General features: G+C 47.2%; 2 protein-coding genes and 1 long non-coding RNA gene across 3 annotated transcripts; all 3 read right to left on the bottom strand.

The window, feature by feature from the left end:
- Nucleotides 1-24,725: 24,725 nt before the first annotated feature.
- Nucleotides 24,726-39,802, bottom strand: LOC310835907. Its single transcript, XR_014559785.1, has 2 exons — nucleotides 39,318-39,802; nucleotides 24,726-24,786 (listed from the first exon to the last, which is right to left on the bottom strand). It is a non-coding gene; the product is annotated as an uncharacterized lncRNA (long non-coding RNA).
- LOC310835721 (E3 ubiquitin-protein ligase ZNRF4-like) lies at nucleotides 31,545-32,995 on the bottom strand. Its single transcript, XM_083720659.1, has one exon. The coding sequence runs from the start codon at nucleotides 32,632-32,634 to the stop codon at nucleotides 31,573-31,575; it is 1,062 nt and encodes a 353-aa protein (XP_083576785.1). The 5' UTR covers nucleotides 32,635-32,995; the 3' UTR covers nucleotides 31,545-31,572.
- Nucleotides 39,803-42,403: 2,601 nt separating the features above from the next.
- LOC310835465 (uncharacterized protein) lies at nucleotides 42,404-65,921 on the bottom strand. The gene is made up of 2 exons (XM_083720094.1): nucleotides 64,879-65,921; nucleotides 42,404-43,487 (listed from the first exon to the last, which is right to left on the bottom strand). Exons 1-2 carry the CDS (start codon nucleotides 65,594-65,596, stop codon nucleotides 42,508-42,510), a joined length of 1,698 nt encoding a protein of 565 aa, XP_083576220.1. The 5' UTR covers nucleotides 65,597-65,921; the 3' UTR covers nucleotides 42,404-42,507.
- Between the last annotated feature and the right edge of the window lie 5,556 nt (nucleotides 65,922-71,477).

The following is a 71,477-nucleotide window of genomic DNA, read 5'->3' as shown; positions in this document are numbered from 1 at the left end:
TCTTCTTCTTCTTGATAACCAGCTTGGCACTGGCTGTGTCCACACCGTGCCTCCAAAGCACATTTGAAGAACATTCTCCCCCTCAAAGAATTCTGGGCAATGTAGTTTACCCCTTTGCAGAACTACAACTCCCAGCAATCACTTAACAAACTACAGTGCCCATAATTCTTTGAGGTGGCGGTGAGGAATGCACTTCAAATGTGTTTTAAAGGTATATTGTTTTCCTCTGTGTCGTAGAACTCAGCAGGGAAGTCAGAACTAGACTCTAGCCACATGAATGTCTGATGTATTGTGTGGTTTTCTGAATTCTGTTGGAAGCCGCCCAGAATGGCCAGGAGAGCAACACAGTCAAATGCGTGGGGTAAAAGCAGAGCTATTTTTCTAGAAAAAGAATTCAGCATGTTCTCTTTTTTTTAATTAAATGTTTTTATTAGCAATTTCAACATAACAAAATATCAAAACATATTCATTATTCCCCCCCTTTCCTCCCACTCAGCTCCTCTCTCTGATTTCTCCACACATATTATTCTCTGCATATTATAAAATTGTATAAATCCTTATATTATCTATCTACTACGTTAACAATCAATAAATTTGTGTATGCTTATTCAAAACCTGCCAAGGAGTCCAATTCGTTTTGTTGTCTTTTCAAGTAATTTGTAAAAAGTTCCAATTCTTCTTTGACATCACAGTTGTCCTTATCTCACAATTTATGTGTTAGTTTGGCCAGTTTTGCATAGTTCATCAATTTCTCTTGCCGCTGTTCTTTTGTCGGGGTTTCCTCATTCTTCCATCCTTGCGCTATCAAGACTCTTGCCGCTGTTGTAGCATACATAAATAAATTCTTTCTTTTCCTTGGCAGGTCTTGTCCTACAATCCCTAACAAAAAATGCTTCTTTTTGTTTTTTTTACAAATGCCATTTTAAACATTTTCTTCAATTCGTTATATATCATTTCCCAATTTTTAAAAAACTTCTCTACATTCCCACCACATATGATAAAAAGTCCCTTCTTTTTCTTTACATTTCCAACATGTATTTGACATGGTTCAGAATTCAACATGTTCTCTTACCATGGCAGTGGTCTACCTGAGAGGAGCCGGAACTGAGTTGCAGTGAGTGGTCTACTTGAGAGGAGTGGTCTACCATGGCAGTGGTCTACCTGAGAGGAGCCGGAACTGAGTTGCAGCTGAAAAAAAGCCCTGGGTATAAGATGATGATGATGATGATGATAATTCAAAGCAATGCATCTAAAGCACTTATGAAACCACTATAAACAGCCATAAACGTAAAGGGACCCCTGACCATTAGGTCCAGTTGTGGCCGACTCTGGGACTGCAGTGCTCATCTCGCTTTATTGGCCGAGGGAGCCGGCATACAGCTTCCAGGTCATGTGGCCAGCAGGACTAAGCCACTTCTGGTGAACCAGAGCAGCGCACGGAAACGCCATTTACCTTCCCGCTGGAGGGGTACCTATTTATCTACTTGCACTTTGACGTGCTTTCGAACTGCTAGGTAGGCAGGAACAGGGACCGAGCAACGGGAGCTTACCCTATCGCGGGGATTCGAACCTCCGACCTTCTGATCGGCAAGTCCTGGGCTCTGTGCTAGGTTGGCAGGAGATAAACAGCCATGGCTCTCCACTAAAGAACTCTGGGAGGTGCAGGTTGTTATGGGCGCAGGGGGTTGTTAGCTTCCCTCACAAAACTACAATTCCCAGAGTTCCCTATGAAGAGGGATTGTCTGTTAAAACCCTTCTGCCTATCTATATTTTGCCATCTGTCAGGGATGCTTTAGCTGAGGTTCCGGCATCGCAGGGGTTCGACTAGATGACCACTGGGGTCCCTTTCCACTCTACAGTTCTGTGATTCTATGAAGCCTCCTTCTCCTCTCTGCTCAGTCAGCTGAACAGAACTGGGACGGAGTCAGGGGGAGGTTTAATGGATACGCAAAGCGATATCCACCAATAGGCACTGATTCTTCCATCAGGAACTTCAGAAGAATAGGGGCAAAACAATTGGTTTTACACTTTTTAATGCATGGTTTGTTTTCAAAGTCGAAGTCCTGACCCATTATGGAGAGAGAGAGAGAGAGAGAGAGAGAGAGAGATTTTTCCCCACCCTAGATGTGCCATGTTTAGCACCCTTGATGGAATATTATAGCTGTCAATAAAGACCAGTCTGTCCAAACATGCTTGGCATATGTTGAAACATACTGCCTAGGATCAGGCCTGGTAAAAATGTATTATTATTGGAGTGTTTGATTGTATTTACAATCAGTGCTCCCCCCTCCCAAACACTCCTTTTTGACTCAAGAAAATCACCATTTTATAGTTCAAATCGAGAAAAATAAATACAGTAAATGGACAAAAGTACAAAGATCCACAAAATGTTTAGGGGTACCCCCCCCCCGAGAAAAGCACTGTTTACAATGATTATGTTATTGGAATAAAAATGATAATACACATGCACCGTTCTGATTTGGGTTGCGAGATACACACATTCCCCAATATTGTTATTTTATGAAATTTGTATATCTTCCTTCATAAAAAGTCTGCATGCTGGTTTACCACATAAAACACAAACATCAACACATAACATGGCATGTAGACAAAGAAAGATCAAAACACTTATATATAAACACAATTAAAATAAGAAATCTGTATATTTTGGAAAGCGATTTGTCGGTCTGTCCATTTGTTTGTTATCTCTACGTTGAATGCCTCTCGATATTTCATTGCCAAACCAGCACAAAGGTTTCTCAAGTGGGGGTGGTGCTCTTTGGTGATGTTTGGACGCTGGCTGCCATTTTGAATCAAGATGGCGGGCTGATCTGTGCCTTTGGTGTGCGTTTGCTGAATTTTTTGGCTCAGATTTGTCTGCCTCTCAAAATATCGTCACCAAACTCGATACAAGGGTTCCTGAGATGTTTGTCAAAAAGTTCATCACTGTCTGGATGCTGGCTGCCATTTTGAATCAAGATGGCAGACGAAAACATCAGTTTGATGTGACTTAGCACATTTTTTTGTTTTTTGTTTTACATGGATTCAAGTTATCACCCGCCAACTTGGTATGAGAGTTCCCTGTTAAGTTGTGGGTGAACATATCAGACGACACAGCGATTCTTCAGACAGCTCTGGTTTACTCACAGGCCAGGCCAGAACGGAACTGAAGGCTTCAGCCAACCTGCTTATATAGAGCTCAACTACAAAGCAACAGTAACCACCTTCTGTAATTACCCAATCACTGAACGTCACTTTCAATTCCTTATTTGCATATGCGGACCTGAGTGAAAACTATCTACAGTATCCCCCCTGCTGGCCCAGGGTGAGAACTTCAGTACATAAAAATTACCGAAGGCGGGTCTGAGTGGCAGCCTTTGTCGCCGTTTGGGTGTCTTGCGCTTTTCTGAATCAAAATGGCAAACAGGAATGCGACTTTGCCATGATTTTGCCCAAGTTTTGGCATGACTGGCCAAAGCTCACAAATTCCTCTTTCGGTCTTGGGGAAAAGAAAGGAAGGAGAGAGGAAACTGAGAGCAAAACCAAAGTCACAGGAGATCCTGAAAGAGATAAAGTTATACCAAGTACAATATACGAAGCTGATGAATCAGGAAACAGAATGGGAGATTAAACAGATGAGGCAAAAGTCATTTGAATTGGCAAATAAGTGTGGAAAACTGTTGGCCTGGCAAATGAAAAAAAGACAAAAACTTAATACTATTACGAATTTGGAAGTGGAAGGAAAGAATATACAGAACCCAGTGGAGATCACGAAGTGTTTTCAGAGGTATTTTAAACAACTTTATACACAGGAGAAGCAGAAAGAAATGGACATTAAAAGAGAAGATATTGAAATTGTTTGATGTGTTTTAAATTGTTTTTGTTTTATTTTGTTAGTTTAATGTGTTAGTGTTATGTAGTGTCTTTGTATTGTATTGTTTATTCTTTTTTTGTAGTGTCTAAATTGTTGGAAAAGTAATAAATATTATTATTATTATTTTTAAAAAAACAAATTCCTCTGTCGGTTTAAAAACCGCAAGGTGTTTTGGCTTCTAGAAATTCCCAGGCACTCAGATTCTCATAACAGCAAGAGCACAAATAAAGGAGGAGAGGAGAAGAATGTCAGCAGCAGGGTAGCCAAGATACAAGAAAAAAAGGTACAAGGACAGAATTTTCATTCTATCCGAAAGCAGCTCGTAATCTCAGCCTCCACAGGAAATGGCAGACCCTCCCAGCTCTCTGCATGCATAGAGAATAAGTAGATTGACTTGGAGAGAGGCACAATTCCCTCTCCAGAGACAGATTATGAGCACATTCTCCATGAGGCGTGGTGAATGTGGACACTGGCTAGCTGTCATGTGCGTTAGCCACAATATTCACTTTATCGGCTGACATATGCATGTACAGTGGACGCTCGGGTTGCGAACGTGATCCGTGCGGGATGCACGTTCGCAACCCGCAGCGGCCTGTCTGCGCACGCACGGGTTGCAATCTGGTGCTTCTGCACATGCGCAAAGCGCGATTTAGCACTTCTGCGCATGCACGACCGCCGAAACCCGAAAGTAACCTGTTCCGGTACTTCCGGGTTTCAGCGGTCCGTAACCTGAAAAAACACAACCTGAACGTCTGTAACCCGAGGTATGACTGTACTGTATAAAACAGTGTGCTGGTCCGGGGGGGGGGGGGGATTTGCCGTGCGGCATGGTCTAAGTCCGGTCCTAGGTCGGGGGAAGGAGGCTGTCTGTCAGGGGCGAAGCGAGGAGTCGGGCGTGGTCAGGAACTCTGACAAGAGAGCAGGTCAGGGTGCCGGCAGGAACAGGTTACCAACGATGTTGCTCCCGCAACCTGGGACTGGGCTGGGTGGCTTTTATCTGCCCTGAGGCATAGGGCAGCCCCGGTCCACAGGTGACTCGCCTCTCCTGGCCTGGAGGCAAGCACTCCTCCTGCGAGAACTTAGTTCCCTCTGCCTCTCTGCCCTGAGCCTCTGCAGCTCAGGAGAGGCTGGAGGGTTACCGGACCCAGAGGCCACCTCAGCTTCCCTTGACGGGGCTGAGAGTGGAGCACCTGCAGGCAATGGGTTCTCCATCACCTCCAGAGCCAGAGTGGATTCACCTGGTGCCTGCTCCTGAGGATCCAGCACAGGTGCAGGGCCTTCAGGTTCAAGCCCCAGCCCCGGCTCAGCCGGCCCTGGAGGCGGGGACTCCTGTGCAGGCTGGGTTTCCTCAGGTTCAGCCTCTGAATCAGATTCCCAGGCCATCACAAACAGAAACTAGCCACATGCTTAATGGAAGAAGACATTTAGAACTGAGGGGACCTTTGCATTAGAGGAGAAAAGAGGAACATAAGAATATAGTAAGAGTGCTGGATCAGACCAATGGCCCATCTAGTCCGCTATCCTGTTCTCACAATGGCCAGCCAGAAGCCTGTGGGGAACCAGGGAGCAGAACATGCGTATGTAAAAGTATGATCTGCAAGGGTAATTGAGAATCCCAAATATTAAATAATTATGTGCTGCCACCCCTGCTTGCCCCAGTTATGTTTAAACGTTACTCTGGTGGTTTTTCGTGGAGGGGGGAAGCCCTTCAGAGAGCACCTTGCCAAACCATCTCTGAAGAACCACTCATGCTCCTTTAAAGAGCTCACCCAGCTCGCCTGCCACTCACACTTCCTGCCTGCTGTTCTGTTGCTGTGGTGGAACTGCTGTGGCCGCCTATTGGCAGCCACCTGAACAGCAGCATGACGTCAGCCTTACAATTTTATTGTATAGGGAGATATTACTATGCAAACTCCTTTCAAGGTCTAGCAGAACTGATCAAGAAGACATTTTGGGGCAGGTAGCTGGTCATTGAAATGGAGCCATCGTATAGCTCATGTGAATTTGCATGCCTTGCAATGAGCTAATTGAAAATTACACACAAAAACAATGCAAACTGACTTTTCTATTTAGCCATTTCTTTGACAAATGCAGTGATAGATTTAGTTGAGCTAAATCATCCAGAGCTGGTGTACTATACCAGTTTTAATCCATATGCTGATATATATCGTAATCCATATAGCATTTTTCTTTCCAGAGGAGGAATGAAATATAGATAAATTGAACCCATTGCAGTGAATGTTAGAGCTGCTTTGCAGTGCACATGCAGACTACGCATAAATATGCCTCACCGAGCTCAGTGGAAAAGTATAGGATCAGAGCACTAAAACCAATAGGATTTGCAAGAGGGGCGATCTCTTGCAAGTTGCTCCAGAAGAAATTCACTATGAATTCTGCCATTCATGGGGACTGGTTGCTTATCAGGAGTTGAGAATCGGCCGTGCCCCGAGTATTGCAATCATGCAGTTGGGAATGAGCAGAGGGAAGTGGTTTTCTATGCCACAGGGCGAGAGCCTGCTCTGGCATAGAAGTGGGCCCCACCCAGGTGAGAGATGGGAGAGGAGAGTTAGATAGTTCAGTCAGTGTGGGGCATGGAGCCCACGACTGCTTCAGATAGTGCCTTATATGTGTATGCTTGGCAGTAACCCTTTGTAAAGGTCAAGGTAAAGGGACCCCTGACCATTAGGTCCAGTCGCGGACGACTCTGGGGTTGCAGTGCTCATCTCGCTTTACTGGCCAAGGGAGCCGGCGTACAGCTTCCGGGTCATGTGGCCAGCATGACTAAGCCGCTTCTGTCGAACCAGAGCAGCGCACGGAAACACCGTTTACCTTCCCGCTGGAGCTGTACCTATTTATCTACTTGCACTTTGACATGCTTTCGAACTGCTAGGTTGGCAGGAGCAGCGACCGAGCAACAGGAGCTCACCCCGTCGCGGGGATTCGAACCGCCGACCTTCTGATCAGCAAGCCCTAGGCTCAGTGGTTTAGACCACAGTGCCACCTGCGTGTATGCACATTGTAATATTGTTGAGTTCAGCTGCGATTCCTGCATTGCAGGGCGTTGGAATAGATGACCCTTGGGGTCTCTTTCATCTCTATGATTCTGTGGGTGTGTTTACATTTCAGTGCTTGATTGATGGAGAGAATGCTTGAGGCAGTGAATGATTGCATCATCATCATCATCATCATCATCATCATCATCATCCCCTTTTTATGAAGATTACCTGCTCTGGGATCCCACAGCTAATTCTCCCCTGGTCTCCTCGCTGGCCCAAACAGGACTAATTCAGCCAGCTAGCCCTGGTGATCATCTAATATTTATTGGATGGATTTCCCCCCTAAATTGATTTTTGAATTCTGAATTTATTGTTATTCACAATTTTACGCTGTATTTTACACTGTTTTTTGTTGCATCAATTAAGTATTTTAAATTTGTTGTTAGCCGCCCTGAGCCCAGTTTTCTGAACCGGGAAGGGCGGGGGAATGAATAAAATTATTATTAATTATTATTATTATTATTATTATTATTATTAATTTATTATTTAAATCCCACATTTTCTTCCAAAGGGCTCCGCACGACAACCCTGGGAGTGAAGTTAGGCTAAGAGGCAGTGAATAGCCCAAAGTCTCTTCTTAGGCTTTATTGCTGAGTGAGGATTCGAACCCTGATTTCCCGGGTCATAGAATCATAGACTCATTTATTGACTCCATTTTAAACCACTTTAACATACAGTCATACTGTGTTACAGCCGCTTCAGGTTGCGTTTTTTCGGGTTATACACCTGCCGAAACCCGGAAGTACCGGAACAGGTTACTTCCGGGTTTTGGCAGTCGCGCATGCACAGAAACGCTGAATCGCAACCCGTGCATGCACAGACCCTGCAGGTTGCGAATGTGCATCCCTCACGGATCACGTTCGCAACCCGAGCATCCACTATATTCTGAAAGTAAGCAGGATATAAATGGAAATAATCAATAATAATTAAAATGATTGTGACCCCATGGACCAGAGCACACCAGGCACTCCTGTCTTCCGCTGCCTCCCACAGTTTGGTCAAACTCATGCTGGTAGCTTCGAGAACACTGTCCCACCATCTCGTCCTCTGTCGTCCCCTTCTCCTTGCGCCCTCCATCTTTCCCAGCATCAGGGTCTTTTCCAGGGAGTCTTCTCTTCTCATGAGGTGGCCAAAGTCTTGGAGCCTCAGCTTCAGGATCTGTCCTTCCAGTGAGCACTCAGGGCTGATTTCCTTCAGAATGGATGTGTTTGTTCTTCTTGCAGTCCATGGGACTCTCAAGAGTCTCCTCCAGCACCATCATTCAAAAGCATCCATTCTTCGGCGATCAGCCTTCTTTATGGTCCAGCTCTCACTTCCATACATCACTACTGGGGAAACCAGAGCTTTAACTACCCTAACTAGAGATGTGCAAATCTGTCCATTTCAGGTTCTTGGCTGAGCTGCCCTTTTTGATCTGCGTATGGTTCCATATGGTGAAAAATGGCAAGGATTTCTCGTGCGGTCTGAACCGAAGAGAAAATTGTTTCAAAGTAATGGCAAGATGGCATGCTACGCCAGAGAAGTTAGATAAAGAAATTTGTGCACATTATCCTCTGTTCTGGAAATGTCAAGATGAATTATTTTATAGACGGGGAAGACTTGGTTAAGAGCGAAGACATTATGGAACAAGATTAAGAGGGTCGTTGTTGGGTGGCTCATCAAATTAATGGTGCAATCCTTTACCTACCGGTCACTGTATGCAGAAACGTAGAATAGAATTGTAGCATTGGGGACTATATGGAATTGGCTGAGATGACTGGCAGAATCCGGGACCAAGGGGAAGAGTCAGTGGAAGAAGATTGTGGAAGATCGGTTTTGTGTATTTCATATTGATTTTTCTTTCTTTTTGTAACTTTAAAACTTTGAATAAATATTATTTTTTAAAAAAACAGAATTATAGCATTGGGAAAGGGAGCATGGGAACTTTAGTCCACAACAACGTCTATCCTAGGCATAGACTATGCAAAACTATATGGCTCAAGGAAGTTTCCTGGGTTCAAAGATTAACATAGTTCTTCCTCCTAAAGTTGTTGACATATATTGGACTCAATGTATTTTAAGCACTGACAACGGTTAACCAGAAGCATTTTTGTTAGGGATTGTAGGACAAGACCTGCCAAGGAAAAGAAAGAACTTATTTATGTGTGTTGGGGGAAGCGCGTGGTGCTGTGGGTTAAACCACAGAGCCTAGGACTTGCTGATCAGAAGGTCGGAGGTTCAAATCCCCACAACGGGGTGAGCTCCCGTTGTTCGGTCCCAGCTTCTGCCAACCTAGCAGTTCGAAAGCACCTCAAAGTGCAAGTAGATAAATAGGTACCGCTCCGGCAGGAAGGTAAACGGCATTTCCATGTGCTGCTCTGGTTTGCCAGAAGTGGCTTAGTCCTGCTGGCCACACGACCCGGAAGCTGTACGCCGGCTCCCTCGGCCAATAAAGCGAGATGAGCACCGCAATCTCAGAGTCGGTCACGGCTGGACCTAATGGTCAGGGGTCCCTTTACCTTTATTTATGTGTGTTACAACAGTGGCAAGAGTCTTGATAGCGCAAGGATGGAAGAATGAGGAAACCCCGACAAAAGACCAGTGGCAAGAGAAATTGATGAACTATGCAGAACTGGAGAAATTGACATGTGAATTGCGAGACAAGGACAACTGTAGCTTCAACGAAGAATGGGAACTTCTTACAAGTTATTTAAAAAGACAACAAAACGAACCAGACTCTTTGGCAGGTTTTGAATAAACTTACACAAATTTATTGAGGGTTAATATAGCAGATAGATAATATAAGGATGTATAGAATTTTGCAGTATGCAGAGAATAATATGAGCTGAGAAATCAGAGAGACGGGAAGGGAGGGAGGGTTTGTTGGGGAGGTGGGGGAGGAGGGGGAAAAATAATGAAGATGTTTTGATAATTTGTTATGCTGAAATTGTTAATAAATTATTTATTTATTTATTTATTTTGAAAAACCATAAACACTCACAATGGTTATGCCAATTTGTGTGTTTGACTTTAAAAGCAACAACCCATACACCACCCAGAGCTTTTGAGTTAGGATAGGAGTATTTTCAATTTTTTTTAAGCAAACCGGTAAACAAGTAATTATAACTGCCCCTTCCCCACCCCTGTGGAGCGGGAGCGATGAAAACAAATTAATTTGGAAGACCTGCCAGCTGTTTGAAATTAATCTGATCTTTAAATTGGGCCCACTCTAAATTGGCACAGCCTCCGTGACCCATTGTCTTCCTGGTTGTATCTGGAGACCTGAACTCTTGCTGGCGGAAGCCAAAATTGTTGAGCTCTTCTTGGGAAATCACAGGTAAAAATAACCTGTAAATAGGACCATTGCCATTGAATCATAATTCTTCCTTCATCACTCAGTCATGGAACAAGTGTCTCGGCAATCTACTTTTTTTAAAAAAAGAGAGAGAGAGTATTTTTTTCAGTCTATTCCTCATCTCTTGCATTCTTTAGAATTATATATTAGTAGACACTCCTGTATCCTTCGCTCATCGAGGACGGCATCCGTGCGTCCGGCAAGTCATTAATTGCAATTTTCGGAATCAAAGTCCTTGTGCCAGAGGGAGGACAGGAAAAAATAGGAAGACTGTATCCCCCCCCCATTTCCCCCCTGCCTTGAATTCCAAAGCGAGCTAACCTCAGCTCTTTTGATAGTAATAGTAATAGTAATAAACTCGAGGCATGCAAAAGAGGCTGTTTGATTTCCTTCCCCCTTGTCTGGTGGCATCTTTGCTTTAGGAGAGATACCCTGTCTGGATGCAAGGTTTCATTTAAAGCCATTGAAATTGCATTACTGCGAAAAGAGAATTAAATACGTGCCCCTGTTTTCCTCGCATGTCCCCTTTGCCTCCTCCTTTTCCAGGTAATGTCCTCACGGGAATGTTTGTAGTGGCTGAAGGCAGGCAGGGGAAGGGAGGGGGCTGAACTTTTTAAATATCTGAGGGCTTTATGGAGATGAACGTGCAGCATCAAAGGGGCAGGCGGGAAGCTGGGAATAAAGTGGATTAAATCATTCTCCACGTCAGGCTTTTCTCGATTCCAAAGCTTTTACTTGAAAGGCTCCTTGCTGCCAACCAGGCTATGATTGTTCGAAGCCATCTGCAAAAAAAACAACAACCCCCCCCCCAAAAAAAAATTGATGCAGCCCTTTAATAACAAACTCAGGTGTTGCATGCTGACTAGCGATGGAACAACAAGGAAATTTCGGGTTTGCCCCAGTTTTCTCTTTTTTCCTGCTTTTCGGCGGATTGTGAAATTTTCTCAACAAACTCGTGTGAAAATTCACCAGCATTTTCATCCAAATTTTTCCTAGTGTACAAATTTTATAGGCAAATTTCCCCAGTGCACATGTTTTTGCAAAGCACCTGTCCCTCATATAATTCATTTGGGCATGCTATTTTCACCAGTCTATAGATTGTGTGTGTGTGTGTGTGTGTAGATATGACACCAATACAGTCATACCTCGAGTTACAGACGCATCAGGTTACGTTTTTTCAGGTTACGGACCGCCGAAACCTGGAAGTACCGGAACGGGTTACTTCCAGGTTTTGGCGGTTGTGCATGTGCAGAAGCACTAAATTGTGCTTTGCGCAGAAGCGCCGAATCACAACCCGCACGTGTGTAGACGTACAGATGCGGGCTGTGAACACTGCATGTTGCAAATGTGCATCATGTTCGCAACCTGAGCATCCACTATAATGCATTTTTACACATGTTACTTTGGTTGGGAACGGCATTGCAAAATTCAGAGAAGTGTACGTTTCAAAGGATGTCTGTGCTTTGGTCCACAAACCACGTGAATCAGGGAAGCTTGACTTTATTTTAATTTTTTTAAATTATATTTTATTAATTTTCCATACATTCATACCACATTACAATTTCTATTCAGTTTTCCATTTTTGACTTCCTTCGGCTTCTCTGCCAATCATCCAAATCCTGACTTCTTTAAATCACATTTCCAAATTTTGCTATTGCCTTTATGCCCACCCCCCACTTCTATTTTGCCTTTTTACAATATTTCTTGTACTATTACAGAGCTTCTCGGAAGCTTGCCTTTAAACACAAACTGAACCGAACTTCTCTAATGTTCAGTTCATAGAAGCACAATAAACTTTTTAAAAGCCACAGGAAAGCCCTGTGCGTGCTATGGATTCAGTGCAGCATCAATTTACTTTAAACAGACGTATTTTACCCCGAAGAATGCAGGGAGCTGTCATGGACCCTGAACTGGGGCTGGGGGGCTGACCAGACCAAGACAGAGAAGAGGGTCCTGGAGAAGGTCCTGCTGGAGGGGAATTTCTCTCACCTTGTCTCAGCTACCCACTCGGTCATGTAACACAAGGCATAGAAACTTCGAGTTGGAACGGGCCCAACAGTCATCTAGTCCAACCCACTGCAATGCAGGAATCTCAACTAAAGCATCCATGGCAGATGGCTGTCCCATCTCTGCTTAAAAACCTCCAAGGAAGGAGAGTCCACTACCTTCTGAGGGAGACCGTTCCACTGCTGAACAGCTTTCACCGTCAGAAAGTTCTTTCTGATGTTTAATCAGAATCTCTTTTCTTGTAACTTGAAGCCATGAGTTCGAATCCTCCCCTCCAGAGCAAGAGAGAACAAGCTTGTTCCCTCTTCCATGTGACAGCCCTTTTTGAAGATGGCTATCATATCTCCTCTTTTCAAGGCTAAACATACCCAGCTCCTTCAAGGGCTCCTCATAACGGTTAGTTTCCAGACCCTTGATCATCTTGGTTGCCCTCCTCTGCCCACGTTCCAGCTTCGCTTCCAGTTCCATAGCTGTCGGAGGCTGGTTCTGGCTCCCCCACTTTGCCCATCGCTGCGCCTACACTGCCTCTGTAGTTGCCAGAAACCATTGCAGCCCTGCCTCTCCAAAGTGGGCAATTGCCCCACCTGCCCCTGTAACCTCACTTCTCACAGGGAGGAAACCACCAGAAGGACCTCAGTGTCCAGGCTGAACGATGGAGGTGGAGACACTCCTTCAAGGTATACTGGGCCGAGGCCATTTAGGGTTTTAAAGGTCAGCACCAACACTTTGAATTGTGCTCGGAAACGTACTGGGAGCCAATGTAGGCCTTTGAGGACTGGTGTTATATGGTCCCAGTGGCCGCTCCCAGTGACCAGTCTAGCTCCCACATTCTGGATTAATTGTACAGTGGTACCTCTGGATGCGAATGGGATCCGTTCCGGAGCCCCATTCGCATCCTGAATCGAACGCAACCCGCATCTGCGTGTGTGCGGGTTGCGATTTGCCGCTTCCGTGCGTGACATCATTTTGAGTGTCTGCGCATGCGCGAGCGGCGAAACCCAGAAGTAAAGTATTCCATTACTTCTGGGTCACTGCAGAGCGTAACCTGAAAATTCTCCACCTGAAGCACATTTAACCTGAGGTATGACTGTAGTTAATTCAAAGGTAGCCCCACATAGAGTGCATTGCAGTAGTCCAAGCATGAGATAACTAGAGCATGCACCACTCTGGCGAGACAGTCTGCGGACAGGGAGGGTCTCAGCCTGCGTACCAGATGGAGCTGGTAGACAGCTGCCCTGGACACAGAGTTAACCTGTGCCTCCATGGACGGCTGTGAGTCCAGAATGACTCCCAGGCTGCGCACCTGGTCCTTCAGGGGCACAGTGACCCCATTCAGGACCAGGGAGTCCCCACGTCTGTCTGCCCCCTGTCTCCCCAAAACAGTACTTCTGTCTTATTAGGATTCATCCTCAATCTGTTAGGGACAAAACCATTCTTGAAACTGTAGTTTTGGGAGACGAGCAGGAGTCTCCTATAGAGCAGATAAGACCTGAGCAAAAGTGGGCGATATAGCCCAAGGATGACTGAGCATGCTCAATAGCCACAGACTGCTGAGGGTCAGTTGCAAGAGAAATGGAAAACCCGGCAAAGAGCAGAATGTCTTGGCTGGAGGGAATGGATGACCAGGGCACTGAGCAGGAAGGGGGTAAAATGCACTCCGATATTTGCTTGCAAATCCTACCAGTGTGGTGTGTGCTTTAAAAAGATATTTATATTATTATTATTTTTTAATTGCACTGAGTGGTGTCATCTGGTCTAGAGTCTCTCGGCGTCATTTCGGCAATCGGCAACGGACCAGAGAGATGGAGAGCGGTGGAGGCGTTTCACAGAGAGTAATCCACTGGCTTTAGTCACTGGAATGACTTTTGAGAGTTGAGAATTGGCAGCGTGTTCAGGATTGAAGGTGGCGGAGGGAGGGGGGGAGGGGGAGGGAAACAGGAGGGGGAAGTTTCTGTCTTGCCAAGCAGCTCAGCTTGGTTTGGATACAGTTATCTTCTACTCCCCAGCTGTGCAGATGATGTTATTATCATCCTCATTATCATTATTGCTGCTATCTCTCCCATATATATATAAATGTAAGGCTGTCGTCACGCTGTAGTTCGCTTGGCTGTTGTCTGAAGCACCTGCCCTCTTCTTTAAAAGCACTTGACTTGATGAGGGGGTAGGCAAGGGGGCGAGTGAGATGTAATGGGGGGGTTGGTCAGGTGTAAATGGTTGGCTGGCGGGGGGAGGGAGCGAAATGAGCGGAGGCAGCAGCCCCTAGTGATTATTATGCATTTATATCACACCACACCAGAACTCAGGATGGAGAAATCACTCTATATCTAGCCTATGCTGCTTTGGCTTACACTCATAAATCTTCTCCATCCCATTTACATTATAATCTATTATTATTATTATTCTTATTAGCACAAAATGCACATTCAATGCATTTTATTACAAAAAAATAGAAAATGCATTTGATGCATTATTTTTAGTTGAGAACCACAGCATTCAAAGAAGGGCAGAAGCTGACCCTTATGACAATTTTAAGAATTGGTTCCTGTGTTCGCTTTCTTTCCTTTCCCCTCCTCCTTCCCTTTTCCTTGTGTGTCGTGCCTTTTACGCGGTTCAGCCTGAGGGCAGGGTTTAGGTGTTCGTTGTTGTTGTTGTTTTGTCATTGATCTCTGCACCATTCCGGCAACCTCTCTCTTTAATTTTCCTAAGCTGGTGAGTGGGGGGCGGGGAATAAATAAATAAAATGCTTTAAATAAGTAACAAATGGACTGGCAGACAGCTGCATAATGGGAGCAGATGGTCCCTTGGCCTCAAGGCATTTAGGGCTTGAAAGGCCAGGAGCAGGACTTTTAAATTAAACCCACAAATAGACATCCCAGTGCAGATATGTGAAAACCAGAATAATACATGCTCCCATCTCTGAGCGCATGACGCCCAGGGATGCATCATTCTAAGAGTCTCACCCTGGTGGGTCCCTATCCATCCTATGCAAACCCTTTCGCTTAATTGCATTTTTGGGGGGAGTGGGGATACCTCCTCCCCCCTACCCCTCCCACAGCTCGGTGATTCAAGGTGGCATTTGAGAGGAATGGTTCCCTTTAGCATAGCCGACAGCTAATTTGTGTAAAGTTTAATTACAGCGAGCATTAATTAACTGGCAGTGTGTTGCAGTACTAAAAGGAAGGCCATCTGTTCCCAGAGAAATTGTCACTCTCTCCAGTCTCCGCCTCCCCCCACACCCCGGATTTCAGCCTTAATAATGTCATCGCTGTGGAGGTTCTTACATCGGAGGCAGCATGCAATGTCGTCACTGTAGGAGGGATCCATTCATCAAGGAAGACAAGGAGGGCTGCATAGAAACCTCCTTCTCGTGTATCATACAAAGGAGTCTATGGATTGGGTCCAACTACCCCGAGCAGACCCACAAGGTTGCATCAAGGCCAGTTCTACTCAAAGGTAGACCCAGTGGAATGAACGGGCCGAAGAAAAGGCGGCCCATTAAATTCAATGGGTCCTGCTCTGAGCAGTACTTGACTGGACACCAGCCATTGAAACTAAGGGACCCAGTCATAGGGTTTTGCCCAACTAAGTCCTACTCAGAGTAGACCCATTGGAATTAATGGGCATGACTAGGGCCACTGATCTCGGCGGGTCTCTTGTAAGTAGAATGTAGCTGGAGAGAAGCCTAGGGAATTCTGCAGGTGATCCTTCCCCTAATGATAAGTAAGATTCCAGTCCTTATTGTTCCAAGCGAAAGGTTGATCTTAACAGGAAGCTGCCCCCTGTGTCATGAACTGGCTGGGCGCAGAGAAGAGGTGGGAGGATCCAGTTGGGGAACCCCCAGGGGAAGAAGGCTCAGGGCTGGGGGAGGGATGGTGGGATGGCAACAAGTGGTCAGAGGGAAAAGACTGGGGTGGCAGAAGCTGAAGAGGGAACTCCCTTATCCCAGCCCTGTGTCCCGCTGCTGTCCTTTATTATTATTATTAATAATAATAATAATAATAATAATAATAATAATAATTTTTTATTTATACCCCACCCTCCCCAGCCAAGGCCGGGCTCAGAGCGGCTTACAAGCAATAATAAAAACAAGATGAATGATTACAACTTAAAAACAAAAATAAAATACAACATTAAAATAATGGAACATTAAAATATTAAAATGTAGCCTCATCGCAGGAGGAGAAGGAAAAGAAAGAAAGAGGGGGAAAAAAGAGAGAGAGGGAGGGAGGGAATCAAACTGGCTCCAAGCCAAAGGCCAGGCGGAACAACTCTGTCTTGCAGGCCCTGCGGAAAGAAATCAGATCCTGCAGGGCCCTGGTCTCATGAGACAGAGTGTTCCACCAGGCCGGAGCCAGAGTTGAAAAGGCCCTGGCTCTGGTTGAAGCCAATCTAACTTCTTTAGGGCCTGGGACCACTAGGGTGTTATTATTTATGGACCTTGATGGTGTCCCTTAAATTTCCCGGGTTTCAAAGGAAGCAGCTCCTCTCCCTCCCTCCCTCCCTGCCGGCCAGGGAGGAGGGAGGCTCCAACTGTGTTGCTTGGCTGTGTTGCTCACCCAATAAGGAGTCTAAGAACGACTGGGGGTGGAGCTTGCATGCCTTGTGCCAATCAAATCGGCCGCGTTGCCTGGGGACTCGCCTTTGCTCAGCGCTTCCCAGCGGAGAGGTGACGGTGGTTTTCCTTCCTGCATCCTCTTTGCCGGGTTGCTGTGCTGTGGGAACCACCCCTTGAGGCTTCGTTTGGCTGCTGGCTGGGCTTTCTGCCTTTGGCTCGGAGGGGCTGAGAAGTTGAACATACCTGTGCCCGGAAAATCCCTTATTTTGGCTGCTGATCCCTTATTTTTGAGGCTGCTGGTCCCTTATTTTCAAATCTGTAAGTTGACAGCAGGAGGAGTCTGTGGCAGAGAGGAGCCCAAAATCAGAGGCAGAAGCAGAAGAGGAGGGTGGCCAAGAAGCAGAGATGAGTCAGACTAGTGTCACAGCATCCACTATGGAGAAATTAAATTAAAACTTTAGACTCAAGTGCATACCCTGTGGATCTGATCTTAGCCTGCAATGTTTACCAAGTTTGTTTCGATGCCACGTGGATGATTCCATATAAGACTCAACATCTGCACATAGTATTTGTCTCGGAAGAAAACTCTTGATGCTTGGCAATCGTTTCTCGTCTTCAAATTTCTAAGGTTGGTAAAAAAAGAAGAGCGATTCAGAGAACGGGAAACAGAAATGGACAGATCATTACACCCCCCTGGAAGTTGTCCTCCTCTTCCATACGCCCCAATTCTGCTCTGACTCACCATTTATTTGAAATGACTCAGCGGCATCCCTCTCTTCCCCCTACCAACCATTTCTGCCCACTCATTGAGGACATCTCTGGGCATCATCTTTACAGAGAAGGAGCCAGCGCCAGCCTAGCTTTGCAAGCATCTGACTGAACAGAGGGGGTGACCCAACTGCCCAACGCTTTTGCGAGCGCTCAACTCCGATGGAGATAGTGAATGGAAGGTGAACTTGTTCCCCGTGCTTTGAGGGAAGAACGCTCACGGATCCAAACGTCAGTGCCTGACAGCTGAACGCAGGGCAAGCCTGCATAATGTCCATTGGCAGAGAGTTCCAAAGTCTAGGTGCTGCCTACCTGAAGGCGTGGCTCGCTGCGAGTGCGGAATTAATAAATACTGGCAAAAGCATTGTGAAGTTGCACTCGGCTGCTTTCCCCGATTGGCTAGATGGTTTCTCTTTAACAGTGCTCTATCCCTAGAACAATAGGATCCAGAATGCAGCAGTGTGATTGGTCTGCAGGAACCACCCAATCAAGCTCCAGATGGAAGTGAATCAGCGACCTGATTGGCCTGCAGGAGCAGCCAATCAGGCTTCTGGAGGAGGTGAATCCGCAACCTGATTGGCCTACAGGAGCAGCCCGGAATTAGCCCAGTGGCGTAGCGTGGGGGGTGCAGGGGGGGCTGGCCGCACCGGGAGCAACATCTGGGGGTTAGGGTTAGGGGGCGCAAATCCACGGGTTAGGGGGCGCAAATCCATGGGTTAGGGGGCGCAAATTACTTGCCTTGCCCCGGGTGCTGACAACCCATGCTATGCCACTGAATTAGCCAATCACACAGGGCCCGTTGTTTAAATAATGTATACATAGCTAGACGTTTTAGGGAAAGTTTCATTCATTGCTACTATGAGCTGAATAAAGAGCATGAAATTCACACTCGACTCTGAGTATATTTCAAGTCCCAAGGCGGCTAATAATCTCCTTTCCTTTCCTCCCCCACAACAAACATTCTGTGAAGTGAGTGGGGCTGAGAGACTTAAGAGAAGTGTGACTGGCCGAATTTCACCCAGCAGCTGCATGTGGAGGAGCAAGGAATCGAACCCGGTCCCCCAGATTACGAGTCCACCGCTCTTAACCACTACACCACACTGGCTCCCAGGTATTGAGTTCATCAAGAAGGTGTTGAGTTAATTAAACTGGGGCAAGCTTGTTTTCTCCTGCTCTGGAGGGTGAGACTTGAACCAATGGATTCAAGATATGAGAAAGGAGATTCGGAATTATAAATTTAAAACATTTTCTGGTTTAAAAAATAATTCTGGTAGTAAATGCAGTCCTGCAAGGGAGAGGGGGTGGTTCGCCACTAGTAAGGCTGGTCTCTGCGGTCTTGACGATGTTCTCCCTTGTCCATCTTTCCTGGTCCTCTACGCCTGCCGCCTCTGCCTCCCATTTGCTCCATAAGAGGTCCAGGGGGCCCCCAGGTCCTCCTCGCCGACCTCCTCCGAAACCCCCTTGATCCATGCCCCGGCCTCCTCGGAATTCGCCTCTGTCTCCACCTCGGCCCCCTCGGAACATCCCTCCAGGGCCGCCGCGATCTATCAGGCCCCCTCGACCTCCTCTCATGCCACCGGGGCCGCCCCTACCACGATCACCACCTGGAGGTGGGAAAGGACAACATTATGATGATTCCTCGTCTGTACTTAGTATTTTTCACCATTTGTGGAGAAACATTAAAACAAAGTTAAATGGTAGTGTGCTGAGTTATTCTTTTTCTCTCTCTCTTACTTTTTCCTTTTAAAAAATGGTTGTTTAAACTAAAACCCATAAGAAAACCATTGTTGTGAGCATGCTCAGTAAATCTGTGTGGAAGACCCAGGAAAATCTTTAACAATGTTAATGGTTGTGATGTTTTTTTAAATAAACTTCCAAATGTTTGAAAATGCAAAAGAGAGAGAGAGAGAGAGAGAGAGAGAGAGAGAGAGAGAGAGAGAGAAAGGAGATTCAGACTCAACATCAGGAAGAACTTTCTGACAGTAAGAGCTGTTCGACAGTGGGACAGTCTCTCTCAGGAGGTGGTAGACTCTCCTCCTTGAAGGCTTTTAAGCAGAGGTTGGATGGCCGTCTGTCATCGAGTCCTTAGTTGAGATTCCTTCCAGCTCTACTATTCTACCCAGTGCTTTTTTTCTGGGGGGACGCAGGGGTACGCATACCCCTAAATATTTTGTGAATATAAGTTTGGCCTCATTGAGGGGTAGTATTTCAACATGAGTAGGGAAATGAGAGTGCCCCTAAACATTTTTTTTAAAGAAAAAAGCCCTGATTCTACCCATTCTAAATATTTTTAATTGAGTTTTGAATAAATGCACAATTAATGCCACTGTTTTGAATTTTATTGGGTTCTTCTTCTTCTTTGGCAATCCCTCGTTGCCAAGTAAGATTGTCTTTTATGAGCACGGTTTTAACAGTGAGTCTGTAAGGGACTGTGGAGGCCAATTCTGGATCCACACATCCTTCCACAGTGGGGACATTGGTTTCTGGGAGGGACTGGATCCCGGTGGGGGTTTGCCAAGCGTGCCTTCCTCTTAGCACATTTCTCCCTTGCGTCCTGAGTTCAAGTGTCTTCAAAGCCCACGACACCTTTGGTAAAGGCTGTTCTCCAGCTGGAGCGCTCGCAGGCCAGTGTTTCCCAGTTGTCGTTAAGTTCGGAATAGAGGAGTTGCTTTGGAAGACGATCGTCAGGCATCCGCACAACATGTATCTGATGTTGAAGAACCATCGCTTTGACACTGGTGATCTTTGCTTCTTCCAGGACACTGGCATTAGTTTGCCTGTCTGCCCAAGTGATGTGTAAAAAATTTTGGAGACACCATTGATGGAATCTTTCAAAGAGTTGGAGATGGCGTTTATAAGTGCTCCATGTTTCACAGGCATACAGTAAGGTTGGTAGTTATTAGATGGTCGCGCGAAGCACTATTCTGAATAATGCTTTTTATAGGGTAGGGGGCACCGGGTGTGAGGTTATGGAACCAAGGGGGCAGTGGCCCAGAAAAGTTTGGGGACCATTGCTCTAAGCTTTAAAGTACTTCCTTTTTAAAAACATGATTTTTATTAAGTTTTCCATGTTTCATTACATTTCCAAATCAAAAATCCACAACTTAAGAAATTGCTTAAATAAAGCACCAACCTCCTTCCCTCCTTCTAACTGACTTCCACACAACTTTACCTATTTCTTCACATTTCTATATCCACTTTTTTACCTTATGTCAATCTTTTAGCATTCACCTCTTATATGTAAATCAGCTCCTTAATTTCCCATTACCAAACATTTCAACTCAAACCTACAAACATTTTCAACTGTTTGCCATTTCCTTTCATATGGAGTATAAATTTGCTCCAGCCCTTTTGAAACAGTTCATCACGCTGATTCCGGATCTTCCCCATCAGCTTTGCCAACTCCACGTATTCTACCATCTTTATCTGCCAGTCTTCCAATGTAGGAAATCCTTTCTGTTTCTGTTTTTTTAAAATAGTATTTATTGAAGTTTCAAAATATCACAAAAGTAAAAAAAAAAGAAAAACAGAAAATGCAAAATACAGAAAAAGAATAAAAACAATTAAAAACAAATCCATCTTTCCATGTCTTGTCTTTCATTTACTTGTTTCATTGTCCTCCTCACACCTCCCTTTTTTGTATTCTAGTTCAATTAGTTAATTCAGCAAATCCTTTCTATCCTTGTTTTTATCTTACTAATTTATCTTAATATATTGTAACTTTACATTCTGACCTGTTGACAATCCATTATTACTTAATCCTTTATAACATTACTGTTAAAACCACACAACTTCATTCCAGCATCCTTCTAACATTCCTTAATTTTACAATGTTTCTGTAGTCAAAACAAAAAAATTCCTTCCAGTAGCACCTTAAAGACCAACTAAGTTAGTTCTTGGTATGAGCTTTCGTGTGCATGCACACTTCTTCAGATACACTGAAACAGAAGTCACCAGACCCTAGTTCATACCAAGAACTAACTTAGTTGGTCTTTAAGGTGCTACTGGAAGGATTTTTTTTGTTTTGACTATGGCAGACCAACACGGCTACCTATCTGTAAATGTTTCTGTAGATAGTCTTTAAATTTCTTCCAGTCTTCTTCTACTGACTCTTCTCCCTGGTCTCGGATTCTGCCAGTCATTTCTGCCAGTTCCATGTAGTCCATCACCTTCATCTGCCATTCTTCCCGGGTGGGTAAATCTCGTTTCTGGGCCAGGAGTATTCTTGCAGCCATTGTGGCATACATAAACAAATTTACATCTTTCTTTTGAATTTCCTCATCAATTAGCCCCAACAGAAAAGCCTCTGGTTTTTTTTACTGAAACTAGATTTTCTGCTAATTTCAAAGGGACTGTGTAGACAGCCCAGGAATGTGGCTGTGGTGCAGAGACTCTCCCAGCCATCTCCCCAAGTACACCTCGCTCTGAGGAAGGACCCCTTTCATATCCCTCCCATTACCGTATTTTTTGCTCTATAAGATGCATTTTCCCCTCCTAAAAAGGGGAAATGTTTTTTTTAAAATAATATTTATTAAAGTTTCAAAAAAGTTACAAAAATGAGAAAAGAAGAAAGAAAAAATAAAAAAAAGAGAACAGAAAATACAAAATACAGAAAAGTAAAAACAATTAAAAACATTTCCATCTTCCCATATCTGGTCTTTCATTTACTTGTTTCCCTGACCTCCTCACACCTCCCTTTTTGGTATTCTAGTTCAATTAAATATTTCAGCAAATCCTTTCCAGCTTGATTTTTATCCTAATAATTTATCTTAATGTACTATAATTTTACATTCTCCTTTCACCAATTAAAGAATCAATTTTTACCTAATCTTTTATATCGTTTCTGCTAAAACCACATTAAAGGTAAAGGTAAAGGTACCCCTGCCCGTACGGGCCAGTCTTGACAGACTCTGGGGTTGTGCGCCCATCTCACTTAAGAGGCCAGGGCCAGCGCTGTCCGGAGACACTTCCGGATCACGTGGCCAGCGTGACATCGCTGCTCTGGCGAGCCAGAGCCGCACACGGAAACGCCGTTTACCTTCCCACTGGTAAGCGGTCCCTATTTATCTACTTGCACCCGGAGGTGCTTTCGAACTGCTAGGTTGGCAGGCGCTGGGACCGAGCAGCGGGAGCGCACCCCGCCGCAGGGATTCGAACCGCCGACCTTTCGATCGGCCAGTCCTAGGCGCTGAGGCTTTAACCCACAGCGCCACCTGCGTCCCTTGAAACCACATTACTTCATTCCAAAAAGTAAGGGGAAATGTGTGTGCGTCTTATGGAGCAAATGCAGGCTGCGAGGCTAAGCCAGAAGCCAGAACAGCGAGAGGGAGTGCTGCGCACGAAGCCTCTGCAGGGCAGCAGGGAGCCTTCATCCTGCTGCCCTACGGAGGCTTCGCCCAGCTATCCCTGGCTTTTGCGGGAGGTGGGGGAAGGGACAGAGCGCACCTCCCAGAAAAGCCCCCAAGTGCCGCGCTCCCTTTAAAGAGCGTGCAGCTCATGCGGGAAGTGGGGAGAAAGCCAAGAGGCTTGCTTTCACTGAAGCCAGGAGGGCAAGAGGGATTGGTGTGTGTAATGGTTCTAGGGGTTGCTCGTGCGTAAGTTGCCACCACTCCTGGCTAGGTTACCTGGTTGAACCCTTTCTGTCTGGACAGCCTCACACCCGTGGCTGCCTCAGTCACTGGCAGAATCCGTCAGTGGGCGTTTCTTGAACTTCTTCCAGCAAAGAAGTTCTTTGACGCCAAGTCTCCTCCTACTCTCCCTGCGCGGAAGTCTTCTGCGCAGGGAGGGTGTGGGCAGCGGAGGACCCGTGCTCTCCCCGCTGGTCTCCGGCGAGGAGTCCTGGAGCCTCCTCTCCGATTCCCCCATCTGCCCCCCTTCTCCACTGGTGTTACGCTGATTTCCTTCCCCAGCAGATGGGCTGCCTCTCTGCCTGCTGGGACCCTCTCCGGCATCCCTCTGGAGCCTTCCCTCCGCCTCTGGCTCCGATGGCAGTTCCCTGACAGTGGGCACCAATCCCGCTTCCTCTCCTGGCTTCAGGAATAGCCCCGCAAAGCCTTCTGAGCGAAGAGGGAGGAGCGCTCCCTCTTTGCTCAGGAGGCTTTGCGTTGCTTTCTTATTTCTTGTCTTCCTCCCCTAAAAACTAGGTGCGTCTTATGGTTCGGTGCATCTAATAGAGTGAAAAATGTGGTAATAGGAAAGAAAAACATACCCCAACTCCCTCCACAAATGTGGATTTAGTGTTTTGGCTTCCTAGCGAAAACCCAGTCGTGGATGGAGCTCTAGAAAGGCTGGAAGGCGGAGCTTTGCGTTATGTGTGTTTGTGAATATGGGGAGGGGAGAGAATATTAGCTCCAGCCACTGTCCCCACCGCTGAGATAACTAGGGACGCCATGAAACAAACTGCTTTTAATTAGAGCAGGTGCGCATTGCCAAAGACACTCAAGAGAAACAGCAGCCGCTTTCATCCAGGGAGGCCTTCGGAACGAGAAAACAATCTATCGGGCTGTTGTGGTTGTTTGCTAGGGATTTTATTTTGTTTCCATTCTAACGAGAGACCGCCTAACTTGCACCAAATATGCGCGCTATCCTTCGGAATCTGCACTTTCCTGAATTTCATGATGCCCGGTAATATATACAGAAATGCACAGCTATGGGGGTGGGGGGGTTGCTTGCACAAATCTGCATGTTAGTCAAAGGCATGCAAAATGTATCTTTGCACAGATATGGTGATGAAATACCATGAGGATTTGGGTTTTAAAGCAAAGGTGCAGAATTGTGGGAAATTGTGGGTTATTCAACAGAGTCAGTGAGTTGGAAGAGAGGGGGTCCAGCCCCCTGCAAAACAGGAACCACAGCTTCAAAATCCCTGACAGCTGGACCTGCAAACCTCTGTTTAAAAACCTCCAAGGAAGGAGAGTCTGCCACCTTCCATGGAGTCCTTTGCACTGCCAAATTCTTGCTGATGTTTTGTTGGAATCGCCTTTCTTGCAACTTGAATCCATAGGTTTGGGTCCTCGCCTCTGGAGCAGCGGGGGAAAAACCAGCTTTCTCCATGAAAGCGCCCTTGGAAGATGATGATGATGATGATGATGATGATGATAATAATAATAATAATAATAATAATAATAATAATAATAATAATAATAATTTATTATTTATACCCCACCCATCTGGCTCGGTTTCCCCAGCCACTCTGGGTGGCTTCCAACAGAATATTAAAATACAATAACCTATTAAACATTAAAAGCTTCCCTAAACAGGGCTGCCTTCAGACGTCTTCTAAAAGTCTGGTAGTTGTTTTTCTCTTTGACATCTGGTGGGAGGGCGTTCCACAGGGCGGGTGCCACCACCGAGAAGGCCCTCTGCCTGGTTCCCTGTAACTTCACTTCTCTCAGGGAGGGAACTGCCAGAAGGCCCTCGGAGCTGGACCTCAGTGTCTGGGCGAACGATGGGGTGGAGACGCTCCTTCAGGTATACTGGACCGAGGCCGTTTAGGTCCTTAAAGGTCAGCACCAACACTTTGAATTGTGCTCGGAAACGTACTGGGACCCAATGTAGGTCTTTCAAGACCGGTGTTATGTGGTCTCAGCAGCTGCTCCCAGTCCCTAGTCTAGCTGCCGCATTCTGGATTAGTTGTAGTTTCTGGGTCACCTTCAAAGCGGGTCACGTAGAGCGCATTGCAGTAGTCCAAGTGAGAGATAACTAGAGCATGCACCACTCTGGCGAGACAGTCTGAGGACAGGTAGGATCTCATCCTGCGTACCAGATGGAGCTGATAAACAGCGATGGCTCTCTGGCCCATTGGGGCAAAGAAAAGAAAAAAAGCTTGCCACCCCTGCTTTAAAAAAGAGTCAAACCTTTTACATTTTCTGCTAGAATCGGTTGCCAATTGCTCTCATGGTTGCCCCTTCCTGATGGGACGAAGCCTGTCAAATTTCAGGAAGAGAGGTGATTCCAGGTAGATGCTTTTGGTTTTTTTAAAAAAGATATTTATTAAGATTTTATATAATAGGACAAACATACAACAAAGAAAAAATACATCAAAAAGAAAAAATACATCACAAAAAAACAGAAAAAGACAGTAAAAACATAAACAAGAGTAAATCCAATTTTTAACTTATTATCTATATAACCTTCTTTCTTGACTTCCTCACATCTCCCTTTTTTGTGTTCCCCTTTACACAATCAAGTTCAGCAAATTCTAACCCTCTTTCAGACCTCATTTATAATTATATATTTCAACCTATTATGTCTCCAATTTTTCTTCTCTTTTCATTATCAATTTTTAACTATTCTTTATAACTTAAACCCTTGTGCCATTTTGTTTAAGTTTGACATAATATTACCCTGGTCTTTCCCCCCTTTTCTTTTTAAGAATTTTTGCATACTCCTTTTAACTATATCACTGATGCCATATTCTCTTTAAATCCAACATCATTTTAACATTCAAACATTTTGCAATGTTTCTGCAAGTACTTCTTCCAGTCCTCTTCCATCGACTCTTCTCCCAGGTCTCGGATTCTGCCAGTCATTTCTGCCATCTCCATATAGTCTATCACTTGCATCTTCAGGTGGATGTTTTTGGCAGCATCGTTTGCAAGTGGAGCTGAACTGAGTCTTGCTGCCCCTTCCCTTTCCTCCGGCTTCCGTAACTGATGTGGGAGACTGCATTAATATTCCTTTCTCTTTCCTACTTCCACCTCCTCCTTTGACTCCTCGCAAGTCAAAGCTGCCAGTTAATTAAGGTCTGCTTTTGTGCATCTCCTTCTTCTTCTTAAAAGTCATTCCAAGAAAATTGCAGTACATCTGATAGCTAAGTAGGAAAGGATGGGGGAAACCTGATTGGACGGCCCTTCCCTGGGAGAGGCTGAAGAGGGATCTGTCTTGTATTCTGAGTGGCCCTCGATGAAGAATTATAATCTAGCTTCAAGTGGGCTGATCAGGAAGTCAGACTGGAAAGCGTAGTACCCCTGGCTTCTGCCTTCATCAGGTTGGTCAGCTGCTAACCTTTGTAAATGAGTTCCTGAAGATACCAACAAAAGGTAAGTTTGGTGTTGTTCACAATACCGAGAGATGCTAGTGAAGTTGTAGATGGATGTTAATGAAGTTGTGGACAGGGTGTCGGCGTTTTGCACCTGTTTCGCCCTGGCAATCCAAATAATCAAGAGGCCGCTGTTCACCCCCGATGGGGCCCTTTTACTGGGGCTTGCAGGTAGCCAACTCCCAAGGTAGCTTTCTGGGCTCCTTCAGTGGTCCAATCTCAAAGCCTTGATACGTATATTGATATTTACTAATAATAATTCAAACCAAATCCTATTAGAAATAACTCGATGCACTTCTAAATATTCAATTAAAGGGACACGGGTGGCACTGTGGGTTAAACCACAGAGCCTAGGACTTGCCGATCAGAAGGTCAGCGGTTCAAATCCCCGCGACGGGGTGAGCTCCTGTTGCTCGGTCCCTGCTCCTGCCAACCTAGCAGTTCAAAAGGACGTCAAAGTGCAAGTAGATAAATAGGTACCACTCCAGCGGGAAGGTAAACAGTGTATCCATGCGCTGCTCTGGTTCGCCAGAAGCGGCTTAGTCATACTGGCCACATGACCCGGAAGCTGTACGCCGGCTCCCTCGGCCAATAAAGCGAGATGAGCGCCGCAACCCCAGAGTCATCCACGACTGGACCTAATGGTCAGGGTCCCTTTACCTTTACCTAAATATTCAATTAAATCAAAAATACATATCCATTATACGTGAAATCAGACTTACTAGAAAAATTTATACAAATATACTTACATTTCATAGAGAATACTATTTCTTGGCTTAAGCTTAAGAGACTGATTTGCTTAGCAAGGTTACCCTATTTGGATCTGGATATAAACACACTCTTTCATTACTAATTTTTCAAATGCTTAACTCAGTCTTTGAAAAATCCATTGAAGTCAGACATTATAAGTTCATCTTAGGTTGGGTAGTCTCTGTGGCTTTGCGTAAGTTTTTGTATTTTTCTCAGGAGATTGATAAAGAATGCATAATTATTTCGGTGATTATTGTGTGTATATTAGCCGCCAACGTGTTGCATGAGTCGCACTACTTCTATCTGTAGCACTGGTTGTATTTTTCTAACTTTTGTAAATGAAACACTTCAAAACCCAGCTTCTGGGTGCATTTTGGTGAGCGACCTCCCATTTAGACTGAATCCCAGAATTGTAGAGTTGGAGGGGACCCCAAGGGGCCATCTAGACCAACCCACTGCAAGGCAGGAATCTCAACTCAAGCAATGAAATGTAAAGTATTGCACTTGGGCAAAAAAAATGAGAGGCACAAATACAAGATGGGTGACACCTGGCTTGAGAGCAGTACATGTGAAAAGGATCTAGGAGTCTTGGTTGACCACAAACTTGACATGAGCCAACAGTGTGACGCGGCAGCTAAAAGAGCCAATGCAATTCTGGGCTGCATCAACAGGAGTATAGCATCTAGATCAAGGGAAGTAATAGTGCCACTGTATTCTGCTCTGGTCAGACCTCACCTGGAGTACTGTGTCCAGTTCTGGGCACCACAGTTCAAGAAGGACACTGAGAAACTGGAACGTGTCCAGAGGAGGGCAACCAAAATGGTCAAAGGCCTGGAAACGATGCCTTATGAGGAACGGCTAAGGGAGCTGGGCATGTTTAGCCTGGAGAAGAGGAGGTTAAGGGGTGATATGATAGCCATGTTCAAATATATAAAAGGATGTCACATAGAGGAGGGAGAAAGGTTGTTTTCTGCTGCTCCAGAGAAGCGGACACGGAGCAATGGATCCAAACTACAAGAAAGAAGATTCCACCTAAACATTAGGAAGAACTTCCTGACAGTAAGAGCTGTTTGACAGTGGAATTTGCTGCCAAGGAGTGTGGTGGAGTCTCCTTCTTTGGAGGTCTTTAAGCAGAGGCTTGACAACCATATGTCAGGAGTGCTCTGATGGTGTTTCCTGCTTGGCAGGGGGTTGGACTCGATGGCCCTCATGGTCTCTTCCAACTCTATGATTCTATGATTCTATGATTCTATTCTATGATTCTATCCCTGACAGGTGGCCATCCATGCTCCAGTGAAGGGAAGCCCACTGTTATGTACTGAAGTTCTCACCCTGGGCCAGCAGGGGGACACTGTAGATAGTTATGCAAATGAAGGATCGAAAGTGACGTTCAGTGATTGGATAGTTTTAGAAAGTTGCTACAGTAACATTATACTGGAGCTCTATATAAGCAGGCTGACTGAGCCCTTCAGCTCAGTTCTGTTCTGGCTTCTGAATAAACAAGAGCTGTTTGGAGAATCGCTGTGTTGTCTGATATGTTCACCCACAACTTAACACCCACCATCACCCAAGGCCATTCATTTCACTGTTGAATAGCTCTTCCCACCAGAATGTCCTTCCTAACACTGAATCAGAATCTCCTCTTGCCATTTGAGTCCATTCGTTTGGGTCCTGCCCTCTCAGCCACCTCTTCTCTAGGCTAAACATAACCAAGTCCCTCAATTGCTCCTCATAAAGGCATGGTTTATTCCCACTGCGTCAAAGTCTCTTCCCACACCGGTTTGTGAAATTTGGCTTTCATGATACGCTTTGTTGCCCTTATGTTTTCTAAATTCTCTGCTCTCCACTTGGAAAAATACCGTATTTTTTGCTCTATAAGACTCACTTTTTCCCTCCTAAAAAGTAAGGGGAAATGTTTGTGCATCTTATGGAGCGAATGCAGGCTGCGCAAGAGGGATTGCTGCTTTCACTGCGCAGCGATCCCTTTTGCTGTTCTGGCTTCTGAGATTCAGAATATATTTTTTTCTTGTTTTCCTCCTCCAAAAACTAGGTGTGCCTTGTGGTCTGGTGTGTCTTCTAGAGCGAAAAATATGGTACATCCTTTGTACTGCTCCCTTTGATCCGGCATCCCCAAACTTGGCTTTCCAGCGGTTTCGGACTACAACTCCCATCATCCCTAGCTAACAGGACCAGTGGTCAGGGATGATGGGAATTGCAGTCCCAAAACAGCTGGAGGGCCAAGTTTGTGGACGCCTGCCTTTGATTCATAACTTTGATTACATTTTCTCTGTTGTTTTTTGGCATTTTTACATTGATAATAATAATAAAAAACTTCTAAGAAAGAAAAAAAACACAGAGGGGGGAGGGTAAAAAGCTTGGACCACTGGCAGGGTTGATGGGAGTCAAGAAACCAGCAATATAGAATCATAGGCTTACAAAGTGGGACACCCAAGGTTCATCTACTCCAACCCTCTGCAATGCAGGAGTTGCAGCAAAAGAATCACCTTCTGGGCAAGAGACTTTGGGCACAACATACAGCTTACAGCTTGGGAGAAGTTATGGAATTCTGATTTAAAGTTCACGGCATGTTATATGTTGCAAGAAAATATATATGGGCTGCATATGGAAATGATGTACCGATGGTATTTAACTGCTAGCAAATTAACAAAAGGGACGCGGGTGGCGCTGTGGGTTAAACCACAGAGCCTAGGGCTTGCCGATCAGAAGGTCGGTGGTTCGAGTCCCCGTGACGGGGTGAGCTCCCGTTGCTCGGTCCCTGCTCCTGCCAACCTAGCAGTTCGAAAGCATGTCAACGTGCAAATAGATAAATAGGTACCGCTCTGGCAGGAAGGTAAATGGCGTTTCCGTGCGCTGCTCTGGTTCGCCAGAAGTGGCTTAGTCATGCTGGCCACATGACCCGGAAGCTGTACACCGGCTCCCTCAGCCAATAAAGCAAGATGAGCGCTGCAACCCCAGGGTCGGTCATGACTGGACCTAATGGTCAGGGGTTCCTTTACCTTTACCTTAAATTAGCAAAAATGTACTGTATAAAACATGCTCAAATGTACCCTGGAATTGTAAGGAAAAAGTGGAATTGTAAGGAAAAGGTGGAATTATAAAGCAGTAAAAGGATTTTGGGAAATGATATATAAAAAAGCCTGAAGCCTTCCTTTTAGGAATTCTAGGTGCCAAAATCCCAAGTGAGCAGAAAAGACTATTTATGTATGCAACCATGGCTGTGTGGATGTTATTGGCCCAGAGATGGAAAGAAGATAAAGTCGCTACCAGAGAAGAATGGCAGATGAAGTTGATGGACTATGCTGAAATGGCTAAAATGACCAGAAGTTTCAGAAATCAGGAGGACCAAAATGTTAACGAAGAACTGGGAAAATTTATAACTTACCTTAAAGACTGTTGTAAACAGTTAAAACTGTTAGTAGGATTGGAATAGCACTTGTCGTTTAAGGTTGAATTCTGGACACAATGGAAGAGGGTAAAGGGTTTGGATGATCATAAAAGATGCGGGAGGAATTGACTAATAATAGGACCCACAAAGGGGAGGGTGGAAGTTCAGGAGATTCCTTGGAATCTTGTTTTTATGATTTATGTTGGATATATCTCTGTAAAATCTTAATTTGAAAAACCAACCAACCAACCAACCAACCAACCAACCAACCAACCAACCAACCAAATAAATAAATAAATAAATAAATAAATAAATAAAATAAATAATCACCTTCCAGCTGCCGTGTTTTGGCCAGGTGCCAAATAAATACTCTCTGTATTTTCTGATCCTCATCAGAAAGGCCCCCCCCCCTTTTTTTGCCACTAACATTGCGGAGCAGAATAAATTGCAGCAATCTCCTGCACTGTCATTATTTCCTATCCATTCTCTCTCCCACCCACCCTGCCCCATGGGTCAGTTGTTTGCCTTCCTTTCTGGTTGCCAAGAAGCTCTGAGAAGAACTCCCGTATCGGCCAAACTTTTGGGGTTTATCAGTGTAACAGAGAAACCGGTCATTCTCTCTCCCTCCCCTCCCCATATTCCACATCCTCCTCCACATATTCCACATCCTCCTCCACATATTCCACATCCTCCTCCAGCCCTCCATGGCTGATTATTGCCCCTTCCTTGGTTATTGCAACAGAGGGACCACCCCTTCCTCATTCTTGGTTTTATTATATTTTTCAGAACCGGGAAGGGAGTTGCTGGGGGAACAAGAGGCAAGCTCGTTGATCCACGGCGGTTCTGGCTTTGCTGGGCCACAGGGTCCGGTGGCTGTCCCTTGTGGCCCCCTCTTTCCACAGCCTCACCGCTTGCAAACGGGTGACCACCATGACCCTCTGCATGCAGAGAGGGCAGGTCTTGCTCCTGGCTTGGGTGATGTGCCAGAGGTCGATGCACTTGCTGTGAAATGCATGTGAGCAGGAAAGGACCTTCAGGCTGTCCCTCTCAACGTACTTCTCCAAGCAGATGGCGCATTCCTGGTACCTGGAGCTGGGGAAGGAGAAGGTGAGCAGCTCCCCCCTGTTTCCTTGGAGGCGGAAGCTTCTCCCCACCTTCCACCTGTGGCACCTCAACAGGTATTTCTCAATGAGCAATGCAGCTATCAAGGCGGACACCGGGATGCAGAAGAACCAGAAAGTGTGGAGAAGTGAAAGCTGAGAGCATGGCCCGGGCAGCTGGATGTGACACCTGCAGGGGTGCGAGGAGGAAATTCGGGTGGTCCCAGAAGCCACCTTCCAGGTGAAGTGGAAGTATTCGGGCATCAGGACCACCGAGTTCAGCTTCCCGGCGCCATGGAGCCGCTTCAGGATCCTTGAGGCCACATCTGTCGTGAACACAGCAGGGATATGGATGGGATGCATGGTGTCTGGCTGTCTCACCATGCTCACGAGCGTCTGGGAGTCGACGTTGTAGATGATGGCAGCGTGGAAGCCAGCTTGCTGGGCGTGGAGGACCTTGGTGGTAAAGGAACAGTTGTACCGGCGGATGAGCACTATGAAGGCTGAAGAGGTGTTGGGTGGACCTTCGATGGGGTGGCAGGCGTTTGCGGGGCTCGCTTCGACCAGGGACCCTGTGAGCCCTTCCGTGGGGAGCAGGGGCCCAAAGAGAGCGGGCAGGGCCCTGAAATCGAGGGAGGGGGAGTCGTGGCTGTGGACGGCGCGGATGAAGGCTCTCCCCGCTTGGACTTGGAGGACCAGGAACATGGCAACCACGCGGGAAGGTGGCGGAAAGAGAAGTCGCATAGCTGGTGGTGCTTTCAGAGATCTTAGGGCTGTGCTGAATCCTACCACGAAGGTCAACGCAACTGGGGCTGGCTTGGAGGGGAGCTTTGCAAGTCTCTAGAAGAGGAGCTGTTTCCTCAAGATGTTGACCTGCGTTTCCATGAGACTGAAGCGTTGCGGCAGAGGTGAGAGGTAGATCTGACCAGGTGCTTTCCCCTTTCCCTCTGCCCTCTCAACAGGCTGGGCCTGCTGGCTTCTCCTAAATGACCCCAGCCACTTCCTCCAAGTGGCCTCCTAGAACTTTCTCCCTGGCCCTTTGTGACCTCACCGTCTTGCCTTTCTCGACCACCACACCTGTCTCTATCCCCTCCCCATGGCTTCTGGGAGTTACTTCACTAAGCCCGTTCTTCTTGCAGAGCTGCAGATGGACTCATCCAACCATCCCATGACTCTGCCCAGATTCCCTTCTGGACTGGCAGAGGACACACTTGCAGCCTAATAATCTACCATTCTACCCCTCCCATCTGGCTGGGCCTCCCCAGCACTCTGAATGGCTCCCAACAGAACACCAAAAACACAATAAAACATCAAACATTAAAAACTTCCCTAAACGGGACTGCCTTCAGATGTCTTCTAAAAGTCAGATAGTTGTTTATTTCCTTGATATCTGGTGGGAGGGCATTCCACAGGGCAGGCGCCACCACTGAGAAGTCCCTCTGCCTGATTCCCTGTTACTTCACTTCTCTCAGGGAGGGAACTTCCAGAAGGCCCTCGGAGCTGAACGATGGGGGTGGAGATGCTCCTTCAGGTCTACTGGGCCAAAGCCATTTAGGGCTTTCAAGGTCAGCACCAACACTTTGAATTGTGCTCGGAAACGTACCGGGAGCCAATGTAGGTCTTTAAGGATCGGTGTTATATGGTTCCGGGGGCCGCTCCCAGTCACCAGTCTAGCTGCCGCACTCTGGATTAGTTGTACATTTCATACCCTCCAACATCCCTCAGATGGAAACAGGGGCATTTTTCACTCACCCCACCCCCAACTGACCTTTCAAAAAAAAAGGTAAAGGACCCCTGACAGTTAAGTCCAGTCGTGAACGACTCTGCGGTTGCGGCGCCTGTCTCGCTTTCAGGCCAAGGGAGCCGACATTTGTCCGCAGACAGTTTTTCAAGGTCATGTGGCCAGCAGGACTAAGCTGATTCTGGTGCAACGGAACACTGAAACCAGAGCAGCGCATGGAAATGCCGTTTACCTTCCTGCCAGAGTGGTACCTATTTATCTACTTGCACTTTGATGTGCTTTCGAACTGCTAGGTTGGCAGGAGCAGGGACCGAGCAATGGGAGCTCACCCCGTCATGGGGATTTGAACCGCCGACCTTCTGATCGGCAAGCCCAAGAGGCTCAGTGGTTTAGACCACAGTGCCACCTGCATCCCACCCTTCTACCCCCCTTTTGTCACATCCCATTTCCTAACAGTAGAAGGGCAAGTGCCACTACCATTACCCTAATAGGACACAGGACAGACCACCTCCAACTCCATTCTTTGGAAGATTTACAAAAAGGAAAAACACACACCAGTAAATAAATATTAGAAATGGACTAGATTAGACACAGATGCACAAAGCGTTTCCCGAAATCATGGGCAGGCAAATTAAGGCCCGGGGGCCAGATCCGGCCCAATCGCCTTCTAAATCTGGCTCATGGACAGTCTAGGAATCAGTGTGTTTTTACATGAGTAGAATGTGTGCTTTTATTTAAAATGCATCTCTGGGTGATTTGTGGGGCCTGCCTGGTGTCTTTACATGAGCAGAATGTGTGCTTTTATTTAAAATGCATCTCTGGGTTATTTGTGGGGCCTGCCTGGTGTCTTTACATGAGCAGAATGTGTCCTTTTATTTAAAATGCATCTCTGGGTTATTTGTGGGGCCTGCCTGGTGTCTTTACATGAGCAGAATGTGTCCTTTTATTTAAAATGCATCTCTGGGTTATTTGTGGGGCCTGCCTGGTGTCTTTACATGAGCAGAATGTGTCCTTTTATTTAAAATGCATCTCTGGGTTATTTGTGGGGCTTGCCTGGTGTCTTTACATGAGCAGAATGTGTGCTTTCACAGTCATACCTCGGGTTACAGTGTGTGATTTTGGGTTGCGCACCGTGCCGAACCCAGAAGTACCGGAACGGGTTACTTCCGGGTTTCTGCACTTGCGCATGCGCAGAAGCACTGTATTGCAACCCGCACGTGCGCAGACGCAGCACTGCGGGTTGCGAACACTGTGGGTTGCGAACATGCCTCCTGCATGGAACACATTTGCAACCCAAATTTGTCCACTGTATTTAAAATGCATCTCTGGGTTATTTGTGGGGCATAGGAATTCGTTCATATTTCTTTTTTTCCAAAATATAGTCAGGCACCCCACGAGGTCTGAGGGACAGTGGACCGGCCCCCTGCTGAAAAAGTTTGCTGACTCCTTCCCTAATTATTATTATTATTATTATTATTATTATTATTATTATTATTATTATTTATTTGTACCCCGCCCATCTGGCTGGGTTTCCCCAGCCACTCTGGGCGGCTTCCATAAAAACCAGAAATACACTAAAATATCACAGATTAAAAACTTCCCTGAACAGGGCTGCCTTCAGATGTCTTCTGAATGTCAGGTAGTTATTTATCGCTTTGACATCTGATGGGAGGGCGTTCCACAGGGCGGGCGCCACTACTGAGAAGGCCCTCTGCCTGGTTCCCTGTAGCTTTGCTTCTCGTAATGAGGGAACCACCAGAAGGCCCTCGGCGCTGGATCTCAGTGTCCGGGCAGAACGAATCATAGAATCATAGAGTTGGAAGAGACCCCAAGGGCCACCGAGTCCAACCCCCTGCCAAGCAGGAAACACCATCAGAGCACTCCTGACATATGGTTGTCAAGCCTCTGCTTAAAGACCTCCAAAGAAGGAGACTCCACCACACTCCTTGGCAGCAAATTCCACTGTCAAACAAATCTTGTGCTCCCTTCTGCTCCCCCTTTCTTCCCGCCCAGGGCAGCCCTGCCCCCTGCCTGCCCCTCAGGGCTGGCATGTCGTGCAGGGCTGGGCATCAGCGGCCACAGCTTCTCTTCCTCCTTCTTGCCCTCTCTCCTGCAGCTGCTACGGGCTGCCCCAGGGAGGAGACTGGTAGCAGCGGCCATGGAGAGGCAACAGAATGCTACCTCGCGATTGCTGCAGCCGCCGTCGCTCAGGACAAGGGCTGGCTCGTTCTCCTCCCCGGGGCTTGGTGGTGGCAGCGCTGGCGGGGGGAAACAGGGACATTCGTGATCAAATCGGAAGCAGGAGCGACTTTTGTTAAGTTGTGGTTGAACATATCAGACGACACAGCGTTTCTGCAAACAGTCCTTGTTTATTCACGGGCCAGAACAGAACTGAGCTGAAGGGTTCAGCCAACCTGTTTATATAGAGAGCTCAACTACAAAGCAACAGTAACCACTTTCTGTAACTATCCAATCACTGAACGTCACTTTCATTTCCTTATTTGCATATGCGGACCTGAGTGAAAACTATCTACAGTATCCCCCCTGCTGGCCCAGGGTGAGAACTCCAGTACATAACACTTTTCGTAATTCCAGGACTGTCCCAGGGAAATTGGGACACGAGGAGGGTTTGCTAACGCTTCTGAAAAAGTAAGAAATTCTGCGGGATAAACATCTTAGAATCACAGAAACAAGGTGGGGCTTTATCAGCCCCCAGCTATATCATGATGGGTTTATGGGGAGGGTCTCTCAAGGAATTCCAATGCCTCTTGGAGAGGAACAGACTATCCATTTCAGTCCCTCTCCATTTCTCGTTTTTCCAATCTTATAACCAGTTCTCCAGCAATTTCTGCAGCAATCTGCAGATTTGCCTTTTTAAAAATCTCTGCGTCAGAATATAGCGACTATAGAAAAAAATCGCACGCGGTTTGAAATTTAGACAAGTGCTAGGACCTCCAGACTCTTTTCATGTGGCTTGGCACTCTTCAATTTCATATACAGTGAATATTATTTTTCCCAGATCACTGTAACCATAGCTTGGCATATCTGGCGATTTTCTTGGCTTTGAAAATTATTTATCCATTTAAAAATCCTCTCCAAATAAGCACTTTTCCATATGTAGTTTTGACTAACACAGACAATTCTTGCAAGCAATGTCTGCTAACGCATTTTTGTATGTTATCTTCACCAGAATATGTATTTTTATGCATGCTTCCCCCTGTTGCTGTCGCTACATTTAGCTACTATCCCAGCTCTTCCCCAGACTCAAGGAACCCAAGGAAGCCTTTCAAAATTAAAACATGGATAAAATCCAGAAAGCTAAAAAACATACAAAAGATAATAGCTAAATATCAATTACTGTGGCAGAAACGAAGCAATACAAAAGCAAATCTGTTAGAACGTAGATAGCAAAGGCAGCCCAATACTATTTTTGAAATCCCTTTCCTTAAAAAACACCCAGTCCCCCACAGCCTGTCAGAATAAAGCAGTCTTCACTTGCTGGCAGGAGGATAACAAAGATAATAATAATAATAATAATAATAATAATAATAATAATAATAATAATTTATTTATACCCCGCCCATCTGGCTGGGCTTCCCCAGCCACTCTGGGTGGCTTCCAAAAAAATACTAAAATTAAAAGAGGGAGACAGTCTCGCTTCTCCAGGCAGGGAGTTCCAAAGTTGCCTTGGAGCCAAAGGCTTGGGGGAAAGGGGTGCGGGACAGAGAGAATTTTTGTAAACACTGTGTTATGTACTAAGCTTGGATCCTAGAACAATAGGCAAGTAGGATCCTAGAATGCAACAACTGATTGGCTTGCAGGAAAAGACCAATCAGGCTCCAGGAGGAAGTTAATCAGCCTTTGAGGCTGGTAGGATGGTAGAATACATCAGCTGATTGGCCTGCAGGAAAAGACCAATCAGGCTCCAGTAGGAAGTTAATCAGCCAATCAGACGGGACTCATTGTGTAAATAATGTATATAAAAGCCTGAGGTTTGGGGGGGCAACTCAATCACTGTTTTCCAAGCTGCAATAAAGAGCATGAAATCACGACAGGACTCCGCGTATATTTCACACTGGTTGGTCTGAGAACTGCATCACAAAATTCGGAGAAGTGGTGTGTTTCAGTTCTCATACTTTCAAGAAAGTTCATGTTGGATGGATTCAGCTTTTATTTTTATTTTTTTATATATTTGAATTGGTTTTTAACATACAAAATTATAAAACGTACCACACAATTTATCACAAATACATTCTTATTGGACTTCCATCAGCACCGTCTTAATCACTTCTTATGCATTTCCTAGCTTACTATTGCCTTTACATCTCTTAACATATCATATCTCCTTATCCATTTTTGCAATATTTCTAATATTATACCTCACAGAACTTCTTGCAAACCTACAAACGCTGTCTGGTCGTCACAAATACTTTTCAAATAATCCGTAAATTTACTCCAGTCTTCGGTAAACCTCTGGTCCCGCCGGTTTCAGATCCTTCCTGTTAGTTTGTCACGTTCCGCATAGTCCATTAATTTCACCCTCCATTGTTCCATCGTTGGTAATTCTTCTTGCTTCCATTTTGGGGCCAATAGTCTTCTTGCTGCTGTTACTGCATATAGAAAAAGCTTACATTCTTTTCTATTTATATCGTTTCCAACAATACCCAAGAGTAATGCTTCTGGCTTCTTTATAAATGTATATTTCAACATTTTTTCCAACTCGTTATATATCATCTCCCAGAAGCATTTCATCTTTTGGCATTCCCACCACATGTGATAAAATGTTCCCTCTTTTTCTTTACATTTCCAACATTATACATTTTTTGCTAACTTCACTGGTGTAATATACCATCTATACATCATTTTCATCACATTTTCTTTTAGTGCATTACATGCAGTAAATTTTAAGCCTTCCTTCCATAGTTTTATCCAATCACTCAACTGTATGTTATACCCAAAATCTTTGGCCCAATGAATCATAACCGGGATGGATTAAGCTTTTAAATGTGAACTGAGTCGAATTTCTCTGCCCTATGGAGATGTTCTATGGGGTGAAAGCAGGAGTTTGCGAGGCAGAGGTGGTTTGTTTTTCAGCTCCTTCCTAAACGTGCTACACCACGTCCCCAATCCGTTCCCATCCATCTCGTCGCATTACGGAGAGGGTGTTTGATTTCTTCAGCTGTCAGGAGCAAAACTCTGAACTTTTGTCAGATTACCCCAGAGAGCCGTGTTTGCAGCTTAGCTGTTTGGTCTCTCTTTACAAAAGTGCAAAAACACCTGAGGGGGGAGGAGACGAGACATAGCGCGATGGAGACACACACTGCACCGAAACAAAAGATGTTTATACGGAGGGAAGGCAGGGGAGGGAACAGTGTAGGCCGGGACTGCAGGAAAGGAACAAAAGGCTGGAAGCAAAACAGGACAATGGAAGGATGCAGAGAATGATTTGCTCAAAAGAAGAGGTCCTCCAGGAAATAAGAAGGGCCTGGCTGCTGGACCCACATCTAGACCCACATCTTTTCCTCAAAGTGGCCAACCAAATGACCCAAAGGATATTGGAGGGGGTTGGACTGCATGAACCTCAGGGTCCCTTCTAATTATTATTATTATTATTATTATTATTATTATTATTATTATTATTATTATTATTAATACCCTGCCCACCTGGCTGGGCTTCCAACAAAACACTAAAATACAATAACCTATTAAACATTAAAAGCTTCCCTGAACAGGGCTGCCTTTAGATGTCTTCTAAAAGTTTGGTAGTTATTTTTCTCTTTGACATCTGGTGGGAGGGTGTTCCACAGGGCGGGTGCCACCACCGAGAAGGCCCTCTGGCTGGTTCCTTGTAACTTGGCTTCTCGCAATGAGGGAACCGCCAGAAGGCCCTCGGCGCTGGACCTCAGTGTCCGGGCTGAACGATGGGGGTGGAGACGCTCCTTCAGGTATACTGGACCGAGGCTTTAAAGGTCAGCACCAACACTTTGAATTGTGCTCGGAAATGTACTGGGAGCCAATGTAGGACTTTCAAGACTGGTGTTATATGGTCTCAGCGGCCAGTCTAGTTGCTGCATTCTGGATTAGTTGTAGTTTCCAGGTCACCTTCAAAGGTAGCCCCACGTAGAGCGCATTGCAGTAGTCCAAGTGGGAGATAACCAGAGCATGTACCACTCTGGCAAGACAGTCCATGGGCAGGGAGGGTCTCAGCCTGCGCACCATAACGGAGCTGATAAACAGCTGCCCTGGACACAGAATTAACCTGCGCCTCCATGGACAGCTGTGAGTCCAGAATGACTCCCAGGCTGCGCACCTGGTCCTTCAGGGGCACAGTTACTCCATTCAGGACCAGGGAGTCCTCCACACCTGTCCGCCCCCTGTCCCCCCAAAACAGTACTCCTTTCTTGTCAGGATTCAACCTCAATCTGTTAGCCGCCATCCATCTTCCAATCCCCTCCAGACAACTCTACAATTGTGTGATTCTGTGATTTGAGGAGCCCCAAAGCAGGACCTGAGTGTTACGCCACACTTCCGAGCAGAGAATATCCAAATGCTTACTCCTCTGGCAGTGGAAGGAGGACTTTGCCATTCTGCTCAGCGATCACGGATAAGTTTATCATCCTCCTTGAGTTTCCCTAATCCTCTTTTAAAGCCACCCTCATTTCCTCATGCAGGAATGAGTTTGACTCTGCACTGCATGAAGAAACGCTTTCTCTTATCTGTCCTGAATCAGCTTCACTCAATGTCCACCAGTTCTAGAGTTGGGAGAGAGGGTGGAAAACGTTCCTCTATCCACTTCCTCTGTGCACACATTCACCATGCCCCCTCTTAATGCCCCCCCCCGTTAAGCTAAAAAAACCCACCCAAACAAGAAAACCCCAAAAAGAAAAAAAAAGGGTAAAGGATCCCTGGGCGGTTGTTGTTGTTGTTTAGTCGTTTAGTCGTGTCCGCCTCTTCGTGACCCCCTGGACCAGAGCATGCCAGGCACTCCTGTCTTCCACTGCCTCCCGCAGTTTGGTCAGACTCATGCTGGTAGCTTCGAGAGCAATGTCCCACCATCCCGTCCTCTGTCATCCCCTTCTCCTTGTGCCCTCCATCTTTCTCAACATCAGGGTCTTTTCCAGGGAGTCTTCTCTTCTCATGAGGTGGCCAAAGTCTTGGAGCCTCAGCTTCAGGATCTGTCCTTCCAGTGAGCACTCAGGGCTGATTTCCTTCAGAATGGAGAGGCTTGATCTTCTTGCAGTCCATGGGACTCTCCAGAGTCTCCTCCAGCACCAGAATTCAAAAGCATTAATTCTTTGGCAATCAGCCTTCTTTATGGTCCAACACTCACTTCCATAAAAGCGACTCTGGGGTTGCGGCGCTCATCTTGCTTTCAGGCCAGGGGAGCCAGCGTTTGTCCACAGACAGCTTTCTGGGTCATGTGGCCAGCAGGACTAAACCGCTTCTAGTGCAACGGGACACCGTGACGGAAACCAGAGCACATGGAAATGCTGTTTACCTTTCTGCCACAGCCGTACCTATTTATCTACTTGTGCTGGTGTGCTTTCAAACTGCTAGGTTGGCAGGAGCTGCGACAGAGCAACGGGAGCTCACCCACGTCATGGGGATTCGAACCACCGACCTTCCAATCGGCAAGCCCAAGATGCTCAGGGGTTTAGACCACAGCACCACCCTTCCTCATAGGAGAGTTGCTCCAGCCCCTTGATCATTTCAGTTGCCCTTTTCTGAACCTCTTCCACGTCTGCGTGAACCACCCACCCACAATTTGCAGGGGATGCTGGATTTGCTTTGCTCCACCCCCAGACAGAGCACAGGGAAGGATGAGTCGGTGTCTCTCAGGTGGGCTATTGGCCAGCGAAGAGGGAGGTTGCAGCAGGCCGACAGAATTCTTCCCTGGTGGTCACCAACAAGCTAGTCGTGTGGGATTAGCCAACCATGGCTTGATTTGGAATTTGGGGCACAAATTCCACAACCGGTACCCAGGACTGTCTGCCAGTGTGGTGTAGTGGTTAAGAGCAGTGGACTCGTAATCTGGTGAACCGGGTTCACTTCCCCGCTCCTCCACATGCAGCTGCTGGGTGATCTTCAGCCAGTCACACTGCTCTGAAGTCTCTCAGCCTCACTCACCTCACAGACAAAACAAAAAAAAATTCCTTCCAGTAGCACCTTAAAGACCAACTAAGTCAGTTCTTGGTATGAGCTTTCGTGTGCATGCACACTTCTTCAGATCTGAAGAAGTGTGCATGCACACGAAAGCTCATACCAAGAACTGACTTAGTTGGTCTTTAAGGTGCTACTGGAAGGAATTTTTTTTGTTTTGACTATGGCAGACCAACACGGCTACCTATCTGTAACTGAAACCTCACCTCACAGAGTGTTTGTTGTGGGGGAGGAAGGGAAAGGAGAATGTTAGCCGCTTTGGGACTCCTTCGGGTAGTGATAAAGCCGGATATCAAATCCAAACTCTTCCTCACTTCCACCACACTGCAGGGGGATTTCCTGCCCCCATCTTGGAACATAAACAGCCGGGTGCTTTCAGACTGCCCTTACCTCATTGAACTATTTGACATCTCACCTGTTTGCCAAGGTGTCACCCATCCACCTGGGTTCACCTCCTCCAGACCGCCAGAGCTTCCAAGAGATATGCACTTTTATTTATTATTTTTTTGGAAAAGAAGAAGGGGAAAAAACCCACCCAAACCCTGGGCACACATCTGTACCTAATTCTGAAATGTAAACACAGAATCTCAATAAAAGGAAGGGAACAACGGCTGATGTTTGGGAGAATTTTGTTGTTTCTGATATTTCGTGTTGGGCCTCCCTCCTTCCGTCTCCTCCTCCTCTTCCTTCATCCAGCGGTATCTCCCGTGGCGGGCCTAGATCACAACACCAACCTTCTGCTTGCAAATGGGGCAGGTCCTCCCGCTTCTGGGCTGGATGAGGAGCCAGGTGTTGATACAGGTGCTGTGATAGGCATGGGAGCATGGCAAGATCTTCAACTTCTCTCCCACCTCGTAATCTGCCATGCAGATCACACACAGGTCGTAGCTGTCGCCTCTCCTGAAGGTCTTCACCCTGATGCCTTGTCTCCGCCGGTACCACTTCAAGCATCCGGCGAAGACCAGGCCGCTGACTGCCAAACTCAGAAGGATCACGAACCCAAACTCTCGGAGGAATTCCACAATCAGTTGTTGGGTGCAGTAGCCCGGCCAGAACTGCAGGTAATGGTGAGCTGGGTCCCAAACGGAGATGTCCATGTCATCATCCCAGCAGGGATTGTAATAGCCTTGAGGCACCACTGTCGTGACCTTGGTGCCGTTCCCAGAACGCACCAGCCCCCTCAGCACCTTGGAGGCTGACCCACCAATGAAGAGGGACGGAATCAAGATCTTCTTCTCCTTCAGACCTTCTACCTCAACAGCCATGCTCACAAGCAAATCAGAGTAGAAGTTGTAGATGACTGCCGCCCGGTAGCCAGCTTGCTGGGCGTGGAAGACCTTGAGGCCAAAGGGACACCCATATCGACGGATGAGGGCAATGTAGCCCAGCGGAGATGTCTTTGGAACCGGAGGGGCTACTAGGGGTTGGCAGGCATTTGGAGGCACCACCTCGACAAGGTAGCCCGTGAGCCCCAGTTGGGGGAGCGGAGGGCCGAAGCAAGCGGGGACAGCTTTGAAATCGAGGCAGGTGGAGTTCTGGGTGTAGACCAGGTAGACGAACGGCTTGGCCAAGGTGACCTCTAGAACCAGGGAAAAGGCCACCAGCGAAGGAGGAGAGAGAAGCGAGAGCTGCATCTTGGAGGTCACCTTCCGTGGACAAGGATGGTGGGGTGGAGAGCTTGGTGGGAAATCCAGGTCTCACCTGCGCATCTTGGAGAGCTGGGTTGGGACCACGGAGGCAAGGCCAACAGCAAGCCACGCGCTTCTCACAGGGACGCTTCCTTCTCCAGGACCAGCTTCCAAAAGAGCTTTTCAATCATAGATGTTGGTCACCTCCCGGCCACACACTTCCCACCACTTGCACCTCCGACCTTCTCAGCAATAGTTGTTTGGAAACTGCCTGGCCCCTTATGACATCACTCACTGACTACATCCCTGGCTGGTGAGCAGAGGAAAGATGGAGTGAGAGCAAACAATGTCATGGGACTCTCACACAAACGTAAGGAGAGCCTGGGTGGGTCAGGCCAATGGTGGCATCCTGCTCAGCATCCTGTTTTCACAGCGACCAACCAGATGACCCAATGGGGAAGCCTGCCAGCAAGACCCAAGAGCCCTCTCCCTTCCCTTGGTCTCCAGCAACTGGTTTTCAGAACTGCCTCCAGATGGAGGCAGAGCATAGCGCTTGTGGCTAGCAGCCTTTAGATAGTCATGAATTTATCTCAGCAACTCTTCCCAGTAGATCTTGCCCCAATAAGGCAGTTGTGAATGCTGTAAGTCTCCTCCTTTCCACAGTTCCTTAAGTCTCCTCCTCTCCTGGGTCCTTCCCAAACAATCTGATACTTCTTCGTCTTGTTCATCTCTGCTCCACACTCTTCATGCCTCTTCTGGTCCTGAGAGACCGGCGGTGGGACTGGTCACAGCAGGAGGGGGAGAAACCTTGGATTCTTCAGCCACCTGTCTCACCTCTGCCTCTTGCCCCCTTCCTTTCCATCCCCATCTTCTGCCCCTGAGCCTGGACTGCTCTCTGCCCCAGCCTCTTCCTGCTCACTAAACCCTGTTGCCTCTTCAGCTTCCAACACCTCCTCCTCCCAGGCTTCTCCCTCTGACCAGGACTCTGTTGTTGTTTTTTTCAAAAAATTTATTTATTTTCCACATTTATCACAAAAAAGACATAACAAACCACATAACAAAGAAAAACACATTACACCACAATAAACAAAACTAAACACAGAGGAAATTTGTATCTTTAAATATCTAATTCTCATTACATTGATAACTGATTTCCTCAAACCCTCTCTATCTGAATTTCATTATATCACCTATATAACAGTTCTCCAACTTCATATTTCTAATAATATTAACTCCTTTCATTAACTAACCTCTTCTCCTTTATTAATATTCTAATCCTTAATATTTACTACAGACATTCTTATTCTACCCCTAAGCCTATTTATTACTTCCAAGAATTTTCTATTTATCTTATTTCACAATATTTAGCTAAATATTTTTTAAATTTCTTCCAATCCTCTTGTATCTCTTCTTCTTTCTGGTCGCAGATTCTTCCAGTCAAGTCAGCCATCTCCAAAAAGTCCAACATCTTCATCTACCATTCTTCTATTGTTGGTATTTCTTGTGATTTCCAATTTTTGGCTAATAAAAGACTTGCCACTGTAGTGGCATACAAAAACAATCTGACATCTTTTGGGGGCAATTCCAATCTTAATATTCCAAGTAGAAAGGCTTCTGGTTTCTTAGTAAATGTATTTTTCAACATTTTTTTCAACTCATTATAAATCTTTTCCCAGACGTTTTTCACCTTAGGACACGTCCACCACATATGATAAAAAGTACCTTCTTTTTCTTCACATTTCCAACATACGGTAGATTATCATTTGTATGATAAATCTTTATAATTTGACCGGGTTTAAGTACCATCTATACATCATTTTCATAATATTTTCTTTTAACAGTGTACATGCAGTAAACTAAACGAAGATCACCTCCTGGCAAATAGAAAGTGAAGAAATGGAGGCAGTGAGAGATTTTACTTTCTTGGGCTGCATGATCACTGCAGATGGTGACAGCAGCCACGAAATTAAAAGACGCCTGCTTCTTGGGAGAAAAGCAATGACAAATCTAGACAGCATCTTAAAAAGCAGAGACATCACCTGGCCGACAAAGGTCCGTATATTTAAAGCTATGGTTTTCCCAGTAGTGATATATGGATGTGAGAGCTGGACCATAAAGAAGGCTGATTGCCAAAGAATGGATGCTTTGAATTCTGGTGCTGGAGGAGACTCTTGAGAGCCCCATGGACTGCAAGAAGATCAAACTTATCCATTCTTAAGGAAATCAGCCCTGAGTGCTCACTGGAAGGACAGATCCTGAAGCTGAGGCTCCAAGACTTTGGCCACTTCATGAGAAGAGAAGACCCCCTGGAAAAGACCCTGGTGTTGGGAAAGATGGAGGGCACAAGGAGAAGGGGATGACAGAGGACGAGATGGTGGGACAGTGTTCTCGAAGCTACCGGCATGAGTTTGACCAAACTGCGGGAGGCAGTGGAAGACAGAAGTGCCTGGCGTGCTCTGCTCCAGGGGGTCACAAAGAGGCGGACGTGACTAAACGACTAAATACACCATGTCTTCTGTGCTCCAGCCACCGCCTCAGTTTCGTGCCCGCCTGTCAAGGAATTGGAAGTGCTCTTTCTTTGCCTGGTAGCTGGGCCTGTGACGGCTGCTCCGGCTGCTTGAGGGTTCTCTCCCCCCTTCCCCAGGCCCCTCCGGCCTCCCCTCCCTGCCCAGGCAATCTCCTCGCTCCTTCGGATTCTGATTTATTTAAATGTCAACAAGCCGCAGAGGAGATGCTGTCATGCCTGCGTAAGAGAGGAGCAATTATGGAGGAAAAGGGTCCCGCTTTGCCACTCCAAGGAAGAACCAAACTTGGAAGGAGGGAGGAAATGGCCCTCCTTGAATTTTTAACCCATTGTCTGCCAAAGTTGTTTTGCTGTTCTCTCTATCTCTCATCCCTTCCTCTTCTGGGGAGCACGGGAGATCTGCACCACACACATTCAAAGCACTTGACTTGCCCCCAAAGAATCCCTCGCACCGTAGTTTTCACAAAGCTACCATTTCCCACAACCATGACGAACTATAGTTCCCAGGATCCTATGGGCCATGTGCTTTAAATGCACGTCACATGTGCTTTAAATGTGCAATGTGGATCTATCCTAAGAAGGAAGGTTACAAGCAGCAGCAGTCAGAAATGCCAGGAGTTGTGAGCCTTTAGAGGCGACTTGCCTGGTCTGACACATGGGAAACCACACAAGGTGGGCCAGAAGCTGAGAGCCAGGGACTATGAGACAAGTCGGGATTTGGGGGGGCGGGGATTCTTCAATATCAGTTTCTGTTTCTCATTTTTCCAGTCTTTAAGTCTGGTTCTCATTAAAATTCACCAGCAACTTAGTGCGGATTATTCTCCTAACCAACATATTTTTGCATGCAGCTTTGACTAACGTATGCATTTATTTTGCAAAGCAATTCCCCCTAATATAATGCATTTCTGTAATTTTTCACGAATGCGTGCATTATTATTATTATTATTAATATTATTACAATTACTATTATTTTACTGTGGTACCTCTGGTTGTGAATGGGATCTGTTCCGGAGGTCCGGCCGGATCCCGAGGTTTCCGCAACCCAAGGATCACTGTTCTGAGCATGCACTAGGCGGTAGACCGCTTCTGCGCATGCATGCACAGCAAAACCCGGTCTGATACTTCCGGGTTTGCCGCTTTTGTAGCATGAAGTTTACGTAACCAGAGGGTTACGTAAGCCGAGGTGCTACTGTATTTTGCACACATGACTGGGTTGGAGAACTGCATACACCATTCAGAGAAGTGCAAATTTCGAAGCATGGCTGTGTTTCGGTCCTCACATCACCTTGAGAAGTGCAAATATGATAGAATCATAGAATCATAGAGTTGGAAGAGACCACAAGGGCCATCGAGTCCAACCCCCTGCCAAGCAGGAAACACCATCAGAGCACTCCTGACATATGGTTGTCAAGCCTCTGCTTAAAGACCTCCAAAGAAGGAGACTCCACCACACTCCTTGGCAGCAAATTCCACTGTCAAACAGCTCTTACTGTCAGGAAGTTCTTCCTAATGTTTAGGTGGAATCTTCTTTCTTGTAGTTTGGATCCATTGCTCCGTGTCCGCTTCTCTGGACCAGCAGAAAACAACCTTTCTCCCTCCTCTATGTGACATCCTTTTATATATTGGAACATGGCTATCATATCACCCCTTAACCTCCTCTTCTCCAGGCTAAACATGCCCAGCTCCCTTAGCCGTTCCTCATAAGGCATCGTTTCCAGATCGGCCTCGAAACACAAACCTGGGTCAAACCCGGAACATATGCAGAGGAGGGCGACGTATGCAGATGTTCAAAGACCTGGATAGCATGTCCAGATGAAGAATGGTTGAGTTGGGTATGGTTAAGCCTGAACCATAAAGAAGGCTGATCGCCGAAGAATGGATGCTTTTGAATTCTGGTGCTGGAGGAGACTCTTGAGAGTCCCATGGACTGCAAGAAGATCAAATGTATCCATTCTGAAGGAAATTAGCCCTGAGTGCTCACTGGAAGGACAGATCCTGAAGCTGAGGCTCCAAGACTTTGGCCACCTCATGAAAAGAGAAGACTCCCTGGCAAAGACCCTGATGTTGGGAAAGATGGAGGGCACAAGGAGAAGGGGATGACAGAGGGCAAGATGGTTGGACAGTGTTCTCGAAGCTACCAGCATGAGTTTGACTAAACTGCGGGAGGCAGTGGAAGACAGGAGTGCCTGGCGTGCTCTGGTCCAGGGGGTCACGAAGAGTCGGACACGACTGAACGACTGAACAACTTCGTGTCACGAAGAGTCGGACATGACTGAACAACTGAACAACAACAAGGAGAAGACTGGAAAGTTACAAGATGGCCACCATCAATGATGGAGCAAGCTTGGTTTCTGCTGCTCCGGATTCAAACTCCAAGAGAGGAGAGTCCGACTCAACGTTAGCAAGGACGTTCCGGCAGTCAGAGCATTTCGACAGTGGAACAGCCTCCCTTGGAAGGTGGTGGACTCTCCTTCGTTGGAAGCTTCTCAGCAAGGGTTGGGGGGGGGCCACCTGCCAGGGGTTCTTTGCTGTGATTCCTACATTGCAAGGGATTTGGAGCAGATGGTCCTTTTCCAATCCTACTATTCTATGACTCTGCTCGGAGTGAGTCAGGTGCACCCAAAAGCTACCAGCTTGCATCTTTAGAAGGAGGGCAATGCCCGATGGTAGAATAATAATAATAATAATTTATTATTTATACCCTGCCCATCTGGCTGAGTTTCCCCAGCCACTCTGGGCTGCTCCCAATCAAGTGTTAAAAACAGTACACCGTTAAATATTAAAAACTTCCTTGAACAGGGCTGCCTTCAGATGTCTTTTAAAGATAGGATAGCTGCTTATTTCCTTCACATCTGAAGGGAGGGCGTTCCACGGGCGGGCACCACTACCGAGAAGGCCCTCTGTCTGGTTCCCTGTAGCCTCACTTCTGGCAATGAGGGAACCGCCAAAAGGCCGTCGGCGCTGGATCTCAGTGTCCGGGCTGAACGATGGGGGTGGAGACGCTCCTTCAGGTATACAGGACCGAGGCTGTTTAGGGCTTTAAAGGTCAGCACCAACACTTTGAATTGTGCTCGGAAACGTACTGGGAACTGCCTGCCACTCCCCTCCTAACCCCTAGAACCAACCTCACCCCCCTGGCAGGAGAGGCGACCTCAAATTCTGCTCTTGCTCTGCTACGGCTGGCACATTTTACCCCTTGGGATCCAGTCATTCTTCACCCCCCGCTCCCCACAGCCCTCCCCTGCCATGTCATTAAAAAGTACACGCAAGATAATCTTGTTTCTCCTAAAGCACACAGTGGCTTACATGATTTGATAATAGCTTCTAAACATACCAAATCACCTCCGACCGGAGAAACCGTAAGACCTCTATTATCCCCGCCTCTTTAATTTGTCTCTTTCTTCTGTACCTTAATCTCTTTCCGTGATTACACGGGCTTAAGAGGTAGGTACATCCTCGCGACGCAACTTCACCCCATTTTCCCATTTGATCAGACCCTCTGATGTTCTGACAAACTCCCTGAGGACGGGAGGGTGGGCGGGAAATTTCGTTCCACCAGCATTTCAAAGAGGACTGACCCAATTCACTTCGCTTCCTGATATTAGGACGCAGATCAGAACGCTATTGTCCCTCGGACTTCGCTCACCTCTAGATTTTGCGACAAAGTTCTCGGCTCAAAAGAAATGCGTGTGTTAATGTTACTGAATGTTTTTGATGATGCCAATGCAGATATATTATCGAAAGAACTGGTCTTTGTTTTTTTTTATAGAATATTTATTAAGATTTTTAATAATAATAATACAAAAAAAAAGAAAAAATAACAAAAATACAAAAATAAAAATAATTAAGAACACGCAGATTTTCCATTGCTTATTTTCCTTAAGCTTGTTTCCCGGACCTCCTCATACCTCCCTTTTTTGTATTCCAATTCAGATTGTTAGTTCAGCAAATCCTTATCATTAAATTTTTACCTGTTTCTAACCCTTTTTTTTTTCATATTCTCTTACAGCATTACAGCTGGAAACCACTTAATTTCTATCCAACATCATTCTAACATTCATTAATTTTACAATATTTCTGTAGGTAGTCTTTAAATTTCTTCCAATCTTCTTCCGCCGACTCTTCTCCCTGGTCTTGGATTCTGCCAGTCATTTCTGCATCTGGTTGGCCACTGTGAGAAAGCCACTTCCAAACTGGCGAGGAGGTGGGGTTGCGGGCCCACACCTTCCCCACACATGCGGGGGCTGAATTGCAGCCCCCGCGAGATGAGGGAATCCTCGGGTGCGTCAGCTCCCTGCCTAGCCAATCGGCTGGTCAGGGAGGCGTGGCCCCGGCTCTTTATGCCCGGCGCACCCAAGGACCGCCCTCTCTTCGCCTCTCCAGCTGATCAGGTTTCCCACCCTGCCCGCCCTTTAGTTTCTCCTCTGTCCTTGCTATGGACTTCGGTTGGTCGCCGTCAAGAGGCCTGGTAGGAATTTTTTCCACTTGGCGAATTGGCACCTACCATTTGGTTTTTCACCTACCTCATAGCAAATCATCACAACTTCTTGGTATTGGTGGTTAGGCATTGGTAAGGATATTGTTATGCAAATGAGGGAGGAAGGAAGTGCCATCACCTTCCCACCAAAGCAAAGGGTAGTCCGGTAAAGGATTCCGGGGCGTGTTGCCCTGTCCAAAGCCTATGGAGGTGTGGGCCTAAGGCATGCCACTGAGCGGTGACCCCGGAGGAGATTCTAGTTGATGTACATCAGCAGGACTCCCCCTACTGGTGGTTAACCCTCACTGGTCTTCATGCAATCGGGCTGAAGCCGCTTAGCTGATAGGACCAATGCCTAAGCCAATACCGCTCAATTCCTGCAATCAAAAAAGTGGTCCCATTTTTCGCCCATTAACCTTATATACCGTGTCCTGTGTTTTTATTTCTCAAGGGGGGAGGGGGACTTTGTCAGGAATTCAAGCCCATATCAGCAGAAACTGGCAACAATCCCAGGCACCCGGCTTGATTCCCTGTTGACCTCCCTGGCTGCATTCCCCAGCAAGCGCAGGCTAGGTCACGATCGGCGATTCTTTTCAAACGTGAGAAGAACACCCCCCCTCTTTCCTGCCCCCCCTGGCAGGGGAAAGAGATAGACAGAAACGTATTTACATGCCTTTATTTCTGTCTTTGCAGCGTTACAAAAAACATGACTGCTCTCTTCAAACTCCAGCAGTGTAGTGACAAACACTTCCTGTACTTCCCGGACAGGAATAAACGGAAGACCTCATATTACACTCTGAGCTAATTCCGGTGCTTCACACTGTGAATTGACTGTCCCTCTGTTTCCCATGGGCAGTCCCAACATTCCCATCATGTTTACTTTTCAAGCTAGGACTTTGCAGCAGCATTGCTTCAATATCATAACAGACTTGCCACGCAACAGGAGCTCAGTAGGTAGAGCGTGAGACTCTTAAAGGTGCTGACCTTTAGAGCCCTAAAAGGCCTTGGCCCTGTATACCATAAGACGCACCTGACCACAAGATGCACCTAGTTTTTAGAGGAGGAAAGGGGGAAAGCCCTGCTTTTTGGGGGATCAGCTCACAGTTGTGCAGCTTCTTTTGCAAAGGGGAAAAGCCCCCTTTTCTGAGGATCAACTCAAAGTTGTTGAGCTTACTTTGCAAAGGGGGAAAATCCTGTTTTTATGGGGTTCAAATCATACTTCTGCAGCTTCTTTAGGGAAGGAAAGGGAGCCCTTTCTACAGTGTCCAGGCAGATAATCTAATCAACCAGTCACATGTCGCTGGGGAAACAAACAACCTCCATCTGCAGAACATTCAACAATGGAGGCCTGGGCAAGGGGCCGGGGCTGGAAAGGGAGCCAGCGAGCGAACACACATTCGGTCCATAAGACACACAGACATGTCCCCTTACTTTTTAGGAGGGAAAATGTGTGTCTTATGGAGCAAAATATACGGTATCTGAAGGAGCGTCTCCACCCCCATCATCCAGCCCAGATACTGAGGTCCACCTCCGAGAGCCTTCTGGTGGTTCCCTCCCTGCAAGAAGTGGGGCTACAGGGAACCAGCCTTCTCAGTCGTGGCGCCCTCCCTGTGGAATGCCCTCCTGTAAGATGTCAAGGAGGTAAAGAACTATACAACCTTTGGAAGACACCTGAAGGCAGCCCTGTATGGGGAGGTTTTTAATGTTTGATGTTTCATTATGCTTTTATATTTGTTGAAAGCCACCCAGAGTGGCTGGGGAAACCCGGTCAGATGGGCGGAGTACAAATAATAAAATGATTATCAATTAATCTCAGAGTTGTGGGTTCAGGCCCCATGTTGGGCAAAGGATTCTTGCACTAGATGACCTTTGTGGTCCCTTCTGACTCTACAGTTCTTTGATTTGAAGGATGCTGGACGAGATGGGCTATTGGGCTGAATTCAGGAGGCTCTTCTCACATTCTTGAGACATCTCTTGTTGCTGTGGTTGTTATTACCATGTTGTTGTTTAGTCGTTTAGTCGTGTCCGCCTCTTCGTGACCCCCTGGACCAGAGCACGCCAGGCACTCCTATCTTCCACTGCCTCCCGCAGTTTAGTCAAACTCATGCTGGTAGCTTCGAGAACAGTGTCCCACCATCTCGTCCTCCGTCGTCCCCTTCTCCTTGCGCCCTCCATCTTTCCCAACATCAGGGTCTTTTCCAGGGAGTCTTCTCTTCTCATGAGGTGGCCAAAGTATTGGAGCCTCAGCTTCACAATCTGTCCCTCCAGTGAACACTCAGGGCTGATTTCCTTAAGAATGGATAAGTTTGATCTTCTTGCAGTCCGTGGGACTCTCAAGAGTCTCCTCCAGCACCAGAATTCAAAAGCATCCATTCTTCGGTGATCAGCCTTCTTTATGGTCCAGCTCTCACTTCCATACATCACTATTGGGAAAACCGTAGCTTTAACTAGATGGACCTTTGTTGGCAAGATGATGTCTCTGCTTACTATCAGAATTTCTTGAAGCGGTTTACAATACGTGCAGATGCGCACACTCAGAAACTAAGCACGGTAAAAACTAGGCCAAGCAATTTTCCATAATAACAAAACAATTGCAGAAATGATATCCGTGTCCATAAACATTATTGGTATGAACGAAACAATCGAGACCCTTACAAGTCTGTGCAATGCAAGATTCAACTGACATGCACATGCACATATTAATCATAAAACCAACCCACCGACTCACTGCGCACAACCACTTACGATCGTTCACAGCCTCAAACATTTGGTCTGCCGAGCACTCAAACCCACTCACATGCAGAGGTATGACGGACCACATGCAAAAGGATGGCTGCTAAGCCCAGACACACAAGGCCTAAATGGCCTCGGTCCAGTATACCTGAAGGAGCGTCTCCACCTCCATCATTCTGCCTGGACATTGAGGTCCAGCGCCGAGAGCCTTCTGGCGGTTCCCTCATTGCGAGAAGCCAAGTTACAGGGAACCAGGCAGAGGGCCTTCTCGGTGGTGGCACCCGCCCTGGGGAACACCCTCCCACCAGATGTCAAAGAGAAGAACAACTTCCAGACTTTTAGAAGACATCTGAAGGCAGCCCTGTTTAGGGAAGCTTTTAATGTTTAACAGACTACAGTGGTACCTCGGGTTACATACGCTTCAGGTTACATACGCTTCAGGTTACAGACTCCGCTAACCCAGAAATAGTGCTTCAGGTTAAGAACTTTGCTTCAGGATGAGAACAGAAATCGTGCTCTGGCGGCGCGGCGGCAGCGGGAGGCCCCCTTAGCTAAAGTGGTGCTTCAGGTTAAGAACAGTTTCCGGACCTCCGGAACGAATTAAGTACTTAGCCTCAGGTACCACTGTACTGTATTTTAATACTTTGTTGGAAGCCGCCCAGAGTGGCTGGGGAAACCCAATCAGATGGGCGGGGTATAAATAAATTATTATTATTATTATTATTATTATTATTATGCACTCTCCTGACCTCTGAAGCTACGATGGGCTCATACCCCACAACCGCTGAATGGTCCAACTCTGCTATCTCCATCTCTCACCTGAGAGGGACCCAGTTCTCTACCTGTGGGACAGCAAAACCACACCCCTCTGCTCTTTCCCAACTACATGGTTGTAACATGCACCGTACAGCCCAATATTGGCTCTGGATAAACAACCAGTCAGCACTTGGCAGCAGACACAAATGCCAGCCTCACACTCAGCATGGTCTAAGGAGAGAAGGCGTGGTCTGAGAGGGACAGTGGCCTGGAGAGAGGGCGTGGCCTGGGAGAGGTGGAACTGATTGTGAGAGGGGCGTGGTTTAGGAGAAGGGGTGTGGCCTAGAGAGAAGAGGGTGTGGCTTAGAGGGAGCATCACCTAGAAAGATGAGTGTTGCCTACACAGATGGGGGTACAGTCATACCTCATGTTACGTTTGCTTCATGTTACGTTTTCTCAGGTTGCGTCCGGCGGCGACCCGGAAGTACCGGAAAGGGTTACTTCCGGGTTTCACTGCTCGCACCGCACACCTGCGCAGATACGGCCTTTTCATGTTGCGAACGGGCCTCTGGAACAGATCCCGTTTGCAACCAGAGGTACCACTGCATTGCCTAGGGAGAGGGGTGTGGCCTGGGAGAGGTGGAATTGCTTGTGAATGGGGGCAAGGTCTACGGCAGGCTTCCTCAAACTTGGCCCTCCAGCTGTTTTTTGGCCTACAACTCCCATGCTCCCTACGTAGCAGGACCAGTGGTCAGGGATGATGGGAACTGTAGTCTCAAAACACCTGGAGGGCTGAGTTTGAGGAAGCCTGGTCTACAGAGAGGGGGCATGGCCTACAGCAGTGATGGCCAAACTCGGCCCTCTAGCTGCTTTGGGACTACAGTTCCCATCATCCCTGACCACTTGTCCTGTTAGCTAGGGATGATGGGAGTTGTAGTCCCCAAACAGCTGGAGGGCCAAGTTTGGCCATCATTGGCCTCGGGCAAGTTCAGAGGCCTGGTGGGGAGTGTTCTGCTCTGGTGCATACCATTCTCCCACCCCAATCACTTACAGGATTACTTTCCTAACCAGGTCAGCTCCCCCCCCCCCCGCCCCGCGCCTTCCCCATTTCCAAACTGGATTCAGTGAGTGCAAAACAGCCGTTCCTTTTGCCTCCGCTTTCCAAGAAGCTTCTTCAATTTATCTTGCTGCATTACCGAAACCAGTGCTGATTGTTCTACGGTCCCAGGGAAATAAGAGCCTGCACTTTTGCAGATTACCCCAGGGAATCGGCACTCGTGGCGCTGCACATTTTGAGAGCCCAGATATGTAATTGGCCAGGGAGGGGGAGGGGATTTGCCAGAGCAATCTCAGGGTGGGAGGGTGGGGGCAGGGGGCTTTGGTTTAGGGGGGGGGGTTAGAGACGCAGGCTGGAGACCTTCAGAGACAAAGGGAAGCAAGCTCAGGATTCTCTGGGGGAAGCCACGGATATTTAAATGGACACGATCCTCCTTTACATCCCTTTTTGTCTCAGCAGAAATCGGTGGACCTAAATTAGGCCCCATCTGCAAAATGCATTTAAAGCAGTATCATACTGTTGTAAACAAAAAATTGCCCTTTTCCCTTACGGGGTATCCAAGAGCCCATGTAGAGTCCTTACCTAGGTTCCCTATTGGTAGGAGAGAATAAAAGAGGCCAACCAGAGAATATTGAGAAGCAAAGCAGCTAGTAAGCTTGATCTTTATTGATCTGTTGCAACAGGGTGCTCCCCTCACCCGCATGAGAGAGGAGGGACCCAGAAAAATGGCATGCAAGGCCTTATAAAGACTTTTGAATTTGCCACCCTGTAGATCAAGACCACCCCCAGAAACATCATACATACATCACAGAAGGGGTGTAACCTAATACCACCCCTCAGATACATCACACCTACATCACAGAAAAGGCGGTCTAAAACAGAAATTTGAATATTCTTTTTCTCCTGTTGTTGTTTATCTCCTGTCTGGCAGGTGACTTGACTGGATTTCCTGGGGAGCCTGGCCAGTCTTTTGTAGTGATAAATACTTAGTTCCCGGGCCAGGTCACAGGCTCACACCCTTTTCATATCTTAAATGTGTGAGGATTTGTGAGGAAAGAGACAATGGAGAGGCTTCCCACTTTGACCTTGCAGAGAAAACATTGGCTCAGTTTGGGAATCAAAATGGTTCCAGGTTGGCCTTCCTGTGCTGATCTATGTACGTGCTTGGTTGGTACACTTGTGAACATTACCATATATCTAAGACCATAAAATTCCTATCACAATACCACTTTAAACAGCCACAGCACACACCCACACACACCCACACCCACACACCCACCCTGGATCCTGGAAACTAGTTTGCTACGGGTGCAGAGAGATGTTAGGAGAGCCCTTGCTCTCACGCCGAGTTTCACAATCAATCCCTCTTCCCAGGGAATTATAGCTCTGCATGTGGTTCCGGGAAAGGAGTACGGCAAGGCTGTATATTGTCTCCCTGCTTATTTAACTTATATGCAGAATTTATCATGCAAAAGGCTGGGCTGGATGAATCCCTAGCCGGAATTAAGATTGCCAGAAGAAATATCAACAGCCTCAGATATGCAGATGACACAACCTTGATGGCACAAAGTGAGGAGGAATTAAAGAACCTTTTAATGAAGGTGAAAGAGGAGAGCGCAAAATATGGTCTGAAGCTCAACATCAAAAAAACGAAGATCATGGCCACTGGTCCCATCACCTCCTCGCAAATAGAAGGGGAAGAAATGGAGGCAGTGAGAGATTTTACTTTCTTGGGCTCCATGACCACTGCAGATGGTGACAGCAGCCACGAAATTAAAAAACGCCTGCTTCTTGGGAGAAAAGCAATGACAAACCTAGACAGCATCTTAAAAAGCAGAGACATCACCTTGCCAACAAAGGTCCGTATAGTTAAAGCTATGGTTTTCCCAGTAGTGATGTATGGAAGTGAGAGCTGGACCATAAAGAATGCTGATCGCCGAAGAATGGATGCTTTTGAATTCTGGTGCTGGAGGAGACTCTTAAGAATCCCACGGACTGCAAGAAGATCAAACCTCTCCATTCTGAAGGAAATCAGCCCTGAGTGCTGACTGGAAGGACAGATCCTGAAGCTGAGGCTCCAATACTTTGGCCACCTCATGAGAAGAGAAGACTCCCTGGAAAAGACCCTGATGCTGGGAAAGATGGAGGGCACAAGGAGAAGGGGACGACAGAGGACGAGATGGTGGGACACTGTTCTCGAAGCTACCAGCATGAGTTTGACCAAACTGCGGGAGGCAGTGGAAGACAGGAGGGCCTGGCGTGCTCTGGTCCAGAGGGTCACAAAGAGTCGGACACAACTAAACGACTAAACAACAACAGCCACAAAATGTGGTCAGGGTGTCTCCCAGCACCGCCTCAGCATCCTTAATGAACTGCCATGTCCCAGGAACCTTGCTGAAAATGGCAGGGCGCCACTTTTAAATGTACAGCACAGATGGGACCCGGGTTGATCAAGGCACAAGGAACGCCGCACAGAGGCGTTTCTGCACAAATGACTCCCCAGGCAACCGAGTGGATGTCCAGGCTCAGCCGACCGTCTCTCTGCTGCTTTAGAAAGCTCAGCATCTGCGTCCAAATGAACAGCTAAAAAAATAAATGAAAATAACTAAGCTAGAGGCACCATGACAGCTGCAGTGTTTGGGAAGGAGCTCGTTCTGCCCATTGCAACAAGGACTACCAATATTTTTTCACGCTCCTGCTACAAACACAGGGAGAGGTGATGCATGGAATAACACAAGCTTGGATTCTGGCTCCAAATGACCCTGGTCGTGGGATACTCCTGATCAGGTTTTTGGCTCTCCTTTGCAACAAGGCTGGGCCCATCTGCCTGCTCCGTGCAGCTGCTGTTTTCTGCTTTTCCATGGTACACACATTCTCTCTCTCTTGCTCCCGTTTAAAGACCCAGCAAAGGTCTGCTGGCCATGATGGCAGAGGTCCATTTGGCGGCAGCTGTCCGCAGCGCTGCAGCCGTATGAAGTGCGGAGCAGAGGGAAGGAAGAAGAAAGAGAGAGAGAGAGAGAAGGTCAGTTAATTATTTCAACAACTTGACGAGCTGTCGGCTGCCTTTCCGCTGCTGCTTGTGGATTTTTTGCTTGCTGGGTTCCCACAAGCCAAAGAAAACAGCACGGGATGCCTGGGCTGGTGGTTATACTGCGGCATTTGCCTGCACAGGGAAGTGAAATGAAAGCCCGGGTGGAACATCGCTGTGCCAGAACAGGGTTATAGGTCTTTGCAGTCTGCCGAAGCCACACTAGAAAACTCGACTCCCAAAATCCAGAATGGGAAAAGGTCCTTCTGATTTCTGTTGGTATGGTTGTGGACACACCGGAACAGTACAGTGGTACCTCTGGTTATAAACGCTTCTGGTTACGAACGCTTCAGGTTACGAGCTCTGCTAACCCGGAGGTAGCTGCTCCTGGTTGAGAACTTTGCCCCAGGATGTGAATGGAAATCGTGCGCCGGGGGTGCGCACGCAGCGGCAGGCCCCATTAGCAAAAGCGTGCCTTAGGATAAAAATGGTTTCAGCTTAAGAACGGACCTCTGGAATGAATTAAGTGGGTAACCAGAGGTACCATTGTAAAGGTAAAAGGTAAAGGACCCCTGGATGGTTACGTCCACTCAAAGGTGACTATGGGGTTGTGGCGCTCATCTCGCTTTCAGGCTGAGGGAGCCAGCGTTTGTCCACAGACAGTTTTAGGGACATGTGGCCAGCAGGACTAAACTGATTCTGGTGCAGAAACCAGAGCACACGGAAACACTGTTTACCTTGCCGCCATAGCAGTACCTATTTATCTACTTGCCCTGGCGTGCTTTCGAACTGCTAAGTTGCCAGAAGCTAGGACAGAGCAACAGGAGCTCACTTCATCGCGGGGATTCGAACTGCTGACCTTCTGATCGGCAAACCCAAGAGGCTTAGTGATTTAGATCACAGTGACACCCATGTCCTACCAGAACAGTATTTCATTTGTGGTGGGGCTGTTGCTTAGTTCAGAGATTCTGGACCCAAACTTTTGATACTTTCTTCAATACCACCCCAGAGGTATTATCCCTAGATCCAGCACTGGCCCTGGCCCTGGTACCAACTTGCCCATCGTGCATAAGAAGTGCTTGGAATTGATATCCCGCTTTATCAATCACTACCCTAAGGTAGGGCTACCAGACTTCCCCCTTTCCCTCTTCTTATAGCCCAAGGTCACCCAGCAGCTGCATGTGGAGGAGCGGGGAATCAAACCCGGTTCACCAGATTACGAGTCCGCCACTCTTAACCACCACACCACGCTGGCTCTCAAAGGGTGATAGAGAATGGTCAGGTTGCCAAGTGGTTCTCAAAGTGGGTGGTGGGGTGACCAGGTTTGGGTGACAAGAGCCCAAGGGGGCAGCAGGCGACGCTGGAGGTGTAAATGTCTTCCAGGCTCCGAGAAGCTGGTATCGCTGGACCAAGTTCATCGATTTCGTTGAATTAATTAAATTAAATTGTTTTAATTGGACGGGGAGCAAATGTGCAATTAATAGTTACTCTTTTGGAATTCCATTGTGTCATTATCTCCCTTAGTGGGCCATGCACAACCCTTACTCTGAATAATGTTTTTTTTATGGGGTTGGGGGAACTATGGAACCAAGGGAGCTAGCGCCCCCCAAAAGTTTGTAGGCTCAAATCTCCTTGTCTGGAGAACCTACAGGACCACCAAGGAAGGGGCTAGTTGGCTCCTTTTGCAACCTGCCTTTGAATTTTCTCCTTCAAGGTCACGTCTCAGGTTGCTTTGCCTCCCCATCTTTTAAACCCGGCTTCTCATCACCATTTTTAATGATAGGAATATTGCACCGGCGTGACTTATAAGTGCTATTCTAAGGGATGGCGAGTCGATATATTTGTTTTCTTGTTTGATATACGGCGGCGAGAGGAAGCCATGGATGAAGTTTATTAAACCTGCCTAATTTTCTATCCGTTCTGAGGACTATCAATCCTGTCCATAGAAGTTATCAGGCTCAGGCGCAAACATAGGTTAAAACAAAATCATTTAAACACGGGGGGGGGGGGGAGAAAGTGGTTCTGTAGGGAAGAAGGGGGATATAAAGGACCTTATTGGAATGCAGCAGGAAACTATCTTGGATCAATGGTCCAAAGAATGGATATTTTGGGGGGTGGGGGGGGGGAGGGCAGGGAGGAAGAAGATGTGTTAGAAAGCAAGAGACAACAAACAGATGAGGCTTTGGAGCCAGTGCGACAGATTGTGCATTGAGAATCCTGCCCCCCTCCCATCCCATCCCTTGTGCATTTGTGGGATCAACAGGAAGTGGGGGTGTGAAACCACTTCTAGATTAATACACCCCCTCAACCCAGCACAATTGCCCTCTCCCTCCCAGCATGGAGTGTGAGATTAGCTGGTCGCCATAGGCGAGTAGGGATTTATTTATTTTTGTCGTCTGTTGTGATTGGCTGGCAGGAGGGGGTTTTTTTCTCGTCTATCCCCACACTGCAGTGCTGTGTGGGTGCAGTTAGGGGCAGGGGTCTTCAAAAATAGGTTGAATGGTTGATTGGATTGGTCTCTTGGCAGAGGGGGGTGAGTATCCTGCTCACTTTTCAGGTGAACAGTGATTCTTCGGCTTACTATCAGAAAGTCTTTCCTGGTGTTTTGTTGGAAACTCTTTCCTTGGCCTTTGAATCCATGGCTTCAAACAATAAGAGCTGTTTCGCGATGGAATGGACTCGCTCCAGAGGTGAAAAGGGTCATGCAACCTAACAGGGCAGCTGTTTTCCATATCTTCATGCTCCTTTTATGCTTTTAAAATATTTTTTTCCTGCATCTCAGTAGCATAATCTTATGTTGTAGGTCCTCTTGACTCCTATCTTCATTTGTGAAAAATAAAGTATTTCCTCCAGAGGTGGTGGATGCTGCCTTCCTTGGAGGCTTGTAAGAAGAGGTTCGGAGGTCACCTGTCAGGGCTGCTTTCGCCGGGATTCCTGCATTGCGGGGGGTTGTAGATGACCCGTGGGGTCCCTCCAAAACCCCACTCATTCTCAAACCTTTCTTGGCCTCTATACAAGATTCCAGTAGGGTTCTGTGCAATAAATTCACTCAGAAGAAGAAGAAGAGTTTGGATTTGATATCCCGCTTTATCACTACCCTAAGGAGTCGCAAAGGGAGGTGGGTGGCACTGTGGTATAAACCACAGAGCCTAGGGCTTGCCAATCAGAAGGTTGGCGGTTCGAATCCCTGTGACGGGGTGAGCTCCCATTGCTCGGTCCCTGCTCCTGCCCACCTAGCAGTTCGAAAGCACGTCAAAGTGCAAGTAGATAAATAGGTACCGCTCCGGCGGGAAGGTAAATGGCGTTTCCGTGTGCTGCTCTGGTTCACCAGAAGTGGCTTAGTCATGCTGGCCACATGACCTGTACGCCAGCTCCCTCAGCCAATAAAGCGAGATGAGCGCCGCAACCCCAGAGTCGTCCGTGACTGGACCTAACGGTCAGGGGTCCCTTTACCTTTAAGGAGTCACAAAGCGGCTAACAATCTCCTTTCCCTTCCTCTCCCACAACAAACACTCTGTGAGATGAGTGAGGCTGAGAGACTTCAGAGAAGTGTGACTAGCCCAAGGTCACCCAGCAGCTGCAGGTGGAGGAGCGGAGACGCGAACCTGGTTCACCAGATTACAAGTCCATCGCTCTTAACCACCACACCACGCTGGCTCTCAGGGAAAACTCTGCACCTGACTGTTAAGTTAATATTGCGTAGCATTCACAATTCCTCATTCTGTGATGGCCTGGGATTCGGACTCGGATGCTGAACCCGAGGGATCCCAGCCTGCACAGGATCCCCCGCCTCCAGAACCAGCTGAGCCGGGGCTGGGGCATGAGCCTGAAGGGCCCTCACCTGTGCTGGGTCCTCAGGTGCAGGCATCAGCTGAGTCTGCTCTGGCTCCTGACGGGATGGAGGACCCATTGCCTGCAGGTGCTCCACTCTCAGCCCCGTCAGAGGAAGCTGAGGTGGCCTCTGGGTCCAGTAACCCTCCAGCCTCTCCTGAGCTGCAGAGGCTCAGGGCAGAGAGGCGGAGGGAACTAAGTTCCCGCAGGAGGAGTGCTCGCCTCCAGGCCAGGAGAGGCAAGTCACTTGTGGACCGGGACTGCCCTATGCCTTGGGGCAGATAAAAGACGGCCAGCCCCAGTCCCAAGTTGCAGGAGCAACATTGTTGGTTGCTAGTTCCTGCCTGAACCCTGTCCTGCTTTCCTGCCGGAGCTCCTGACCCGCCCTGGCTCCCTGCTTGCAAGCCTGATGCTGACTTCACCCGACACCCTGCCCTGCACCCAGCTTCAGCTACTACGGACTGCCTCCACATTACACCTTTGACCACGGACCGGACTTGGACCTTGCCTCTCGGGTAACCCATGGGACCAGCACACATTGTGTGTTGTGGAAACCTGGCTGCTAAAGCCCATCCTGTGAAAAGATAAAGATGGCAGGGGCTTGGACTAGATGACCCTCTGACTCCCTTCCAACTCTAAAAAATACAGTGGTACCTTGGGTTAAGTACTTAATTCATTCCGGAGGTCCGTTCTTAACCTGAAACTGTTCTTAACCTGAAGCACCACTTTAGCCTATGGGCATAGCTGTCAATTTACAGATTTGAAAATAAGGGACCAGCAGCCAAAATAAGGGGTTTTCTGGGGACAGGTATGTTCAACTTCTGAGCCCCTCCGAGCCAAAGGCAGAAAGCCCAGCCAGCAGCCAAATGAAGTTTTCCCACAGCGCAGCAACCCGGCAAAGGGGATGCAGCAAGGGAAACCACCGTCACCTCTCTGCTGGGAAGCGCTGAGCAAAGGCGAGTCCCCAGGCAATGTGGCCGATTTGATCGGGACAAGGCATGCAAGCTCCACCCCCCAGTTGTTCTTAGACTTCTTATTGGGTGAGCAACACAGCCAAGCAACACAGTTGGAGCCTCCCTCCTCCCTGGTCGGCAGGGAGGGAGGGAGAGGAGCTGCTTCCTTTGAAACCCGGGAAATTTAAGGGACATCATCAATAAGGGACAGCAGCAGGACACAGCGCTGGGATAAGGGAGTTTCCCACCAAATAAGGGACGGTTGACAGCTATGCCTATGGGGCCTCCTGCTGCTGCCGCGCCGCCGGAGCACGATTTCTGTTCTCATCCTGAAGCAAAGTTCTTAACCTGAAGCACTATTTCTCGGTTAGCGGAGCCTGTAATCTGAAGCGTATGTAACCCGAGGTACCACTGTATCTGTCATTCTACTTCATTGATACATTCCTCCCCCCCCACACACACACAATGCCCACAAACAGGACATGAATACAGCAGTATTCTGCTGCTGCCATCTGGTATTCAATGATGTGTGTTCCGAGAAAGGTTGCCTCTGAACCTGGAGGCAGCCAATAGCTGTCACAACTAGCATCCACTGATAGCCTTATCGTCCTCCGTGAATTTATCAAATCCCGCTTTAAAGCCATCCAAGTAGGCTCTCCTAATTCCGTATGTGCTGGGTGAAGAAGCGTTGTATTTTATCTGTCCCGAAACCTTTTAGCATTCAGCTGCTATGGGTGTTAAGGGCTCCTGACATTGGGAGGGAGGAAAACTTCTTCCTACTCAATTTCTCCAACCACCGCTTACTCACTTAGAAAAAATAAAAGCTAAAGCTAAAAAGCCCCCAATGATCATATCATAGGAACCACAGACTTGGGTCTCCCATCTCTTTTTTGGACCACAACTCCCATCATCCCTAGGTCAGGGATGATGGGATTTGTAGTCCAAAAACAGCTGGAGACCCAAGATCTATTCCTACCCCCTGCGTTGCAGAAATATTTTGCCCAACATGGGGTTCGAACCCCCAAGGCCCTGAGATTAAGAGTCTCATACTCTACCAAGTGAGTTATCCCTTACCTTTCCCCGTAGGGTTATTGTTGTAATGCGCAGTTATTGACTCATGTGTGCATGCATGAAAGGGTTAACCTGAGCCGTAAGGCCAAGTTGCCATGGTAGGTATGGCTTAGCAGGCTCTCAGCAGGCTCTGCCCCACCTCCCCCCCTTCTCTTTTTGTGCTTCCTGGAACAAGCAAGGAGCCATGAGGCAATGGCTCCCAGCTTCAAGAAAAACCAAGTGAACTGGTACTCTCCCAAAGGGAGTTTTTGCAGCCTGCATCTTTGCCAACCCACAGACTGCCTGATCCTTTTCGTAAGGAAACAAAGTACTTTTCTTTGTAAGTTGTTTGGAACCTTTTCTTTTCTTTTTCTAAGGCCAACCAATAGAGACTTGTTCGCTATTCCTTCTGAAACTCTGTGAGTAAAGCATTCACTTATTTGCAAAGTGAAGTGTCTGTGATTTAATCTATTGTAGGTATTTTCGTGGGGAGCATTTGTTTAAAGGTGGGTGAGGACAGATGTAAATCTATCCAGATTTAAATGTGCTGGGAGCAATTGCCAATGTGCTTAACTCTGTAACTGGAGAGTGGGAATCTCTCTTCCAAACCTCTCCATCAGTGGTTACTCCAACTCATGGATCGTTTTGGCTACCCTTTTCCCAACTCTACCATATCCTTTTTGAGGCAAGGCTACTAGAATGATAGAAGAACATAAGGTAATTCTTAGAATTCTCTAAGATCAACAGAGAAAGAGAGAGAGAGATATGCCTCAAAGTATAAGAATGGGAAGATTGTAGAATGATGGAACAGTTTGCCGGGAGGCTGATGGGAGATTTCCAAAATGACTATGTTTTATGAGGCTAGTGGGAGCTGATCTGGAGGGCACCAGGTTGACAAACAGCCATTCAGAGAATGGGGAGAAGTGAGGGAGAAGAAGCCACAGAAGATCTCATTTGTGGACAATGTATTAATTTTGCAAGTTCGCCAAATAAAGTGCCTTGAGGAACATCTGTCTAGCTGCATGCTGGCTTCCGAACCCCAAAGTCATTACAAGCAGCAGAGGACATACAAGGCCACCACCCAGATGACCAGGGTGAGGCCAAACAGGAGGTAATGGATGCCGTTGAACAAGTGGCAGCGCGTCGGCAGGCAAGGGAATGTCTGCTTCGGGAGGCCTTGCCTAGACCTTTGAGGATGTGATTGGCAGTTGGGCTCAGCATCCCAGCAGGACAGCCAGTGGCATTCAGGGACAAGGATGATGTAAGCGGTTTGGTCATAATGGAAGATCCTTCTGAGCTGGGTGGAAGCCGACTCGCTGATGAACAAGGAAGGGATGCTGACCGACTCCTTCACGGCCTCGTTCTCACCCAACATGGTCACCAGAGCCTGCGAGTCAACGTTGTGCACGATGGCGGCATGGTACCCGGCTTGCTGGGCGTGAAGGACCTTAGTGGTGAAGGGGCAGTCATACCTCTGGATGAGAGCGATGAAGGCAGTGGAGGAGCTGTTGGCCGGCGGCGGGGTGTCGATGGGTTGGCAGGCGTTGGCTGGCTTGGCTTCGACAAGGTGACCCAGAAGACCTTCGCGGTGGAGAGAAGGTCCAAAATGGGAAGGCAGGGCATCAAAATCTTGGCTGATGCCATTGTGGTTGTACACTGCACGGATTAAGGCATCACTGGAAGGGATGCAGAGAAGCAGGAGAGAGATCCCTGCGACCAGATGAACAGGAGGTGAAAGAGATATTAGGTGCATTCTTGCATAGATCATAGGTGGATCTGTCTAAAGGTCTTTTCTGGGCAGCGGGAGCATCAATGTGGTAGTTCCTACTGGATCATCCATGAAACCAGACCGCGGCCAGGCAAGTGGAACAGGCCAAGCTCTTGGTGTTGAAGCACAGGTGGCTGGTCTTCCCCCAGAGCACCAGGGCTGCCTGATGAGTAAAGCCTTCCCAGGACATTTGCCCAGAGGTCTTTGTGACCTCATGACCTCAGCCACCTACCTCAACCCACCTAGGAAATGTATTAGATATGTCCTCCAAGGCAGCCAGGGATCTGCGCAACCCAGGGGCCCCACGAGCGCACATGGCCTTCAGCCCGATTTCAAAAGCCGTTCTGCACGTGGTCAGTTCAGACTTCTGGCAAGGGCGGCCCGCTCTTCTTGTGGTGTTAAGAGGGAGTGTTAATTGTTTCATTGCGAACTGAATGCCTGTATGTGTATTGCTAAAGGGAAACTGGAAAATTCCACTGAAGCTCTAGCAGGTTAATAATTAACAGCCGATGTTCTCGGCTAGCTCTCCCGTAGTGTTTTGCTTTAGATCATGTGATTCAGGTATTCAGTAGCAAATCTCCAACTCGAAGGGAGTTGTCTGTTAGTTTTTCTCTGGAAGCCGCAGAGAACAAAAAATGAGATACGGATGCCTTAGGTTGGATGCAGGTGGTTGCAGGCTATGGGAGAGAGAGAGAGAGCACTGATTTCAGCTCTGACCGTAATAATAATAATAATAGGCGGCTATATTTTAATGTTTTAATGTTGTATTTTAATCAGCTTGTTTTTATTATTGGTTGTTAGCTGCCCTGAGCCCAGTCTTGGCTGGAGAAGGTGGGGTATAAATAAAATTTATTATTATTATTATTACCATGCCCATTTAAGAAGACGGACCTATGCTTGAATATGCATATGCTTTTATGCCAGTGGTTTTCAACCACTGTGCCATGGCAACCTGGGGTGCCTTGAATGGTGGTCAGGGGTGTCGCGGGCAACACTGGACTCTGACGCTCTTCCCTTCCCTCCCTCCTCTGATGCCCTCTTGCATCTCTGACTCCCAAAGGCTTGCATGAGTGCTTGTTGCAGCAGCCCAAGCTACAAGCCCCACAGGTGAATGGTGCCTCTGGGGCTGGCCAGGGGGTGCTGGTTGCCAGGGGCTGAGGCAAGCAAGCGGGCGAGGGAGCCCAGCCAGCCTGTCTACAAGCCCTTGCTGTTGGGAATGGAAGCCCAATGGGCGAGACAAGGCTGTATCATTAGCTGCCTTGTTGTTGTTCTGTTTGTGACACTCTCAAGACATAGGACTATGCAGAAGGCAAGTTTGTTTGTTACACTTTTAAGACATAGGGAGATGCAGAAGGAAGATGGCGTTGTCAACAGAAACTGGCATTGAAATGGCATTGCCAACAGGAACTGTACATTGTAATTGTTGGACTTGACTATCCTTGGACTTTATGACAATAAAAACATATAGAAGGTTAATAGTAATAGGATATGTTATTGCCACCAGGAACTGTGCCTTGCAATTTTTGATATGACGATTACAGTTTTATTATATATAATGTTATGTTACTTTACGGGGATGCAGGTGGTGCTGTGGTCTAAACCACAGAGCCTAAGGGCTTGCTGATCAGAAGGTTGGCGGTTCGAATCCCCGCAACGGGGTGAGCTCCCATTGCTCGGTCCCTGCTCCTGCCAACCTAGCAGTTCAAAAGCACATCAAAATGCAAGTAGATAAATAGGTACTGCTCTGGTGGGAAGGTAAACGGCGTTTCCATGCGCTGCTCTGGTTCGCCAGAAGCGGCTTAGTCATGCTGGCCACATGACCCAGAAGCTGTATGCCGGCTCCCTCGGCGAGTAAAGACAGATGAGCGCCGCAACCCCAGAGTCGGCCACGACTGGACCTAACGGTCAGCGGTCCCTTTACCTTTACCTCCCCTTGTGGCAGATATTAATGTTGCGCAGCTTGAAGCAATTGGGTGCACAAAAGCTACAATAAAAGGAAACCCATCAGCTTTACTAATCAGAAATTCTTCAAAGCAAGTACAAAACAATCCATGATACACCCAGATAATTTCATCAAGCAGAGGGTTTCAACCTATTCCAATTCTAGGATTGCCCTGGCCCGAGTGGTCCTTTGCTTGTTGATTCCCAGAAAACATCTCTCCAGCAGCTGCTGACATTACGTCCAACTGTGAGGGGATCATTTCCATTCTCCATGCTTGGAGAAAGTTGTCTCTTTCCTTCATGCCTTTTATGCAGCCACTTCCTGGAAGGCCCCTTCACAAATCGTGATGTCATGGGAGCGCATTTTTGGGAGAAGGAAAGGCGCTTCTGTCACAGACCTGATCTGCTGACCGACACCCCCTCTCCGCTCCCCACTGACAGCGCAACCAGGGGGAAATGCATTTGGAGATCCGAGCTTTTGGATTTCTTCAGAAACCCCCCATTCCAATACACTGGAGGGAATCTTTGCACGTAATCCTAAAAGCACATTTAAAGCCTCTTCCGTGCTGATGTGTCTGTCAATGTGCCTATCAACGTGGGAGGACAGGAAGCAGAAGGGTGTCATTATAATTTCTCAAGTTTCCCTACAGATCTGTCAGCAGGAATATTTATTGGTACACAGCTATTCTTTGGGGAGCGCGGAAAAGTTACGGGACGCGGAAGTGGCTGCGGTATTCAGCAGCTTTCATTTTATAGAAATAAAAATAAAACCACACGGATCAGGTTTCTAGTCCTTGTGATTGCAGACCCAAAAGCAGCTCTTCTCAGACTGGCTGGGAAATTTTTAAAATCCCACTCAGAAAGAAGACCCATTGAAAATGGTTCAGGTGATGCCTGAGGCAAAGGATCCAGTACAGACTGAGTCTCCTCTGGTTCCGAGTCCAGGCCCGAGTCCCAGGCCATCACACTTGAAACCATTTGTTCAGGTTCCACCTTCCAGAGCAGGAGAAAACAAGCTTGCTCCATCTTCCATGTGGCAACCCTTCAGATATTTGACGATGGCTCACATATCTCCTTTCTGTCTCCTTTTTTCCAGGCTAAACATACAAGGCTCCCTCCAGGTAGATGTACTGTGTGTGGCTTATCCGGAGACATGCCTGGCCTGTAGCAGAAACTCCTTCGACCTTTCTTGGTGTGGCTTCTTCCATAGTTGAGTGAGAACTAGTCGTTTTCCTTTTGCTCCAGAGGCCAGGCCCAAACCAGTGGATTCCTATGACGGGAAAGGAGAGTCCGACTAAATTTAGGAAGAACTTTCTGATGGCAAGAGCTCTTTGACAGTGGAACGGACTCCCTCAGAAGGTGGTGGACTCTCCTTCCTTGGAGGTCTTTAAGGAGAAGTGAGATGGTCACCTGTCCTTCATACTTTAGTTGAGATTCCGGCATTGCAAAGGGGTTGGACTAAATCAGGCTTCCTCAGCCCCAGCCCTCCAGATGTTTTGAGAATACAATTCCCATCATCCCCAACCACTGGTCCTGCTAGCTAGGGATCATGGGAGTTGTAGTCCAAAAACATCTGGAGGACTGAGGTTGAGGAAGCCTGGTCTAGATGACCCAACTCTACAAGCCCTATATGGCCTAGGACCCTCATACCTACGGGACTGCCTCTCCTGGTATGTCCCACGGAGGACCTTACGGTCTTCAAATAAAAACATTTTGGAGGTCCCGGGCCACAGGGAGGTTAGGCTGGCCTCAACCAGAGCCAGGGCCTTTTCGGCTGTGGCCCCTATCTGGTGGAACTCTGTGTCACCAGAAACTAGGGCTCTGCGGGACTTGACATCTTTCCGCAGGGCCTGGAAGACAGAGCTGTTCCACCAGGCCTTTGGATAAGGCACAGTCTGACCCCTTCCTTTGGTAATCCACACAGAATTCTAGCCCAATGGTTGTCATTAATTTGATTTTGAATTGATTTTAGAATGAATGGATTTTAGAATGTTGTGTTACTTTTATTGTTGTTAGCCGCTCTGAGCCCGGCTTCGGCTGGGGAGGGCGGGATATACCGTATTTTGTGCTCTATAAGATTCACTTTTTCCCTCCTAAAAAGTAAGGGGAAATGTGTGTGTGCGTCTTATGGAGCGAATGCAGGCTGCGCAGCTATCCCAGAAGCCATAACAGCAAGAGGGATTGCTGCTTTCACTGTGCAGCGATCCCTCTTGCTGTTCTGGCTTCTGAGATTCAGAATATTTTTTTTCTTGTTTTCCTCCTCCAAAAACTAGGTGCGCCTTGTGATTTGGTGCATCCTATAGAGCGAAAAATACAGTAAATAAATTTATTATTATTATTATTAAGCCTAGGATTCTTGTCTTCCCTTTGGTAGCAAGATGCACTCTGCTGAATTGCTGTTCTGTTATTCAGGAATAACTATGATTCTCGAATCTCCTCCAGCGCCTACTGCTTCCCAGCACTGGGCCAGACCCATTGCCAGGTTTCCTCGTGCAGTGAGGACCCTTCCCCGACTCTCAGGATGCTGCAGACGTAGTTTCTGGCCCACGTTGCGCACATCCCTCTCCCCATTATGTGCCTCCCACCTCTCTTGCTTTGCCAACCCTCCGGGGATTACGAGGCAAGGGATTGAGCTGAGACTAATCCAACTCTTCAATGTGCAAGGATGGGATAAGGAGCCGGAGCCAGTGGCCTGTGAGGAGAAACTTGGCTAAGGCTGCTGCCAGGCCTGTCCTGGTTCAAACGGAAAGTTTTGCATATATGCAGAAGACGTGGTCGTCTTGGGAAGAGAATAAGCGAGGCTGCTGCGTTTGGTACCTTGGGCTCATCCTTTTTTTAAAAAAAAAATATATATATATATCATTTTTATTGATTTTCCAATAAAAAAAATCCAATTAAATACCCAATCATAATAGAAAACTAAAAACCTAAAATAAAAAATATCCAAATATAGTCCAAATTGTATTTATTAATTTCTTGGGCCTCCCCATGGTCTGGATCTCTGGAGCATATCTCCACATCTTAGTCCTGCTTCTCCTTGTTGTTGTTTCCATATTTTCCACATCTCGATATTAACGCTTGGCAATTTTTTGTCCCTGGGTCCGGGATTCTCATTCATGTGAAACATCATATGCTTTCATCCGCCTTTGTTAATATATATTTTTTCCAACTGCCTTTGTATCAGCTCAGCTTCGGGGCTCATCCTTTTTTGAAAATAAAATAAAAATTTGTCGGTGGGATGTATCTAAATTCTACTCAGAATGTTGTTGTTGTTTAGTCGTTTAGTCGTGTCCAACTCTTCGTGACCCCATGGACCAGAGCACACCAGGCACTTCTGTCTTCCATTGCCTCCCGTAGTTTGGTGAAACTCATGCTGGCAGCTTCAAGAACACTGTCCCACCATCTCGTCCTCTGTCGTCCCCTTCTCCTTGTGCCCTCCATCTTTCCCAGCATCAGGGTCTTTTCCAGGGAGTCTTATCTTCTCATGAGGTGGCCAAAGTCTTGGAGCCTCAGCTTCACGATCTGTCCTTGCGGTGAGCACTCAGGGCTGATTTCCTTCAGAATGGAGAGGTTTGATCTTCTTGCAGTCCATGGGACTCTCAAGAGTCTCCTCCAACACCATAATTCAAAAGCATCCATTCTTCAGCGATCAGCCTTCTTGATGGTCCAGCTCTCACTTCCATACATCACTACTGGGAAAACCATAGCTTGAACTATACGGACCTTTGTTGGCAAGGTGATGTCTCTACTTTTTAAGATGCTGAATAGGTCCGTTGAAATTAGAATCATAGAATCATGGGATTGTTGAGCTGAAAGGGACACTTAGGGTCATCTAGTCCAACTCCCTGCAATGCAGGGATGTCAGCGAAAGCATCCATGACAGATGTTGATCCAACCTCTGCTAGGAACCCTCCAAGGAAGGAGAGACCAAACCTTCTTC

The sequence above is a fragment of the Podarcis gaigeae genome (genome assembly GCF_964106915.1).
Source record: "Podarcis gaigeae genome assembly, chromosome: 18".
NCBI lineage: Eukaryota > Metazoa > Chordata > Lepidosauria > Squamata > Lacertidae > Podarcis > Podarcis gaigeae.
This window is presented reverse-complemented; position numbering and strand designations above follow the sequence as displayed.

Coding starts and splice junctions, on each gene's coding strand:
- LOC310835721 (XM_083720659.1), bottom strand. CDS start 32,634: ATGCGACTTCTCTTTCCGCCACCTTCCCGCGTGGTTGCCATGTTCCTG.
- LOC310835465 (XM_083720094.1), bottom strand. CDS start 65,596: ATGATCTATGCAAGAATGCACCTAATATCTCTTTCACCTCCTGTTCAT. Junction 43,488..64,878: donor GTATGTCCTCTGCTGCTTGT/AATGACTTTGGG, acceptor TGCGCAGGTGAG/ACCTGGATTTCCCACCAAGC.